The sequence below is a fragment of the Eumetopias jubatus genome, unplaced genomic scaffold, assembly GCF_037043125.1.
Source record: "Eumetopias jubatus isolate StellerSeaLion01/CBP00866 unplaced genomic scaffold, mEumJub1_p1.0 scaffold_1, whole genome shotgun sequence".
In the NCBI taxonomy this organism is placed as follows: domain Eukaryota; kingdom Metazoa; phylum Chordata; class Mammalia; order Carnivora; family Otariidae; genus Eumetopias; species Eumetopias jubatus.
This window is the reverse complement of record NW_028274807.1, coordinates 63,700,896-63,772,984: the sequence shown is the minus strand read 5'-3', so window position 1 is coordinate 63,772,984 and position 72,089 is coordinate 63,700,896. Positions and strand designations below refer to the sequence as shown.

General features: G+C 38.8%; 1 protein-coding gene across 4 annotated transcripts; it reads left to right on the top strand.

Moving 5' to 3' along the window:
* The first annotated feature begins 39,394 nt into the window (after positions 1-39,394).
* IGSF11 (immunoglobulin superfamily member 11) lies at positions 39,395-62,344 on the top strand. 4 transcript variants are annotated; one of them, XM_028110675.2, is made up of 6 exons: positions 39,395-39,571; positions 40,982-41,189; positions 43,981-44,136; positions 59,409-59,459; positions 60,400-60,466; positions 61,900-62,344. In XM_028110675.2, the coding sequence occupies exons 1-6, from the start codon at positions 39,533-39,535 to the stop codon at positions 62,342-62,344; spliced, it is 966 nt and encodes a 321-aa protein (XP_027966476.1). In that variant the 5' UTR covers positions 39,395-39,532. The 4 variants fall into 4 exon arrangements, with proteins under 4 accessions (XP_027966476.1, XP_027966474.1, XP_027966475.1 ...); XM_028110673.2 differs by having other exon boundaries at positions 60,316-60,466; XM_028110674.2 differs by having other exon boundaries at positions 59,409-59,531.
* Positions 62,345-72,089: the final 9,745 nt, after the last annotated feature.

The following is a 72,089-nucleotide window of genomic DNA, read 5'->3' as shown; positions in this document are numbered from 1 at the left end:
TTTGCTTCCTTGATTGTTTCCTGGGGATAAGTAGATTCCTTGAAATGGTATGACAGGCCAGATAATAGGAACATTTTAAAAGAAGTCTTAGATATCAGACAGTTTTAATTTCAGTGATTCTTTGGGAGCCTTGACAAAGGACTGGGCTATGTTACCTGGATATCACCTTTTCATTCCACACGTTTGTTATTAATAACAACAGCAACAATTAAAACACACACACACACAGCTGTTTTATCTCCCTATCAAGGCTTCCTCGACCTTGCTCTTCTAAAAATTTAGGACACCTATTGTCTGTTTGTTCTCTTTGAAGAGACAAATTTTACTATTCATAGGATTTGCTTTCCTGTGAATTTGACAAGGAAAACCATCTAGGAATGGCTATGCTAGTAAATTTTTTTTTTAAGATTTTATTTATTTATTTGACAGAGAGAGAGAGAGCACAAGTAGGCAGAGAGGCAGGCAGAGGGAGAGGGAGAAGCAGGCTTCTCGCGGAGCAGGGAGCCCAACGTGGGGCTCGATCCGAGGACTCAGGGATCATGACCCGAGCTGAAGCAGCCGCTTAACCGACTGAGCCACCCAGGTGCCCCTGTGCTAGTAACTTCTTTGTAGGGTCATGTTATCCCAGAGTGTTACTACTTACCTATCATTCCATCAGGAGTAATTCTTGACATGTTTCTCAGAGGAATTCATCACTCTTTCCTCTGTTGGAGTATGGTCCTACGTCCTTGCTGTTTGATTGTTCTCCTTCCTGTCCAGGTCTCACTCAGGACTCAGACTAGCCACAGTCTTTCCCTTTTGAGTTAAGCCATGTCGGCTTCATCCTTTTTTCACATCCATTAGCATGTGTAATCTAAATCAGGGATCTTTTTTAGTGGCTTAGGTCTTCCCTAAGCAGAGACCTGTGGCCTGCAATTCATGGTAGAGAACATCAAAAGTGGATCCCTGTTTAGAGAATAATCTATGCACGTTGGAGGGCTGAGAGTCTATTTGTACTTCATGCCTGATCCAGACAGCACCTCCAGAGTGCATTCTTTAACATCCAGTGAAATCTGGTGTGTTCAACTTTATTTATTGGTAAAACAATTTGTCTCCCCCACACATATTTCACAGGTGCCTCTGTAGTCCATAGCATCCAGCAGAAGTAAAATTTCTGGGAGCCAAGAGGGCATTAGTTCTTGGAATGTATGAAATGGGTTGATGACTTCTGTTAATGCAGTCTCATTTGCTGTTTTTGTATTTCTCACAACACTTAACTCAATGCTAAGGACAAAGTTTGCCCTTAATAAAATATCTCTTCTCTGTTCATCTACATTTCTATTTTATTTTATTATAATAATAATGCCTTTCATGATAATTATGTGTTGAAGAACATCTATTATAAAATATACTTATTAATCCTTCAGGCCACTGGCTGAACTTGTCATTATCTCAGCTTTTTACTCCCTGCAATTAAATCTAGTGTTCTTCATTTTTAAATTCATTCCAGTGGCAGAAGCAGTCAAACTACCAAATGTTTATAATTCTTGATGTTACTTTAGTGAATTTGCGTGTATCCCTTTGTAATGGTTTTCTTTATCTTACTGCTTATAACTTCATCCTTGTTTTTTTCCCAATGACTAAGGAAAGTTGGAGACAAATGAAATGCATGACTAGAAGATTCCTGGCCACAGTCCTCATATAAGTCATCTCTGAGTACATCGTGTTAAAGTAAGAAAAGGGAGAGCTGAAACTACCAAATTTAGTCACAAAACAGGCCGACATTCTGCCTTGAGTCTCCCTCTAAAGCATGAATGGTGGCCACAGTGATGGTAATTATGACGGTTTCTGGATTCTGGTTCCCTGCCACATTTGTCAGCTTTGATTTATTTCTCTCTCTCCTTTATAAAGGAACAATAGTGGCATTCATTATTGGCAGTGTTAACTGTGAACTTTAACCCTTCCTTGAACGCGACTTGAAGTTTTTTAAAGGTCTCCTGTGAAATATAGAGAACATTGTGGCAGTGTCTGTGATTCCAAGAAATACAAGAAACAAGGTGATTTGAAGACTAAGCAGTGTTAAGTTTAGGGTTTCCTTTTTCTTCTGAATTTCTCCTTTTGGATTTCAGCACCACTGAATTTGGAGGAAGGGTGTGCAGCTTGTTAATGTTTTCCTAGTCAAAGTGAAAATATCTAACAGGCTCAGTAGCTCAGAGAGAGTAGGAAAGATAAGAAAATTCAGAGGTTGATGTCCTTTCTTGGAGATGAATAAAGGAATGCTGGTTCCTTGACTGCTGCTCACAACGGTAACAAAACCAGCAGTCTCTTTATTTTAGCCTGTAACCTTTGTTAGTAGCTGGCCGTTGTTTCAAAGTGGAAGTTCATTTCACCCCTTAAAACAAGCCTGAAGTGGAGATTAGTAATTACTTTGAAGAACTTATGTTTGAAATATGTTGCTAGTGAGGTTGGTGATGATTGGAAGCAAAAAAGCTAGCCTGCAAGCAGTGGAGAGCCTGGTGGTGAAGCTCAGGCAGGGACTCCAGAACCAGACTTTTTGTATTCAAAATTTGGCTCCAGCATTTGTTAGCAGTAAGTTGGCAAATTACTTCATCCCCCTGTGTCTCACTTTTCTTAGTTGTAAGTTAGAGAAAATAGTATGTAATCATAGAACTTATATAAAGGTCATAAAGATTGAGCTAATACATGTGAAGAATTTAGAACAAGAAATGTTAGATATAAGGGTGCCTGGGTGGCTCAGTTGGTTAAGTGACTGCCTTCGGCTCAGGTCATGATCCTGGAGTCCCGAGATCGAGTCCTGCATCAAGCTCCCTGCTCGGCAGGGAGTCAGCTTCTCCCTCTGACCCTCCCCCCTCTCATGTGCTCTCTCTCTCTCTCATTCTCTCTCTCTCAAATAAATAAAATCTTTTTAAAAAAATGTTAGATATAATGGTCAACTGGTGAGTACCTGTCTAAAAGTATTTAATTTACATTAAAAGTAAAAATGCTGCGATCACCAAACCAAACTCATTTGTCAGCCAAGTTTGGTCCATGTATTACCAGTCTGCAGTCCCTGGTGTGAGGAATCCATGCATGGTAAGTAGTTCAGCTCTATTAAAAGACTAAGAATCTAAAACTGTGCTATCCAATATGTTGGCCATTAGCCTTATGTGGATATTTAAATTTAAATTAATTAAGATTAAGATTCTGTTCCTTGGTTACACAAACTACAGTTCAGGTGCTTAATAGCCACATGTGGCTAGTGGCTACCGTATCGGATAGTGCAAATATGGAACATTTCCATCATTACAGAAAGCTTCATCAGAGAGAGCTGATATAATGGTTTATAAAAATATTCACTCATTGCTATCTACCAACTTACATATACCTTAGTGTGGGATTGGGCGGAACTGTTTACCTGCTTGACCTACAGCTGTTAATCTGCTCTCTAGCAGCAATTTATACATTTGTTTTTTAAGTATTTTTTAAAAAGCTCTTTGGTGCTAGGCTTCTGGTATTGGGTGAATCTCCAGTTTGAGGAGAAAATTCCATAGGGAGTAATAAGGGTGGGTTTTTTTGCCACCCCTAAACTTTTTTTTTTTTTAAAGATTTTATTTATTTATTTGAGAGAGAATGAGATAGAGAGAGAACATGAGAGGGGAAAGGGTCAGAGGGAGAAGCAGACTTCCTGCTGAGCAGGGAGCCCGATGTGGGACTCGATCCCGGGACTCCAGGATCATGACCTGAGCCGAAGGCAGTCGCTTAACCAACTGAGCCACCCAGGCGCCCGCCACCCCTAAACTTTAAGGAATATATTATCAGTGCCTTTCTAGGGATGATGGAGAAAATTGGAGTGTATATGTGTTTGCGTGTGTGTATTTTTCACCACTAAAAGAAGTACATCAATGTGAAACTTTAACCTTTATGTATTATTTACTAAGTAGATAAAATGTATATTGCCTTTGGGGCGCCTGGGTGGCTCAGTCGGTTAAGTGGCTGCTTCGGCTCAGGTCATGATCTCAGGGTCCTGGGATGGAGCCCCACGTCCGGCTCCCTGCTTGGCGGAGAGCCTGCTTCTCCCTCTCCCTCTGCCTACTTGTGCTCTCTCTCTCTCTGTCAAATAAACAAAATCTTTAAAAGAAATGTGTATTGCCTTAGAAATTTTTTAACTGTCATCATAATGCTGTATCTCATGGTGGCAGTCAGTATCTGCTATTGCTAGAATAATGCTTTATCATGTATAATGGGGAAATAGCACACTTTTGATCATAGAATCGTGACTTGAAGAATTTTCACTGTTAACACTTAACTGGAGGAAGTTTGAAATGATGGTGAGGTGATAGAACAGATCAAATCTCTTAGAATGGTTTACGTTAGTGGATGGCATTGTATCTCTTTTGCCGTTCATGCTAAAGCCCATGTGTTTCTCCATAAACAGAGAAAGCATAGAGCACAGTGGGAGCGTGTGTATGTGCTATGATTTCTTTAGGAAGAGTTGGTGACATCAGGTATTATATGTGTCATGGGGAATTACCTATTTTTTCTGAACAAATCTGTCTTTCCATTCCTGACTCAATAAATATAGGGCTAATTCTTTATATTTTCCCTCTTTCCTAAGCTTTTGTGTTGGTAACTGTCCCCTCATCCCCTAGCCTAATTTAATTTATTCCAAACCTTGAGTTTGAGGACTACAGTCAACTTTTAGTGGTAAATTAATTTCAGATTAATTGGCGAAATAAAAAAATGAATGTATTCCTTTCCCCAGAGGTGAAGTACACAAAGGCATGTACTTGAGATGTGAACATTTTTCTATACATGTGTTATACTTCAAAAATTTTACATTAAAATATGAATTTATAGCTAATCTTATTTCTAAGGGTTGGATGTATTTACTTTTGGCACATAAATAGTTTTTCTTGCTAACCCATCAATTTAAAGATTTATTGTTCTTTAGTTTTGTCTCTGATTATAGCAATAACAACTGTTATACATTTTATTTGCTTTATTATGTAATTTTCTTATATAAGCATTTAAAGCTGTAAATGTCCCTTTAAGTACTAGTTTAGCTGCATCCCAAATATTTCAAGATTATAGAGAAAAACACCCATGGTACTTTGTGGCAAAGCCAAGGGGTTAATTCAAAGCTGACCCAGTTAAGCCATCATTGCCATGGGGGAGGCCCCTAACAGTAATGATACTTATTTGAGGCCCCCTGGAGGAAGAAATTTATAAATATGAGCAAATAGAGAGGATCTCACTGAAGTATTTGTAGTAACCTCCAAAAAACTCCCAACAGACAAACAAATACTTGGATATATGGAGAGGTAACAAAGTACCGAATCAGAGGTCTACAATTTGACTCAATTGGAAAGTCATAGTGTCCTAGAAGAATTTATGTAACAAGAAGATAAAAAGGCACTGATTGACTTTTGCACTTCTACATGAGTTCTGATTTTAACATCTGCTGAACTGCATCTCCGTGGTCTTAATTAATGCTGGGGCTCAGATTATGGTTACACCTGAGAATCCCAATAAATTTAAACAAGGTAATCCTATACACGGGGGTCCTATTACATTTTAATAAGTTAGCCCCACATGCAACAGGGAAATTATCAAATATAAAACAGAGAACAAATAGGAATGCCTTATTTTAACCCCATTTAAACTATTGTATGCTTAAATTTCCTATGTTCATACCATTTATTGCCCTAAAATATCCCATAGTCAGCATTGGTGTTCTGACCCAGTGGGTAATAAATTAAATTAAACTACATCTTTGGCACTTACAATAGGCTTGGAAAAAGAGGACTGCCTTGCCCTCCTCCCTACTCCATGATTCAAATAGTTAATATTGCCCAATGTAAATTGAAATAGAGCCTTCAAGAATTAAAACCCATATATAAGACCTTTATAGAGAAGGGGTAATTATTTCTACTCTTTCTGCATTTAACAGCACCATTTGACCTGTTCTTAAACTTGGAAAGAGAGACTAGTGCCGAGGAGTGGATTACCATAACTTTCATGCAATAATCTTACCCATTAAGGCCCCTTCCTAATATTATTAAAATTACTGACACCATCTAATCAGCAACTGGTAATACTTTACAGTTAGAGATTTCACTAATACGTTCTGTTCAAAGCCTATTTCAGCAGCCTTTCGGTGGCAGTTTGCCTGCATCTTTGAAGGGACACAATAGCCCTCTACCCAGCTATCCATGGGGTACCTCAATAGCCCCATTATTGCATCCAGTCTTTCTAGGCAAGATCTTTATCACATCCAGCTTCTCCAGAAGCACAAGAGTGACATCACACTGGTGACACTCTTCTCCAGGGAGATTCCCGTAACAGACTCATTCAGGACATACTAATAATATTCACAAAGGACACGAGCCATTGCCCCACACATAGTGCAAGGCCTTGCTATCTTTGTTAAATTACTGAAAATTGTTTGGCAATCTGGGGGCCACTCTATCCCTAGCAGTGTCAAGAAACAGCTGATGACCCTTTTAGCAGATGTTAAAATGGGCTCAACGTCTTCAGGTCTTATTGGGTTTGAGAGATAGCGTATTTTACATTAACGAATTTTACTTACTCCAGTTTATGCTACAACTTGCAAACCAGCCTCTCTTGAATGGGACTCTATACAACAAAAGGCTCTAACGTCTGTCCACACTGCAATACAGTAGCCTTTCCACTGGTGTCCCTCTTCTCACTCTAAGACTCTATTTTTACTACAGAGGCTTAGCCACTTCCTCTCATGCCTCCTGCCATCTCTGTATCACCCATAATGACCACAGTTTGTCCGTAGACTTTTGATGTAATCATCTGCCTTCCTGGGCACCACCCTATTTGCCATTAGATACTGAGCTCTCCTGGAAATAGAGACTCTCATGGACCCTGAGGCCGTGATCCTCTACAGTATCTCAGCCTGGAGTGTCTCTCTTCAACACCCCAAAAGCTCTTCTCTCCTGAGCTGAATAGAATCGTGCCCTTTGTATGTGCAACCAAGTCTTCTGCCGAAGAGTTAAGAGAACTCCTAACCGCTTTGGTTAGGTTTATTCCTAGGTATCTTAGAGTTTTTGGTGCAGTTTTAAGAGGGATTGATCCTTGATTTTTCTTTCTGCTACTTTATTATTAGTGTATGGAAATGCAGCAGATTTCTTTTTTTTTTGAAGATTGTATTTTTTAAATTAATCTCTACACCCAAGATGGGGCTCAAACTCACAACCCTGGGATCAGGAGTCCAGTTTCATTCTTCTGCATGTGGCTGTCCAATTTTCCCAACACCATTTGTTGAAGAGACTGTCTTTTTTCCATTGGACCTTCTTACCTGCTTTGTTGAAGATTAATTGACCATAGGGTTGAGAGTCCATTTCTGTACTCTCTTTTCTGTTCCATTGATCTATGTGTCTGTTTTTGTGCCAGTACCATACTGTCTTGATGATTACAGCTTTGGAATAGAGCTGGAAGTCTGGAATTGTGATGCCACCAGCTTTGCTTTTCTTTTTCAACATTCCTCTGGCTATTTGGGGTCTTTTCTGGTTCCATACAAATTTTAGGGTTATTTGTTCCATTCTTTGAAAAAAGTTGATGGTATTTTGATAGGGATTGCATTAAATGTGTAGATTGCTCTAGGTAGCATAGACATCTTTACAATATTTGTTCTTCCAATCCATGAGCATGGAACGTTTTTCCATTTCTTTGTGTCTTCCTCAATTTCTTTCATGAGTATTCTATAGTTTTCTGGGTATAGATTCTTTGCCTCTTTGGTTAGATTTACTCCTAGGTATCTTATGGTTTTGGGTGCAATTTAAATGGGATCGACTCCTTAATTCTCTTTCTTCTGTCTTGTTGTTGATGTATAGAAATGCAGCTGATTTCTCTGCATTGATTTTATATGCTGCCACTTTACTGAACTGTTCAAAATCTTTGGGATACAGCAAAGACAGTCCTAAAGGAAAGTATATAGCAATACAAGCCTTTCTCAAGAAACAAGAAAGGTCTCAAATACACAACCTAACCCTACACCTAAAGGAACTGGAGAAAGAACAGCAAATAAAGCCTAATCCCAGCAGGAGAAGAGAAATAATAAAGATCAGAGCAGAAATCAATGAAATAGAAACCAAAAGAATAGTAGAACAGATCAACGAAACTAGGAGCTGGTTCTTTGAAAGAATTAATAAGATTGATAAACCCCTGGCCAGACTTACCAAAAAGAAAAGAGAAAGGACCCAAATAAATAAAACCATGAATGAAAGAGAAGAGATCACAACCAACACCAAAGAAATACAAACAATTTTAAGAACATATTATGAGAAACTATAAGCCAGCAAATTAGACAATCTGGAAGAAATGGATGCATTCCTAGAGACGTATAAACTACCAAAACTGAACCAGGAAGAAATAGAAAACCAGAACAGACACATAACCAGTAAGGAAATTGAAGCAGTCATCAAAAATCTCCCAACAAACAAGAGCCCAGGGCCAGATGGCTTCCCAGGGAAATTCTACCAAACATTTAAAGAAGAATTAATACCTATTCTTCTGAAACTGTTCCAAAAAATAGAAATGGAAGGAAAACTTCCAAACTTGGTTTATGAGGCCAGCATTACCTTGATCCTCAAACCAGACAAAGATCCCATCAAAAAGGGGAATTACAGACCAATATCCCTGATGAACATGGATGCAAAAATTCTCACCAAAATACTAGCCAATAGGATCCAACAGTACATTGAAAGAATTATTCACCATGACCAAGTGGGATTTATTCCTGGGCTGCAAGTTTGGTTCAACATCCACAAATCAAACAATGTGATAAAATACATTGATAAAAGAAAGAACAAGAACCATGTGATCCTCTCAGTAGATGCAGAACAAGCATTTGACAAAATATAGCATCCTTTCTCGATTAAAACTCTTCACAGTGTAGGGATAGAGGGTACATACCTCAATATCATAAAAGCCATCTATGAAAAACCCACAGCGAATATCATTCTCAATGGGGAAAAACTGAGAGCTTTCCCCCTAAGGTCAGGAACATGGCAGGGATGTCCACTATCACCACTGCTATTCAACATAGTACTAGAAGTCTTAGCCTCAGCAATCAGACAACAAAAAGAAATAAAAGGCATCTGAATCAGCAAAGAAGAAGTCAAACTCTCACTTTTTGCAGATGATATGATACTTTACGTGGAAAACCCAAAAGACTCCACCCCAAATCTGCTAGAACTCATAGAGGAATTCAGCAAAGTGGCAGGATTTACTTCTAATTCTTAAACAGCTTGTAAATTACTTGTAGGTTTTCTGCAGAACTTATGCTTCATGTTACCAGCTTCGGTTGTATATGCTGTGGTACATGATTTGGATATTTTATGCTTTACACATTTTTGTCTAATTTAAATCACAATATTTCACTAACTTAAAAAATATAGATTTTTTGTTTTTTTATACAGTGGATCAAATTATCACAAACAGGATATCCTGGCAATAGTTGTTGCCAAATATCTTTTAGGTATTTTCTCTATGACAGAGTAAGTTTTTAAAGCTCTTGAATTTAGTTGGCGCTAATGCAGAAACATTGGCACCAATATTTAATTTTCTAATTTAGAGAATATTTATTGAATTTTCATTTGGATTGTGATGTAAAGTATTAGAAGGTAGGGAGACATAAAACATAGATAATTGAAGTTACTTAAATCACCAGTTGCAATTTCACTTCTATAATTTCAACCTCTTTTCATCTAAAAAATTTAAAATAATTAAGTCTTCTAGAAATTATTAGGATGAATTGATTTCAAAGTCATTTTCTTTTTCTCCATCCTCCACCAATTGGTAAGTGTTTAAATGAGTAGTAGAATGAATAACAGTGGAAAAGATAAGCAGAGATTTTAGGCTTCCTGTTCATAAGTATTTAAGATTTATTCCTGGGTATTTAAGTTTCTGTCCTTTGTACAACATATCTGATAACGGTGAAAATAACACTCATTTGCGAATTCAGGACTGGCAGTGGTGCTTTCAGACCAATGACTTCCCTGTTGTGTGGGAAACTTTTTTAATTTATGAAATAAAGGGATTGGAATAGTTGATATTTAAGGTCACTTTGTACTCTTTCAACATTCTGAAAAGCTCCAAATAAAAAAACCCCAAACATTAAAATGGTATCTCGGGGTGCCTGGGTGGCTCAGTTGATTGAGTCTCTGACTCTTGATTGTGGCTCAGGTCGTGATTTCAGGGTCTTGAGATTGAGCCCTGCTTCAGGCTCCGTGCTCAGCCTGGAGCCTACTTAAGATTCTCTCTTCCCCTCTCTCTGCCCGCCCCCCCCCCCCGCGCTCTCTCAAGCCCTCTCTTTCTCAAAAAATAAAATAAATTAAAAAATAAAATGATCTCTCATATCTAGGATTTACCCTAAACCTTTATTTTTATAGGAAAATGAATCCTTAAGCTCTGTTAAGTACTGTTTTCTTTGTGTGTGTGTGTGTGATTAGTTTTGTAAGTTTTTCAAAACCTTCACCTCTTTATGGTTATGGGACTATAACCTATTTATTCACCCAGCTATTATGGGAATCTTCAGAGTAGCACATAAAACCATTCAAAATAAATACTTTCAAAGAGATGTTTAATGAAAGCACAATAAGAGAGCAATAGTGGCAAAAGCCATCTGTTCACTGACTTGATTTCTGAACACAGTTTAGGTAACTGATACACTTAGGGATAGAAAACTCACTGTAGGTAGAAATACTGATTGCAGGGTACCCTAAGCCAAATACAACTTGGAAATGAAAGCTAATAAATAAGGTAAGATTGAATCAATCCTTACAATTTAAATGCTTTTTTTTTCTTAAAGCTTTAGTTTATAAAATAGAGAAACTTGTTGTAGACCACTATTTTATTTGAAAGCTGACTCACCAAATGCACCACCTGACTACTGGATTGGATAGAAGGTATCACTTTAGTTTTTGTCAAAACTCATAGATATTTACTGAATTGGGTCTGTGTACGCACTTATTTTCGGAACATAACTCCCATCTCAGTTACAGAGCCAGCAGAGATACGGTTTTGTCTAATAGTACGTGCCATTAGATAGTGGTATGTGAGCATCTGGAGAAGGCTATTCCTGCCAACTCCTCATCAAAAATAGAAAATTATTATTTTAAATAGAACAACTAGTGAATTTTAAATTGAGCTGCTTATCTGATTCAATCTCATCTTCAGTCATTTCTGTGTGTTTTACGTGCATATACACATACCTTGAGATGTAGTGTTAGAATGGTCATAAATACCATAGGAGATTCCTCATAACTGAGGAGTGCATTACTCCATTTGTGGGTAGTTTAAACCTCTGTCTTCAATATCATCTTCCTCTTTATTGATCACTTCTGTAGAAGATGAGGTGGTGGTCCTCACTGGAATCTGGCTTCAAGGGAGAAGGGGAGGTGAGGGAAGCAGATTGTTACTTTGAGGATATTTTCGTTAGGAAACTGGGACAAAGAGAACAGACCTCTGACCTCTCACTTCTCCTTCTTTTGGGGGAAAAAACATGAAAAAAATATTCAACCCTTTGAAAATTGTGGATAATGTGGTTATCTTACTGTTCTCATAGTCCTCAGCTCAATGGCTATTTTCTTCATAAAACTTTATTAATGCTGTTCTCTTGTTGATGTCCAGTGTGGGTTGCTGATTTTGTCTCCAGTTTCTCAGATTGTACATGTGTGTGTGTGTGCGTGTGTGTGTTGGATGCATCTGAAGTTGGTAGTTTATTTGTTGGAAGCCATTTCGCACTTAGTAATCTGTTTTCATCTGGCTGAGTCTGAAAACTACAGACAACTTTGAAGAGCCATGGAATTGTCTGAAAAGAGTGAATCAGAATGTTAAGGGATTCTCTCTCTAGTTCACAGGGTGCTGGGAGAGTGGCCTTCCTGGGAGCAGGACATAAGATGGTGTGCACTGTACAAAGAGTAGTCAGAGGCTAGGGCTGCTGAGAGGAGAAAAGGAGAGAACTTTAAAAATCATTTGGAAGGAACATATTGATACCGTATAAGTTGTTATACCTTAACTCTGAGAGTGCTTTACACTTTTCAAAGCTCTTTAACTCAGAAGTTGCTGGAAACACGTATTTTATTGTATACAGCTTTTGTTTTCCTTGTGGCTGGAGTGGAGCTGGTTAAGTTTCATTCTGGAACCATCAGTCAGACTCTTGCAAGAAGCTGCTAAAATTTTGCACAAAAGTGGTAGCTGTGTGGAAAGTTCTATCTGTCCTGCCTGGTGTCTCCAGTTCACCATCATTTTTCTCTTGTGCCAAAGAAAACATCCCCCGACCAGTCTGTCTGGGCTTCTTCTGAACATCAGTTTGATCAGAATTCAACTGAAATACTCTCTGAACCTGAGACAGCTCTGGAAAGACTAGCAGGCAGATTGGGAGGAGACAGACCCCCCTTCCCTTCAGATGACAGAGTCCTAGGGCTCCGGGGGAGAGTTGCCTCCTCCGTTCATCCACTGAGCCCTGTGGCTCAGTCACAGACCACTAGCTAGCCTGGACTCCATATTAGTTTTCCTGAGACCTGAGGAAGACTCATCCATCTGTTGACAGGTCAGGGGTTCCAGAAGTAGCCAAATGTGTTAGAGAAATGCCTCTCAAATTAAAACCAAACCTCACAATCTAAAGTACCTCATCCTGAGAGAAAAGAAGTAGAAGTGGGTATCCTCTGCATAACATTTATCACCATTGTGTTTAATCGATTAACAGCTCTATTTCCACTAGATTGTTGGTTCCATGGGGGTAGAAAATGTGTCACTTATGTTTGCCACTCTTACCAGTGCCTGGCGTTTGTTTAGCTGCCTGGATTAATGAGTGTAGAATTCAGTGGGCCTGGGCACACGCGAGCCTGTGGACCAAGGCAGAAGCATAGAGTGAGAGTCTCAGTGCTCCCCAGCCCCCGCCCCCACCCCAGCCATTACCTCCTCCTTCTGTCCTCCCGCCCATCCTCCCCTGCCCACCACACACACACACCAGTGCTCTGGCCTCACTTTCCTTCCCATTCCTGAAAAGCAGTAATTCTTTTTCATTAAGTTATTAACAATATACCTGTCATCAAAATATTTTTTCCCCATTTCTCCTCCACTTAAACCATTGTACCCATATTCCTTATTGCCTGTTTCCCTGTATTTTAATAAAGGGAGCCATAAAAATGTATCTTCCTGTGACTTCAAATTACTAGATGTAAATTTACGAACTCAGCCCATAACAACACTTCACCATTTAGTGAGAGAACTGAGGCCGCCATAATATGTAATAAATAATTCAGCAGTGAACGTCACAAAGTCCCCCACTGGGGAGGCCTTCTGGCTTCTAGTGTAGGCTTCTAACAGGTGTCTAACCCCTTCTGAGGTGGTGTCTAGGCACCCTAGAGGTTAGGAATGGAGACAATGAGATCTGTAATAGTTGTTCCCTCGCAAGAGCAAGTCTTGATGGGGAACACTCACTCATCTACTCACTCATCTAATGTCACTGCCACCTGCACCCTTAAGGGTGCTTTTCCTTTCTGTAAGGTGGTACTGTGGGGTGCTGTGCTTTCTTCACGAAAGCACACTCCCTCATGCCTGCCTGGTTGCAGAACCTCTTCATGTGGAAATGTATGTTTTATGCATATTTGTTGATCCTGTAGTTAGACATCAAAGTTAAGCCAAAACGGGAACAGTGACCAAAAACTAAGGTAAGTAGTATCTGAAAAGAGACTGTAGTCCTTTCTTGCTGCTTTTACCTGGTAGAACAGTCCTTGTGGGTGGAATGGCCCCTTCTAGCTTTTCTAGTCTTAAACTTTTCGCCAGAGGTATAACATACAGTGGGCACAAGGTTTAGTCTTGTAACATTACTGTTGTTGTTCTTCTGGACCAAACACTGGGAAATCTGTTAGACTTCAAAAGGTACATTAAATCTATTGTAAAGTGCTATAATTGTTAACAAATGTAAGTGTTATAGAAAAATAACAAGTATACTCTGTTTTTTAGTGGGTTAGTCTTCCACAGCAATATAAAATTTCAGAGAAATATGTGATTTTTTTAAAAAAATTACTGAATTCAGCAGTTTTGCAGGATTTATATATAAGTGAGTATATGTATAACATGTATATTTTTTATCTTCCCTTCTGTTTCTTGCCACTGCAATTCCATGGTTGCTATGGAGAAGGTTATGGTAAGGAAAAGCATCAGAAGGTTAAAAGTTCTTCCTACATCTGGGACGGAAATAACAGTCCCCCCCACCTGCCCCGTGACAGCATCTCTTTACGCCCTACCCCTCATGTGACGGTCTCCATACTGCACTGCTGTGCTGAAGGGAGGGTGGCTTGATGCGCTATTTAAAACATTATACAGAGGAGCTGATTCTCCTCTTTTTTACTTTTCAACTTTATCACTTTATCATTTTAGTATGGGCACAGAATGGAAGGAAAGAATAGATGTACTCAGGTGATCGTCAACTCAGAACACTTCTGGCTTGTGGGGGTGGGTTTTTTCCTTCTGTTTTGTTTGTGTGTTTAAAATTTTCATTCTTTTTTTTTAAAGATTTTGTTTATTCATGAGAGACAGAGGGAGAGAGAGAGGGAGAGAAGCAGAGGGAGAAGCAGGCTCCCAAGGAGCAGGGAGCCCGATGTGGGACTCGATCCCAGGACCCTGGGATCATGACCTGAGCCGAAGGCAGACGCTTAACCATCTGAGCCACCCAGGCACCCTAAAATTTGTATTCTTTATTTGCTCATAGGAGGGAGGAAAAGCTTAGAGAAAGGACCTGATGTAGAACAGTTGGGATTTGGTTAATCTGCTTAGAAATAACATTAATCAGTGGATCAGATGCTGCCAACAATACAGGACCTTCTACCCCATTATGGTCCCCATTCTTTTCTTATTCTTCCTGTACTATCTTTGGTTTCTTTAGATTTATCTTTTTATTTCCTACCAGTTATTTGCTTTCTAATGTTTCTTTTATATTTTTACTTCACATTTCATTTTTGAATTTCACTTTTGCTTTGTCATAGGAAAGTGTTGAGTCTTTTGGCCTTTTACATGGTGGGGGTGTGGAGGATATAGATACGTACTCACCCACACACCAAAAGAAGTTTTCTCTCAACTTAAACATATGCTGAAGCATAACTCCATAGAGCTCTCAATAACTAAGAAAACCAGATCTGTAGGTAGGTATGCATCAAAATAAGTGTATGACCATAATTTTCTTGAGAAGTTTCCTGCCACTGGGACAATTATAGGAATGTAGGTGAATACATACCAACTGCTTTCTTTCTTCTCTTCTCTGTTTCTTACTTATTTATTACTGTTTTGGGCTATTTTCCTAAATCAGATTTAATTACTCTTCTTTAAAAACTCCCTTTTTGCCAGGCATTAAATGTATACTTCTTCAAAGTGATCTTGGGAGGTAGATGTTTTTATTTCTATAAAAATGGAAAAATACGAAGGATCCAAGAGTTTAAGTAGTGTGCCCAAGGTTACACAACTAGTAAGTAGTGGCCTCTGGAGTCTAAGTCCTGAGCCCTTTCCACTATAATTAGGAGGCTGTATGGGGTAGATGTTAGGAAGGCCCTGGGTCAGGCTGGACATTGGTTTGAATCCCAGTTATATAGGAACATTTTTCTTAACACCTCTGGGCCTTGGTGTCCTCATGTGTAAAATATGATTAATAATCATATCACCTTCCAGTCATGTTTGTTACTAAGCTAAAGGAAAGTGCTTAGAAGTATATTTGGCACACAAATTTTTGATGAATATTATCAAATACATATTAGACATTTGCTGTATTATGGTCATTGTGTGCTGGGACCTAGGCATACTTAGAATCTGGTGAGAAAGACCTATGCCAAGAGAATATAAAGTCTCATTACAGTTTAAAGGAAGTATACGGTACTGTGGAGGCATTTAAAGGAGAAATGTAACCTGTTTTGGATCAGGGAAATTTTGAAATCTGAAGGATAGGTAAAATTAGAAGGGTATATGTGTGTAACAGGGAGAGAAGTTCAAGCTAGAGAAATGACTATTAATCCAGGAGAGTCCAGTCTATTCTCGGACCTGAGAAATGTCCCCTGTGGGAGGAAGTACTGTAAGACTGACTAGAGAGACAGGCAGAGGCCAGGTTAAGCAGAGCCTGGAAGGTCATGGAAAGTACTCCAGTGCACTGGGTCAGTGTATAATTATGAGGCCCTATTATCTCTCTGCATTCTCAGATTAGTAAGAACTTCTAACAGGATAGCTAACAAACTCCCTATTTCCACATTTTTAAAAATTGAAGTGTAATTGACATAACATTATATTAGTTTCAGGTGTACAATGTCATGGTTGGATATTTGTGTATTGCAAAATGATCACCACAGTGAGTCCAGTTAATCTCTCTCACCACATAAAGTTGTGATTTTTTTTTCTGGTGATGAGAACTTTCAAAGTTCACTCCCATAGTTTCAAATATGCAGTACAATATTATTAACTGTAGTCACCATGCTGTACATTACATCCCCATGACATTCATTTTATAACTGGAAATTTGTACATTTTGTCCTCCTTTTATCCATTTTGCCCATCTACTCCATCCTTACCCCCACCACCTCAGGTAACCACCAGTCTGTTCTCTGCATCCATGAGCTTAGGTTTTTGTTTGTTTGTTTGTTTTTAGATTCCACATATAAATGAGATCATACGGTATTTATCTTTTTCTCTCTGACTTATTTAACTTAGTATGATGCTCTCAGGGTCCGTGTATGTTGTCCAGACGGCAAGATTTCATTCTTTCTGTCTCTCTTTCTCTCTAACTATCTATTTACTTACTTTGGAGAGAGAGAGAGCACAAGTGGGGGGAGGCGCAGAGGGAGAGGGAAAGAATCCCAAGCAGACTCCATGCCCAGCACAGAGCCTGACGTGGGGCTTGATCTCACAACTCCGAGATCATGACCTGAGCCGAAACCAAGAGTTGGATGCTCAATTGACAACCACCCAAGATATCATTCTTTTTTTATGGCCAAATAATATTCCATTGCGTGCACTCATTCGCATGCATGTGCGTGCACACACACACACACAAACATACCCCTTTTTCTTTATCCATTCATCCTTTGATGGACATTTGTTTCTGTATCTTGCTCTTACAAGTAATACTACTGTGAACATGGGAGTGCATGTTATCTTTTCAAAGTAGTGTTCTCTTTTTTTTTGCATAAACACACAGAAGTGAAATTGCTGGATCATTTCTAATTTTTTGAGGAACCTCCATACTATTTTCCACAGTGGCTGCACCAACTTACATTCCCACCAGCAGTGCACAAGTGTTTCCTTTGGTTCCCCCCCCACCCCATCTTGGCCAACACTTGTTATTTGTCTTTGTGATTGTAGCCATTCTAACAGATGTGAGATGATATCTCCTTGTGGTTTTGATTTGCATTTCCCAGTATCAGTGATGTTGAGCATCTTTTCGTGTACCTGTTGGTCTTCTGTATATCTTCTTTGGAAAAATGTCTATTCAGATCCTCTGCCCATTTTTTAAAAAAATTTTATTCGAGGTGCCTGGGTGGCTCAGTCTGTTAAGTGTCTGCCTTCAGGTCATGATCCTAGGGTCATTTTGATTGGGCTCCCTGCTCAGCGGGAAGCCTGCTTCTTCCTCTCCCACTCTCCCTGCTTGTGTTCCCCTCTCGCTGTGTCTCTCTCTGTCAAATAAATAAAATCTTAAAAAAAATTAAAAAAATTAAAATTTATTCATTTATTTTAGAGGGAGGGAGGGGCAGAGAGAGAAAGAACACAGGTCAGGGGAAGGGGCAGAGGGAGAGGGAAAGAGAGCCTTGAGCAGACTGCACACTGAGTGTGGAGCCCGATGTGGGGCTCCATCCTACAACCCTGAGACCATGACCTGAGCTGAAACCAAGAGTCAGATGCTTAACTGACTGCACCACCCTGGTCCCCCTGCCCATTTTTAAATTGGATTGTTTGTGTTTTTGCTATTGAGTGGTATGAGTTCGTTATGTATTTTGGATGTTAGCCCCTTATCAGATACATGATTTACAAATATTTTCTCCCATTCAGGAGGTTGTCCTTTCATTTTGTTTATCCTATTTCCATATGTCAAATTTTTTATTTTTCATGTTGTATACACTGAAAAATGTATACATTGGAGAATGGTTTAAACTAGTTAAAAGTTAAACTAGTCATGACAAATTCACAAGATCAAGAAAATTTTAAAAAATAGTGTTTAGTTTTGGAAGGAGGCAGTGTTATTGGTGAATGAGAATAAAATATTTCAGTAGAACCATTTTTTTAAAAAAAGAATTTAATTGGTTTCAGAATATAACATCCTTCCTGATGGTTTCAGATGGCTTTATTTATTCATAAATAACTCTACTTGTTGATTTAGCCTCTCTTATCACATGAATGCTTCATTAAACAACTGGCGCTTGCTCATTATAGCCGAGAGAAGCTGTGTTCAGCCAGGTGGTGAAGTTGAGAGTACATGGCTGTATTTAACAGTAGAGGCCATTTATTTGGCCTTTTGCCATCTGGAAACTCTAGTTAGTATTTCCCAGTATAAATCTTCAATTTGCTAACCAGACTGATATTGGCATTCAGCTATAGTGTCATGATGTCAGAAAGGCCTACCAAAATATAAAGTACTCTGTAAATTCTTTAGAAAACAAAGCAAAACTGAAGCCAGGGAAGAAAGGTACATTCTTCCTACCCTAGCCGTTGTCCAGGTTAAAAACCTAGATATTCAGAAGTTCTTCAGAAAACTAAACAACAAAGAATTTTGATTTTTTTTCCCCCTGAAAATGGCTAGTCACTGGCAAGTTGAAATTTGGCCAGAGAGTTACCCCTGTGATAAATGGCAATCCTGAAACACTGAAAACATAGCCCATGGAATGTCAGTTTTCTCTCCCCATGCCCTGCCCTGTCTCTGGACAGGGATTTCTGAAATTTGAAAGTGCAGAGATTTATTTTTTATTTTTTATTTTTTTAAAAGATTTTATTTATTTATTTGAGAGAGAGAGAATGAGAGATAGAGAGCACGAGAGGGAAGAGGGTCAGAGGGAGAAGCAGACTCCCTGCTGAGCAGGGAGCCCGATGCGGGCCTCGATCCTGGGACTCCAGGATCATAACCTGAGCCGAAGGCAGTCGCTTAACCGACTGAGCCACCCAGGCGCCTGAGATTTTTTTTTTTTAAGTCCTTCATATAATCTTTAGGGCATTAGATTTATTTTAAAATTATGCTTATAATTCCTAGGACCCACAGAGGTTTATGAGGTTTGTCCATTCATCTACTTTCTTTAGGTCCAGTTGAATGCAAATCTGAAGCTCTTCTTACCATTGTGGCAGGAAATTTACTATCAGTTGTTACTGGGGCCCCCCCCCCCTCCACAGCAAGGTCTCCTACAGACCCAAAACACGGGAGACCCCTCTGGTCTTCCATGCAGTAGCTACTACATTCCTCACGTTTGAACCACCAGGGTCCTTTGAAGTCTTGCCCTGCAGCCTCTGTGCTCACAGCAGAAGGAGCCTCGGAAGGACAGGGCCTGATGTCCAGAGCAGCCATCCTCTTGGAAGCACTGCTCTTTCCCTTGGTCCTCTTCTCCAGGACTTTGGCCAGCTTCCATGCCCTTCCCAGGAGCCCTCTCTCTCCTCTCGCAAGTGTGGAGGGGGGCCCTCCCAGCTCCTCTCCCCCAGCATGGTTTCCTCGCCGAGTGCAGGCTTTCACTAGAGACAGGAAGCCTGTTGTCTTGAGTAGTTTCAGCTTTCCACCTTGCAGAAGCCTGTGAGGGCAGGAACAAGAGAGGGTTTGACCAAGACAGGCTCCGAAGGGGAAGGGGAGGAGAACGAAAGAAACAGCCTTTAATGTTTTCACTTACCATTTGTCCTGTTACTGTCCGGCCATCCTATTTTGAATAGTATTTCTATATTTGGAGAAATTCTTAGGTCATGTGTCCACTTCCCACTGTTAGAAGTGTGAACTCAAATTTCCAGCCTCTTTCGTAGCTTGGACTTTGACTCTCCAGTCAGATGCACAGAGGTGAGACCATGATTTGGAAGAGGACAGTGTGAGAAACGGGCTCTGGACTGAGCCCCCTGGATAGCTGCAGAAGAGCATGGCTTTGGGGGTGATGGTGTTGCTGGGCTGAGTGCCAGATAGAGAGCTGGCCTCATTAGTCATTGCGGTAGGGTCCTCGCACTTAGGGTTTGGTGACAGGGACAGTTGCAGCAATTTTCTCATCAGGCCCATTCTACAGCATAGTTTTGGATATTTTCCTAGAAGTTTATCCTTGAGCTTGTTTCCTTAGGCATTTCAATGATGCTGAGAGCTTCCCAACATCCTTTTTTTTTAATTAAAGAAAAGATCAGATTGAGGTACAATTTATATACAATACCTCGCCCCCCTTTTAGATGTATAGTTTGTTGAGTTTTGACCAATGTTTACAGTCTTCTAATCACCACCACAGTTGTGATGTAGAAGATTTCTGTCACCCCCAAAGACTCCACTCATGCCATGCGCGGTCCTTCTCCCTGCCCACCCCCCTCTCCGCCTCCGCTCTCGCTCCCACCCCCGCCAACCACGGATGGGGTTTGCTGCTGCTGCAGTTTTATCTTTTCCATAATATAGAGTTTTTTAAAAATGGATACATACTGTCTATAGTCTTTTGTTTCTGGGTTCTTTCACTTCGCATACTGCCTTTGATATTTATCTGTGTCGCATGTGTCAGTAGTTTGTCCCTTTTTGTTGAGTAATTTCCCAAAGTTGTTTTATTCATCTGTAAGTTGATGGACATTTGGGTTTCCAGTTTTTTGGCTAGTGTGAATAAAGATGCTATGAAAATTTGCATATAGGTGTTTTTGTGGTTTTATATCTCTTGATGAATACCTAGCATTGCAATTGTTGGTTAGTATGGTTAAGTGCTTACTTAACCTAGAAACTGTGAAAATATCCCCAAAGATCTGCACCACTTCACAGTCCCTCTAGAAAGCTGTAGAAGCTTGAGTTACTCTGCATTCTTTTCCACACTTGGTATTGTTAGTCATTTTAATTTAACTCCTTGTAGTGATACCTCAGTGTGGTTTTAATTTCTCTGTTGACTAATGAAGTTGTGCATCTTTTCATGTTCTTATTACTCATTTGTATGTTTTCTATGGTGCCTTTAAAAAATTGGTTTCTTGGGGTGCCTGGGTAGCTCATTCGGTTAAGCATCCCACTCTTGATTCCGGCTCAGGTCACAATCTCAGGTTCATGAGATCGAGCCCCATGTCAGGCTCTGTGCTGGGTGTGGAGGCTGCTTGGGGTTCTCTCTCTCTCTCCCTCTCCCTCCACCCCTCACCATTCACAAGCATGCTCCCCTTCTTTCTCTCCCTCTCTCTCCCTCACTCTCTCTCCCCCTCTCAAAAAAAAATTAGGTTCTTATTGAATTGTAGGAGCTGTTTCTGTATTATTACAAGTCCTTGATGTGTGTGTGTGCGTTTTAAAGTTTGTTTATTTATTTGAGAGAAAGCGCACACAGAGGGAGAGGGAGAAGCAGACTCCCCACTGAGCAGGGACCCTGATGCTGGACTCCATCTCAGGACCCCCAGAGCATGACCTGAGCCGAGGGCAGACACTTAACCGACTGAGCCACCCAGGTGCCCCCCCCAATGTGTTTTGAAATTAATTTCTACCAAAATATGGCTGGTACTTTTATTTTTTTAACAGTATCTTTTGAAAACAAGAAATTACTAATTTTGAATGTCTAATTTATTATTTTTAAAAATAACTCATGCATTTTGTATCCTAAGAAGTATTTTCCTGATTCAGAGTCATAGAGACTTTCGCCTGTGTTTCCTTCTAGAAATTTTATAGTTTTTACTCTTATACTTAACTGTTTGATCCATTTCAGGTTAACTTTTATATAAAGGTATAAGGTAAAGGTAAATTAATATCTTTGTATTTGTAGGTCCAGTATTCTAGCTCTGTATTTTGAAAACAGTATCCTTTCCCACTGAACATCTGTGACATCTTTGTTGGAAATAAATTGGCCATATATGTGTAGATCTGTTTCTGGACTAAGTTTGTTCTTGTGCCAATATCACACTATCTTGGCTACCTTGCATTATAGAACATTTTAAAATTTGATATGACAAGTCCTCAAACTTTTTTTTCCTTTTCATAATTTTGCTATTTTTAAAAAAGATTTATTTATTTATTGTAGAGAGTGAGTGTGGGGTTGAGGCAGAGGGAAAGAATCCTCAAGCCTACTCCCCACTGAAGTGTGGGACTCCATCTCATGACCCTGAGATCATGACCTAAGCTAAAATCAAGAGTCAGATGCTTAACCTACTGAGCCACCCAGGTGCCCTTCAAAATTTTGTTATTTTAATCTTTGCTTTTACACATATATTTTATAAGCATTTTGACTATCTCTACAAAATAGTTCACTGGAATTTTGGTTAGAATTGTACTAAATCAGTATATGACTTTGGGGAGACTTGATATCTAACAGTATTTAAGTCTTTTGATTAATGGCTGTGTTTTATCTCTTCATTTATCTAGGTCCTTTAATTTCTCTCAGAAAAGTTTTGTAATTTTCATTATATAGATCTTACAGATATTTCATCAAAGTTATCCTTAAATGTTTTGTCTTTTGATGCTACTATAAGTGGTATTATTTAAAATTTTTAATTTTCAAAATTTATTTGCTATTGTATAAAAATATTTTTGTATATTTTTTGTATATTGACCTTGACTTCTGCAACCTTGCTATTAATTTGTTGCTTTTTTGTAGATTTATTAGAATTTTTAATGTAGATGGTTGTGTTATCTGCAGATAAATACAATTTTACTTTTTTTCTTTCCAATTTATGTGCCTTTCCCCTTTATTCTTGCCTTAACTGGAATGGCCAGGACCTCCATTGTTGAATAGACCTGGTGAGAGCAGGCATTCTTACTTTGTTTCTGATCGTAAGAAAGCAACTTTAGCCATTTAGTAAAAGTTGTCTTTTTATCATTAATATGATGTTAGCTGTTTTTTGTTTTGTTTTGTTTTGTTTTGTAGATGCTTGTTACCAGTGTGTGGAAGTTCCTTCTCTTGTTTGAAGAGAGTTTTTAAAATGAATATTTTATAATGAATACTCATTTTTTAAAAAAACATTTATTTGAGAGAGAGTGTGTGTGTGTGCATGGGGGGGGGGCAGAGGGAGAAAGAGAAGCAGACTCCCCACTGAGCATGGAGCTCGATGTGGGGCAGGATCCCAGGACCCTGGGATCATGACCTGAACCAAAGGCAGATGCTTAACTGACTGAGCCACCCAGGTGCCCCTAGATACTGATTTTTGTCAATTTTTCTGTGCCTATTGAAAAAAATTATATATATTTTTTTCTTTTTTAGTATGTTGACACGTAAGTTATATTGATTTCAAATAATGAGTGAGCCTTGCATTCCTGGGATAAACATTACTTTTGTCATGATTAATTCTTTCTGTATATTGCTGGATTCAATTTGCTAATATTTTAAGGACTTTTATGTCTGTGTTTAGAGGGGATGTTAGTCTGTAATTTTCTTTGCATGTATTGTCTTTGTTGGATTTTGGTATTGGGGTAATGTTAGCTAGCCTCATAAATTGAGGGTTTTTTAATCTGGAAGAATTTATATATAGAATTGGCATTATTTTTTCATTAAATGTTTGGCGGAGTTCACTGATGAAGCTGTTTGGGCCTGGTGTTATCTTGGTGGGGAGGATTTTGAACTACAAATGAAAATAATTTTCTTTAATGGTCCAAGGGCTCTTCAGGCCATCTATATCTGTTAGAGTGAGCTTTGGCATTTTGTGTCTTTCAGGGCATTTGCTCATTTCATCTGTGTTACCAAATATGTTAGCATAAAGTTATTTATAATATCCCTTCATTATTCTTTCACTGTCTTTAGTATCTGTAGTTATGTCCCTTCTTTGATATTTGTATCTTTTCTTTTTCATTCTTGAGCAGTTTGGTTAGAGATTTATCAATTTTATTGACCTTCTAAGAGAAGCAGCTTTTGATTTCATTGATTTACTCTTATTATTTTCACTGAATTCTACTCTTAATACTTTTTCTTCTTTTGATTTGCTTTTGATTTAATTTGTTCTACTTTCTTTTTTAAAAAGATTTTATTTATTTGTCAGAGAGAGAGAGAGAGAGAGAGAGAGCGTGAGCATGCGGGGGGGGGGGCGCAGAGGGAGAAGCAGACTCCCCACTGAGCAAGGAGCCTGATGAAGACTTGATCCCAGGAACCTGGGATCATGGGGACCTGATCCAAAGGCAGATGCTTAACCAACTGAACCACCCAGGCATCCCTTGTTCTACTTTCTTAAGGTGTATGTTTGGATTGTTGATTATAAGCCTTCTTTTTATATGAGCATTTAGATGCTATTTTTTCTCTAAGTAGTGCTTGCTTCTCATAAATTTTGATATGTTGCATGTTCGTTTTCATGTAATTCAAAATATTTTCTGATTTTCCTTGTAATTTCACCTTTGAAGTGAGGTATTTAGAAGTGGATTTTCATGAATATTTGATGCTTTTCTAGGTTTCTTTCTGTCATTGAATTTCTAATTTAATTCACATTCTTTGTATGATTTTAATTCTTTTAATTCGTTAAGGTTTATTTTGTAACTCAGAATATTGTCTATCTTGGTGAATGTTTCTTGTAGTTAGAAAATAATGTGTATTCCATGATGTTGAGTAGAGTGTCCTAAAAAATCTCAGTTATGTTAAATTATTTATTGGTAGTGTTGTTTAGGTCTTCTGTATTTTACTGATTTTTTTTTACTGACTTTTATCTATTCTATGAATTTGTTCTGTGTCATTGTTAATGACAGAAGAGTGTTCCAGTCTCCAACTATGATTGGTATTTTTCTTTTTCTCCTTTCAATTCTATCAGTTTTTACTTTATGTACTCTGAGACCCTGTTGTTAGGTACATACACAAGACCATTATGTCCTTGATGAATTGACCCCTTTATCATTATTTAATGTCCTTCTTTATTCCTACTTTAGTGACCTAGCTCTTCTCTTCACATGCTGCTGCTTTTTCAAACTCCCCACCAAGAAGGAAGGTCCTGTTGGATTTGCCAGGCACCATTGTATTTGGTAGTATCTTTTGACAAGGATCTCATGATAATTATCTCTCAAACAACTGTCCAGGCTGTAGGTGACAGTTTTGGTCAGGTGCCCATTCCTGGTGCAATCACTTGTAGCCAGGATGTGAATGAGATCCTGTGTCACAAACCATGGTAACCCATGGTAAGGAATTATCTCATTCTGCTTTCCCTGAAGGGAATTGTGGCCTTGGTGTTGTCGTAATATCATGTCCCATCATAACATTGCAAAACCTGGTTCTGCTTTTGTGTCTTGCTTCTTTAAACACTTAATTATAATCACATTACTCACTTAGTTTTACAAAAGGGTTTGCAAACACAGATGCCCACAGGAGTCAGGCAGGTATCCTAACTGAGTAAAGTGGGCCATATTGTAGAGTAATAGGGGTTTGGGGATTGTGGGGATTCTGGCAATATGGAGAGCTCATGCTTTGTCTAACAGGGGCAGCACTAATTATCATGTGAAATGCAGGCCCAATGTTACTAACGTTTACAGTTTTTCAAGAGAAGTGGTAATCTATTAGAGTTTTGTGTTATTTAATTGTAAGTAATTCAAAGTATTGAAAAACTTTGAGTGAGTCATATAATATTGGCCAAACAAAATGTGTATGTAAATGATCTGTCGCCTTGCCAGGCTGTGGTCACCCCTGTAAGAGAATTCTTAAATACCTATTCCCGAAGCCATATATGAAATCAGGAGAGGTCAGTAATAATGGGAGACTTGCTGTAGAGGATTCTGATCAAGTTCACCTCAAGTGTTAGGAGCTGTTGTTGAGTTAAATCACTCACATAATAGATATGGCATGGCATGACGGGGCCAACTAGGCAGATGTATATACTTTTTGATTATTTGCAAAGTGACAAAGGGGAGTGATAATGTAGACCATGAGCATTGGTTCAGTACAGGGCTTTGGGCTCCCTCTGTCTCATCTTGGGGTCTGCTCTGAGGAAATAATTTCAATACCTAGGTCTCCTGGTATGCTGTTTGCCCTTGGTATGGTCCCTAAGGAATGTTTGTGGTTGAAAAGGAGAAGTTAATGAGAAGGCACTGTAATAATACCTGAAGGGGAACCATAAAACCATGAAAATACAAGACTGCAATACCATGAGTCATAGACTATGTAGGAGTATTCCCTGCTTTAACCAGAGGATAAGGTTATATAATTTTACAGTAGCTTTCCTTTGTATATCAACAATAAAGTATATCATTTGATATGGCATCAAATGAAGTAGAGATTTGGCAGTGACCCTACAAATTGATTAATATGGATGACCAGTGTATAATAAATAAAGCCATCTAAATTGATCAAATTAACCAGATATTTACTCTTCATTTAGTTTAGTACTGTGTTGATGGCCAAAATATAATTTAATGTCAACTAACACAAACATTATTTTTTAGTTCAGTTGGCAGTTTTAAAAAATCATATAATAACAATTATAATAGTAGATTATTTCATCTAATTGGAATTTGCTTACAGTATGAAGAGAAAGTGATTTGTTTTAAAAATCACTGCAATATTAAAGATCTGTGCTATTCCATAGTTTCCTTTAGAAAACAAGGAGTGTAGAATTCTTATTTTTTGACATTTATTTTAGTCTCCTGGAACTACAGAACTGAATTTGCATGGGTTAAATGAATTTTATATTACATTTTTATATGTTAGAAATAGCACTTATGAAATCACAGGGGAATCATATAAGCCAATTAGGATTTTGTGACTGCTGATATTAATATTTTGGGTGACAGGGCAACATAGTCCTCCCAAAATACCATCACATCCTTCTGATCCTTTGCTGACTGTATTCTCAGAGGGAAGTAGCCTGGCAGTTGGGCTGATCCTCAAACAGGAGTACATGCTCCATAGATATCAGTGTTTTGAAATCCCAGTTGGACTGCTTGTGCCAGTCCTCCTCCTGAACTTCAGCTGTTCTGGCTCTGATGGATTTGCAAGGGATGTTTCATGTTCCCTGAGTCTGCAGGTCACTGTAAAATGTCCTTTGTTCTCTTGGCTACAATGTAGTGTGGATGATCCCTCTTAGGACTTTTGAGGATTCTTTGCTGCCAGTTTCTTTTCCTCTAACGGGTAATTCTTGGTCTGAGAAAAGTGTGAATTTCTTTTGGCTTTAAAGCTTGGGAAACAGGGGCCTAAAGAAAGAGTATAGACAACTGTTATTTATGATTTCGGCTCCTCAGAGGAAACAGGGCCATGTGCTTTATGTCTTTCTTATTTAATTGCTTAGAATCATTCAGAATTCATGAGTTGACTTAATTTTTTTTCTTGGGTGAAAGTACTAAGAAAAGATTCAAGCTTGAAAAATGTTGCCAAACCAGCTCTTAAATTATGCATTTCTCATGTAAATATTGCAAATTGTAAGGTATTTTAAATGAATTTTTAATCTAATATTTAGCATTAAAGTTTAAATTCCTGCCTAGAATTTCAAACATGGAAATACACTCTAAAAGGAAATGGGGGTTTTTAGTTGATTCTTTAATAAGATAGAAAAAATCAATCATTTAAAATGTGAAAAATACCCATTTCTCTCCTTCTTACTCTTTCTAAGAAATTTTCAGTTGTACTCAGTTTAGTCAGTATGTTAAATAGGAATTCTGAGACACAATCCCAAAGCAGCTTTATCTTCCAGATTTCTTTACATTTATTCAAGATCCAGTTCTCCTTTTTCGACGTGAAAACGTAAGCAGGTTACACAACTCTTCTGTTCACTCTGAGTTTAGAAATAAAGCAAAATCAGAAAAATCTCAATTAATAGATGGAAATATATGTGTAGTTTCCAGAATACCAGTGATCCACCCTCTGGGAATTCAGAGGTCTACCCCCACCTTCCTTCTAGTGAGATCTCATCAGCCAGCCCTCTTAGGACAATCGAAGGTGGCCCTGCACCAGCTCTTTTTGTTTTCACATCTGATCCATTGGGAACTCTCAGATGTCCTTGGCCCTGACATATTCCAGGAATATAGGCCTTGTTGTTGGGTGGGAAAGGGCTGGGACTTGTAGCTCACCAAGCTCTGTGAGGTGAAGGAAGGAAGCCTCCTCAAGGAGGCTCCTCAAAGACTCTCTGCAGATGTTCACTCTTGACCTCTTTATTGGCCGTGTAGTTCTGAAAGTTAGGTAGCCGGTTTTCAGCCATTTTCTTTACGTGAGTCCTTTAGGATAGTGTATTGTACAATTTGCTTTGGTATCTGCTATCCTAATAGATGGGTTTTGGATGACTTTCTTTTAAAATTCTGTTCCATAGAGAATCCTGGTAGCTAAAGAACGTAACAGCCTTTTTATGTTAGATGTTTCTATCTAAAAGAGATTGTCCCAAGAGGGCTGGCTGATGAGATCTCACTAGAAGGAAGGTGGGGGTAGACCTCTGAATTCCCAGAGGGTGGATCACTGGTATTCTGGAAACTACACATATATTTCCATCTATTAATTGAGATTTCTCTGATTTTGCTTTATTTCTAAAGCAAATCTAAAAGAGACTGAGAGTAGAAGAGATATATTTGTAAGTAAATTGAGCTTCTATTGCTCAGTACCAGTTTTATTGGTAAGGAAGTAACCCTTCACTCTAATCTTAATAGAAGTGATAACATTGTCATTTATTTTCTGAGATATGATCTGTGGAGGAGTTTGACATAGTACAAAACATTCTGTATTGAAAGTCAGAAGACACAGGTCCTAACCTTAAGACCTTTGGCAAGACTAGACAGTCTCGTCTAGGTCTAGATACTATACTGTATATAGTCTTTTATGTGGAAACTGAAGGAATTGCATTAGATCAATTCAGTAAGATGTATTTATTGAGTTCTTTATTAAATTCTTAAAATAATAGAGTTCTTGGAGGAAGCAAGGTGGTAGAGGGAGGAGTAGGGGACCCTGTTTCAACTGGTCCCTTGAATTTAGCTGGATATCTATCAAGTCATTTTGAACTCAACCCATGAAATCAGCCTGAGATGTGTGAATATATATTTGGATCTCTACAAGCAAAAAAGCTACTGCTTTTTGCAAGGTAGGATGTGCAGAGTCATGAATCTGCAGGGAGATATTGGAAGATAAACAGAAGGGGGAGGGAGCCTCCATAAGCTGGCTCCTGGAAAGTGATATAACACCAGAGCGCAAAATTGGAACTCTTAGAAATCTGCTCTAGTGAGAGACATCCCTCTCTGAAGGGGGCTCGGGAAATGAAAAGGCAGAATTCTAGGTAGGGCATTGTGGACTCTGGATAGGAGGAACCACAGAGCAAAAGGGGGTTCCTGAACTGGTAGAGTGCCTGAGTTGTGGAGCCAGGAAGCAGGTTATGGTCAGTGAGCCCAGGAAGGGACTCTGAGCTCCAATCACCATATACGCCATTGCCTTTCTCTTGAGCAGCCTGAAAAAATCTGGAACTTTGGCCTGTGACCAGGAAAACCTCACCAGAGCTTCTGGTAGTGGCCAGAATGGACTTTAGAGCGGCACCCAGACATGATCCAGGAGCTTTGGGGATGTGCGTGAGCTGGCAGCTGCTCGCGGTTTTAGAATCATTAAGGGCGGTGGCACTCCGGGACCCCTGGGACGATCTCTGAGAGAGCTGCTGTGGGCACGCACTGTGGGAGACTGTGGTTTTCGGTGGTGCATACAGAAGTGGAGACTGTTTGTCCTGGAGGGTTTGTTGAAGAGGCCAGACTGCGAATTTTCTGCTCTGGGCCAGAGGTTTGGCTGCGGCCATTTTTGCTCTGATCCTCTGAAGAGGTGTGGAAAGCCCCCAGGGAACAAAAGCCACATAGAGGACCCGTTTCCACAGAGCCCATCCCCCTGACAGGGGGCAGGGCAACTCTGCACAGGCAGGGTTACCTGAGAAACAGCACGGCAGGCCCCTCCCCCAGAAGACAGGCTGGAAGAACAGGCGGACGACAATCCTATGGATCCCATAAGCCTGTAAAATCCCAATGCCAGGGGAAAATTGTATATTGAGTTCCAGGTGTGGCCTCACGACTTGTTTATTTTTCAGATGAAAATTCTCCTTTTTTTCTTTTTCTTACACTTTTTCTGTTTTTTTTTCTTTTTACCTTCTCCTCATTTCAACTAGATGTTTATTATATCAACTTATATCTCGTAGTCGCTTTTCAACTTCTATTTTTTCACACATATTTTTTATAGATATATGCTTTAATTTAGTCCTTTTTTTCACTCTATTCAATTTTATCTTTATATAAATACATGTTTTACTTTCCTTATAATTTTGGGATGTACTGTCTTCTAGCACACAGACCAAAATACACCCAGGAACAACTGAAACACCCTGCTTTGTCCACACTGAGAGAGATTACAGCACCCTTGTCCCTCTCCCCCTTTAAAAATTTTTAAAAAATTTTTAAATTTTATTCTTGTGTTTCATTTTGGCTTTGTTTGGTTTTGGTGGCTTCTGACCACTCCAGATTTTGCTAGGGTGCATCTTGCTTGGGTATTGGTTGATATTTTGGACTCTGCGCATTCACTCAACCATCCCTTGACAGAATGACTAGGAGGAGGAACTCTCAACAAAGAAAAGGAACAGAGAAAATGTCATCTGCCACAGAACTAATAGATACGGACATGAGAAGATGTCAGAGATAGAATTCAGGATAGCAATCATAAAGCTGGGCTTGAAAAAAAGCATTTAGTGACAATATAGAATCTCTAAGAGCAGAAATGAGATCTAATCCAGCCAAATTAAAAAATGCTATGAATGAGATGCAGTCTAAACTGAATACTCTAACAGCCAGGGTAAATGAGGCAGAAGAGAGAATTAGTGTTCTAGAAGATAAGCTGATGGAAAGGAAGGGAGTTGAGGAAAACAGAGATAGGCTGTTAGTAGCACATGAGAAAAGGATTGGAGAGATTAATGATGCCATGAAACGTTCCAGTGTCAGAATTATTGGGATCCCCAAGGCGGTGGAGAGAGAGAGAGAGAGGACTAGAAGGTATATTTCAGCAATTCATAGCTGAGAACTTCCCTAATCTGGGGAAGGAAACAAGCATTTGAGTCCAAGAAGCAGAGAGGACCCCTCCCAAAATCAATAAAATAGATCAACACCCCAACATATAATAGTGAAGCTTGCAAATTTTACAGCCAAAGAAACTATCCTGAGAATAGCCAGGAGAGGAGGTTGCTTACATGTAGATGGAGGAACATCAGAATAGACCTGTCCACAGAAACCTGGCAAGCCAGAAAGGGCTGGCAAGACATATTCAGGGTACTAAATGAAAAGAACATGCAGCCAAGAATACTCTCTCTAGTAAGGCTGTCATTCAGAATGGATGGAGAGATAAAGAGCTTTCAGGACAGGCAGAAACTGAAAGAATGTGTGACCACCAAACCAGCCCTGCAAGAAATACTAAGGGGGATTTAGTAAGTGAAGAGAGGCCCCCAAAATCACATAGACCAGAAAGAAACAGAGAAAATCTGTAGAAACAGGGGCTTTACAGGCAATACAATGCCACTAAATTCATAACTTTCAGTAGTTACCCTGAATGTAAATGGGCTGAATGCTCCCATGAGAGGACACAGGGTTTCAGATTGTATAAAAAAGTAGGACCCTCCATATGCTGTCTAAAAGAGACTAATTTTGAACCTAAAGACACCTCCAGATTGAAAGTGAGGGGATGGAGAACCATTTACCATGCTAATGGACCTCAAAAGAAAGCCGGGGTAGCAATCCTCATGGCAGACAAATTAGATTTTAAACCAAAGACTGTAGTAAGAGATGTAGAGGGACACTATATCATACTTAAAGGGTCTATCAAGAAGATCTAACAGTTGAAAATATCTATGCCCCCAACATGGGAGCAGCCAATTATATAAACCAATTAATAACCAAAATAAAGAAATATATCAATAATAATACATTAATAGTAGGAGACCTCAACACTCCACTCACAACAATGAACAGATCATCTAAGGAGAAGATCAACAAAGAAACAAGAGCTCTGAAGCACACATTGGACCAGATGGAATTCGTAGATATATACAGAACATTCCACCCTAAAACAACAAAATACTTATTTTTCTTGAGTACCCATGGACCGTTCTCCAGAATAGACCACATACTGGGTCACAAATCAGGTCTCAACTGATACCAAAAGATTGAGATTATTCCCTGCATGTTTTCAGACCACAGTGCTTTGAAACTGGAACTCAACCACAAGAAGAAATTTGGAAGGAACTCAAACACTTGGAAGTTAAAGAGCATCCTGCTAAAGAATGATTGGGTCAATCAGGAAATTAAAGAAGAACTTAAACAATTCATTGAAACTAATGATAATGAAAATACATTGGACCAAAACCTAAGGGATACTGCAAAGGTGGTCCTAAGAGGGAAATACATAGTCATCCAAGCCTCTCTCAAAAACTTAGAAAAATCACAAATGTACAACCTAACCTTACACCTAAAGGAGAAAGAACAGCAAATAAAGCCTAACCCAAGCAAGAGAAGATAAATAATAAAGTTTAGAGCAGAAATCGATGAAATAAAAACCAGAAAAACAGAATAGATCAACAAAACTAGAAGCTGGTTCTTTGAAAGAATTAAGATCGATAAACCTCTCTCCAGACTTATCCAAAAGAAAAGGGAAAGGACCCAAATAAATCAAATCATAAACGAAAGGGGAGAGATTATGACTAACACCAAGGAAATAGAAACAATTATTAAAAATTATTACTAACAACTATATGCCAACACATTAAGCAACCTGGAAGAAATGGACACATTCTTGGAAACTTGTAAACTACCAAGACTGAAATAGGAAGAAATAGACAACCTGAACAGACCAATAACCGGTAAGGAAATTGAAGCAGTAATCAAAAACCTCCCAAAAAACAAGAGTCCAGGGCCAGATGGCTTCCCAGGGAAATTCTACCAAACATTTAAAGAAGAAATAATATCTATTCTACTGAAGCTGTTCCAAAAAATAGAAATGGAAGGAAAACTTCCAAACTCGTTCTATGAGGCCAACATTATCTTGATCCCAGAACCAAACAAAGACCCCATCAAAAAGGAGAATAACAGACCAATATCCCTGATGAACATGGATGCCAAAATACTCAACAAGATCTTAGCCAATAGGATCCAACAGTACATTAAAAGGATTATTCACCATGACCAGGTGGGATTTATTCTTGGGATGTAAGGGTGGTTCAACATTTGGAAATCAATCAACGTGATAGAGCACATTAATAAAAGAAAAGACAAGAACCATATGATCCTCTTAATTGATGCAGAAAAAGCATTTGACAAAATACAGCATCCTTTCCTGATTAAAATTCTTCAAAGTATAGGGATAGAGGGAACATACCTCAATATCATAAAAGCCATCTATGAAAAACCCACAGCAAATATCACTCTCAATGGGGAAAAACTGAGAGCTTTTCCCTTAAGGTCAGGAACATGTCAGGGATGCCCAGTCACCATTATTGTTCAACATAGTACTAGAAGTCCTCGCTTCAGCAATCATACTATAAAAAGAAATAAAAGGCATTCAGATTGGCAAAGAAGAAGTCAAACTCTCTCTTTTCACAGATGACATGATACTTTATGTGGAAAAACCAAAAGACTCCACCCCCAAATTACTAGAACTCATACAGCAATTCAGCAATGTGGCAGGACACAAAATCAATGCACAGAAATCAATTGCATTTCTATACACTAAAAATGTAACTGAAGAAATAGAAATTAAGGAATCAATTCCATTTACAATAGCACCAAAAACCATAAGATACCTCGGAATAAACCTAACCAAAGAGGTAAAAGATCTATACTCTAGAAACTACAGAACACTTGTGAAAAAAATTGAGGAAGACACAAAGAGATGGAAAAACATTCCATGCTCATGGATTGGAAGAGTAAACATTGTGAAAATGTCTATGCTGCACAGAGCAATCTACACTCTCAGTGAAATTCTTATCAAAATACCATCAACTTTTTTCACAGAGCTGGAACAAACAATCCTAAAATTTGTATGGAACCAGAAAAGACCCTGAATCACCAGGGGAATGTTGAAAAAGAAAACCAAAGCTGGGGGCATCACAATGCCTGACTTCAAGCTAGATTACAAAGCTGTGATCATCAAAATAGCATGGTATTGGCACAAAAACAGACACATAGATCAATGGAACAGAATAGAGAGCCCAGAAATGGACCCTCAACTCTATGGTCAACTAATCTTTGACAAAGCAGGAAAGAATGTCCAATGGAAAAAAGACAGTCTCTTCAATAAAACAGAAGGGAAAATTGGACAGCCACATGCAGAAGAATGAAACTGGACCATTCTCTTACACTATATAGAAAGGTAAACTCAAAATGGATAAAAGACCTCAACGTGAGGCAGGAATCCATCAAAATCCTAGAGGAGATCATAGGCAGTAACCTCTTTGACCTCAGCCACAGCAACTTCTTTCAAGACACATCTCTAAAGGCAAGGTTAACAATAGCAAAAATGAACTTTTGGGAATTTGTCAAGATAAAAAGCTTTTGTACAGCAAAGGAAACAGTCAACAAAACAAAGAGGCAACCCACAGAATGGAAGAAGATATTTGCAAATGACATTACAGATAAAGGGCTGGTATCCAAGATCTATAAAGGACTTATCAAACTCAACACCCCAAAAACAAATAATCCAGTCAAGAAATGGGCAGAAGACATGAACAGACATTTCTCCAAAGAAGACATGCAAATGGCCAACAGACAACATGAAACAATGTTCAACATCACTAGCCATCAGGGAAATACAAATCAAAACCACAATGAGTTAGCACCTTACACCAGTTAGAATGACAAAAATTAACCAGGCAGGAAACAACAAATGTTGGTGAGGAGGTGGAGAAAGGGGAACCCTCTTACACAGTTGGTGGGAATGTAAGCTGGTACAGCTACTCTGGAAAACATTATGGAGTTTCCTCAAGATGTTAAAAATAGAGCTACCCTACAACCCAGCAATTGCACTACTAGGTATTTACCCCAAAGATACAGATGTAATGAAAAGAAGGGGCACATGCACCCTAATGTTCATAGCAGCAATGTCCGCAATAGCCAAACTGTGGGAGGAGCCTAGAAGTCCTTCAACAGATGAATGGATAAAGATATGGTTCATATATACAATGGAATATTACCCAGCCATCAGAAAGGATGAATACCTACCATTTGCATGGACATAGATGGAACTGGAGGGGATTACTGTAAGTGAAATAAGTCAAGCAGAGAAAAACAATTATCATCTGGTTTCACTCATGTGGGACATAAGGAGTAGTGTGGAGGACCACAGGGAAGGGAGGGAAAACTAAATGGGAAAAAATCAGAGAGGGAGACAAACCATGAGAGACTCTGGACTCCAGGAAACAAACTGAGAGTTACAGAAGGGAGGGGGTGGGGGGATGGAGTAACCGACTGATGAGTACTAAGGAGGGCACATGTGGTGATGAGCACTGGGTGTTACATGCCACTGATGATTTTTTGAACACTACATCTGAAACTAATGATGTTCTGTATGTTGGCTAACAATTATAAAAAAAAATAAAGGAGTTCTCAATGTACTTAGAGTATACTGGTGAAGATATGTTAAGTAATGAAATGAATATGAAAACTAAGGAAAGTGTGATTATAAGTTTGGATAGTGCTCAGATGGAAGGAACGTTGCCTTATGAGACCCTGACCTAGGCTGAGGGGTCAGGAAAGGCTCTTTTGTAAAAAGTAACACTTGAGCTGATTGAAAGGATGAGTAGGAGGTTACTAAGGAAAGGAATTGGGGTGTGGATGAAATGAGTGTGTGCACGTATGTGCATACTCATATGTTTATAAAGAGTGCTGAGTGTGGGGCTTGGCGTATGGTCAGCATTGCATGTAGCGTATGCCGGTAGCAGTACTTGCAGTGCTGGCATCATCAGCTGTTGGCATCTGACACTGCCCTTATCATGCCCTCTTGCTGATGTGATGGAACAGTTAGCCCTATGGTACAGATGAAGCCCCTGCATCAGAGATGAAGTGTTGTACTTGGAGCCACACAGCTGAGCTGATGAAGGTGCCAGGTTTCAAACTACATCTCTCCCCCTCGTCTCGAATATTTCTTCTATAGCCATCTCAGTACTTGAGATTTCAGAGTTCATCTTCTGTGAAACGTGAAGGAGATGAAGTCAAACTTTGATAGCTTCTTTCCACCCCAGGGCCTGCTCTCCGCTGCCCGACCAGCTCCCTCCCCCTCAGCTCCCACCTGGCCTAGGAGTTTACTCTTCCTTTATTTACTCCTGTTGCATTTTGGTAGTTTTCCCATCAACATCTTTCTTTTTTGTTCTCAGTTTACATTGGCCTTTTTTTTTTAAGTTTGTATGAAAGATTGTGTGAGTTCAGTGTGAAATGAGTGAATTGGGGGTGGAGGGTACACAGTATCCTGTCTGGTTTAAAGGGGACATATTCCCTTCACTTCTTGGAGTATTATTTGGAGAAGGTTGCCAGTTTGGCTTCTACTCTTATTCTTAAAAACATCTCCAGTGGCATTTGTTATAATCATTGTAACAGACTCACTCCCCTAACCCTCTTCTACCCTTTAAGATCACTCATTCCCAGGTTCATTGCCTGTTCCATGATAAACCTCCCCTGTTTGCCTCTAAATGCTTGAGGTTCCTTCAGGTTTTCGTTTTGAACCTTAGAGACTTTCCCTAATATTATTTTCCTTAGAGACTTTTCCTGATGTTATCAACTGCTTTGTATCCTATCACAGATGGCATATTTTATGAAACATTTTATCCTGTAAATTTAACTCCTGAGAAATCACCAGACTATATGTGAAGAACATGAGGTTCTATAGAAGGAAGGTGTTATGTAGATTTATTTTTTTAAACTAATTGTAATCATACTGGTATGCTATTGTGTTACTTTTTTTGGAGAATTAAGATAATATCACTTCAAAGTAAAACAGTTTGAGATATTGCCATGGGCATAATGTATTTTTCATGATGAGAATAGCTTCTCTGTTGGATCTCCCTGGCCTCTTTTAATCTCCTGTTAGTCCCATACTGTTCTGTAGTCCCAGGGGGACAGGCATTCTCTTTAGAAGAGATAACAGTTGATTTTCACTTCCCAGGATTTGGCTCTGGCAGATAACTATTTTCTTTTTTGAATTTTAACAGTGTTATTGAGGTATAATTTACATTTCACAAAATTCACACATTTAAAATTCATTTATTTTTTGGAAATTTATAGAGTTGTACAACCATCTAACAATCCAGTTTTGGAAGTTTTCCATCATCCTAGAAAGTTCCATGGAACGTATTTCCATCAATCCCTCATGCAACCACTGATTTGCTTCTTATCTTTTTAGATGTGCCTTTTCTGGGCATTTCACATAAATAGAATCATACAGTATATAGTCTTTCATGCCTGGCTTCTTACATTTAGCAAAATGGTTTTGAGAAGCTCATCCATGTTGTATCAGTAGTTTGTGGTTTTTTATTTCTGAGTGATGTTTCACTGTATGGGTATACCACATTTTGTTTTTGTCTACTAACCAGTTGATGGATATTTCTATTATTTCTGTTTGGGGGTGTGATATCAATAATGCTACCATGAACATTTGTGGTCTTTCTGTGATGTATATCTTCACTGTACTTGGGTAGATTCCTAGGGGTGAAATTGCTGGGTTGTTATGTTATATTCTCACCAGCGTTGAATGAGGAGTCTAGTTTCTCTACATCCTTATAAAAACTTGGTTTTGTCTTGATGACAGCCATTCCACTGCCGTGTAACGGTATCTTATTGTGGTTTTAATATGCAGTTTCCTAATAAGTAATAATGTTAAGCATCTTTCCATGTGCTTATTACTTTTTCTAAATGTTTATTCCAATATTTTACCCATTTTGATGTTGGGTTGTCTTTTCATTATTGAGTTGTAATAGTTCTCTATATGTTCTATATTTGAGTCCTTTATCAGATGTGTGAATTACAGATACTTTTTCCCAGCCTGTACCTTGGCTTTTTGTTTTCTTAATTAAATCTTTTGAAGCACAGAAGTTTTTAAAATTGTAATGAAATCCAGCTTTTTATTTTATTTTTATGCTTTATGGTCCTGGTGACTTATCTGAGACTTCTTTGACTAAACCAGAGTCACAAAGATTTTCTCCTATGTTTATTTCTAGAAGTTTTATAGCTTTAGCTGTTACATTGAGGTCTGTGATACATTTTGAGTTGATTTTTGTGTATGCTTGAGGTAAGGGTCTGAGTTATTTTGTTGCATATTACTATCGAGTTGTTCCAATACCATTTATTGAAAAGACATATTTTCCCCCATTTAATTGTCTTGTACCTTTGTTGAAAGGCATTTTCCTAAAAATATAAGGGTTTATTTCAGAACTCTCAATCCTGTGCCATTTATCTGGTGGTCTATCTTTATGCTAGTTCCACACTGTCTTTTTTTAATATTTTATTTATTCATTTATTTGAGAGAGAGAATGAGATAGAGAGAGCATGAGAGGGGGGAGGGTCAGAGGGAGAAGCAGACTCCCTGCTCAGCAGGGAGCCCGATGCAGGACTCGATCCTGGGACTCCAGGATCATGACCTGAGCCGAAGGCAGTCGCTTAACCAACTGAGCCACCCAGGCGCCCTACACTGTCTTGACTATAGCTCTGTAGCAAGTTTTGAAATCAGTGTGAATTCTCCAAATTTGTTCCTATTTTTCAATATTATTTTGGCTATTCTAGTTCTTTGCCTTTTCATGTGTTTTAGAATTAGTAAATAGCTACAAAAAGACTGCTGGGATTTTGATTGGGATTGCTCTGACTTTATAGATCATTTTAGAGAGAATGGAATTTACCAATCCATGAACATTGCATATCTGTCCATTTTTGGTCTTATTTGATTCCTTTCATTAGCATTTTATAGTTTTTAGTATATAGATCTTACACATATTTTGTTAGATTTATATGTAAACATTTAATTTTAAGTGTGCTATCGTAATGATGCTCTTAAAAAATTAATTTCTTATCTCTCTTCACCATTGCAATTTTGCTCAAACCCTATCAGTCATCTTCTCCCATGTTGTATTTGAATCTGGCCAAATACCAGCTACTTACTTTCTTACAAAATAAAGTAAGTAGCTGTTAAAATTTTTCATTTGTGGTTTCTAAGAGATAAAGGGATGAACAATTTTTAATATTTTGAGTCAGTGATTGGTCAGTAGTTGTTCAGTAAGACTGTCATGTTAGTCTGCTTACATTCCTAATAACGTAACACACAAACCTTTTCTCAAGAGGTTTGGTCTGTTGGGAAAGGGTGAGCACATAACCCTTCTTCTTTCCTCTGCAGGTGTCGCAGCTTCCCTGGAAGTTTCCGAGAGCCCTGGGAGTATCCAGGTGGCACGGGGCCAGACGGCAGTCCTGCCCTGTACCTTCACTACCAGCGCTGCCCTCATTAACCTCAATGTCATTTGGATGGTCATTCCTCTCTCCAACGCTAACCAGCCTGAGCAGGTACTTTTGTTCATTCCATGCTACCTCTCAAACGTTAATCTTTTCAGAAGAGGTGGGTAGAAAAGCATCCTGAGTACATATTTGATTTCTAGAATAAGGTAGCACTTTCAGTGAGCCTATGCTGTTTTAAATCTTACTCCTGTGTTGTTAGTCAACTATCAGAAGAGATTATCCTCTTTTTAAGAGACTTTTTTTTCCTCTTTTTAACAGATGTCAAGGGACTCCTTCTGAGAATTTTATGTAGGAATCTGGAATTTTATCAAAAGGCATTGCTGATAGGAAATACCAAGACAGAAAAAGCAAAGTATACTTTGACAGGAAGGGACTGACACTGACACAGGTGGATGAGAGTATGTTTTAGAGACTGATAATGTTAAGGAAGTAACATTAGATAGCAGTACTTGATTTATTTGGCTAATTTCACAAGTGTTTTAAAATAAACACAGGCATGCTAGCCAGCCTCAAAGAGTCTCAGATAAATTAGGGTACATGAAAACAGAAGCTACTACCCAATTACAGGTAAAAGACCCATAATTTGTATTAACCATTGCAGAAAATGATGCTCAGAAAATTAATGAATAGTAATCATGATTATACCTTCATTCCCAAAGATAATTTATTACCGTTATGAAGCTTTACTGCTTCAGTAAGCTTATTACTGACTAAAAATATGTGATAAGCTAAATTTTCTGATATGAATTCAAATATGTATATTTAATAGGAGCTTTTTTTGTTCCTTCAAACCATGGAATTTATTATAATTAAACTGAGCCTTTGAGATTTTATTCAACCTTATCATTTTAGGAGGTAAAGAAAGACTTGGCTGTAACAAACAAAGACTTGTTTGTTACTCAAACATTTACAGATAGAGCTGAAATAGAACCAAGTTTTCATTCTCAGCCCACAAGGCTTTTTGTAACACCATCCTGAGTCCTGTCTCATGAATAGTTAACTTAGATAATAGAAATTGACGAAAGAAGAGTCATGGACCTACAACTCTTCTTCCCTTTTATGACATTCATTTATATTCAGGCTATGACTATGATCTATCGTTTTGTCACTCTATTAAGCATGAGAATGGAGTACTGATTTTTTAAACTTTTTATTTTGGAATTATTTGAATAAAAATATTTACGGGCTGATAGTAGGATTGCATTCAAGACATTTTCTGTATTGTGATGACTTAGACAAGGGAACAGTGTTATTCCAACTTGGGATATGAGAATTTAGAATCCCAGAATATACCTATGCACTGGTGCTGTAGTAACAAGTGGGTGACAACTATAAGATGAGAAATTCAGTTTTCCAATGTTTGGTGCAGTCCACTATCTACCAGTTGGTTATTGTTATGTGCTATGTGTCTAGAAGGGGGTGTAGTGGCTTATTTATTTATTTTGCTTTCTTTTTCAGGTCATTCTGTATCAGGGTGGACAGATGTTTGATGGTGCCCCCCGGTTCCATGGTAGGGTAGGATTTACAGGCACCATGCCAGCCACCAATGTCTCTATCTTCATTAATAACACTCAACTATCAGATACAGGCACCTACCAATGTTTGGTCAATAACCTTCCAGATAGAGGGGGCAGAAACATTGGGGTCACCGGTCTCACAGTTTTAGGTGAGTGATGGGATGTTCCAGGCACCTTGGTTTTGCTTATGATACGACTTTTCTCTTGAGCGTATATATTTCTGCCCATCCTTCTACACATTTGCTCTGATCATGTCCTTTTCCAGTCTCCTCTCCTGTCTGCCCTGTTTGGACTCTGCTTCTCTCTGCTTTTTACACATCATCTTCACATCCGTTTCTCCACTTCTGGTGGCTCTCTAAATCTTCTTAAATGATTTGTTCTGAAAGTGGAGAAAGGGTGTAAAATACCATCACAAGTGGCCTCTCGCTTTTCTCCAGCGTTTACGGGATAGGACTTATCGTTGAGAGTAAGTTAAATCAAGAATCATTTATTCTGAGTACGAAGTAGAAGTTTCAGCACATGTGAGAAGAAAATGATTATTGCACGTCTACGTAACACTGAGTAGGGTCCCCACAGTTCTCGGCTTACACCTTATGTCCTGGTGTAATTTCAGTAAGACCTCCTTTTACTCTGAAAAGTCTAAGAATGGTAAGTTATTTGATCAATTTGGTCTTAGTACTGAGACCATACAGATTTAGGGCCTTTTTCAAGGTGGCATAGACAATGAACAATAAAGCTAAGATTAAAATGTAGATCTCTTGTCTCACTTCTCCCATTATACGGTATAGTTAGACTATCTCATACTAAATTAAGTCCATTCTAAACATGTTTTTTTCTCACTTCTGCCTCTGAAATAAAACACTGCCTCCTAAATGCATACTTGTGGTAGAGAAGGCTGCTGCTCTTGATTGTCCTCCATCCTATTCATGTCTCAGAATCTACTCCCTTATCCTTGGCAAATTTTGCCCTTCCGTTTCCCTCCCATTGTTGAGTTATTTGAGAATATCAGTACTGAGGCTTTTTGCCATTTTCCCTTTTTGGGTGACAAAATGCTATAGCCTTGGTGCCTTGTTTTCCTAGTCTTCAAACAAAATAAGAAAACTAAGGACCGGGTTGGGGATTTCTATCCTAGAAATACTGTAATATGGTTAAAATTGTAGAATTTTTAATTATATTATTTTTATATCATGTATGTTACATTATATTTTATATGTTGTATATTTATATAGAATGTTTAATACAGATTTTTATTAAATATGGAGATTTAAAAATGCTTGAGTACTGAATACAGAGTATTGATGGAATTTCAATGTTTTCCTGATGTTTATACCTCTAAGTTAGATAACTGTCTTCCCACAGTATCTAAGTTTATTTTTTCAATTTTTAAAGGAAGAAAAAAAGTGCCTTAATTTATCTTATAGTTACTGCTACCTTCAAAGAATTATTTTGGGTTTCCTTGACAGCATCATAGTGGCAATGATGAAGGCAGTAATTGAGGAGATTGGTTTACCCCATCACAGCAGTTATGATTCTCTGAGATTTTTTACTTTTCCTACCTTATACCCTTTCATTGTTCTCTCTGCCCCCACCCGCTTTCTTTCCTGGAGCCTATGTCTACTGCACTTACCTTTTATGCATTCATACATTCATTTTTGAAAGGTTGAACACATTTGTTGAAAAGTCATTAAGCAAGTAGTACATCATCACTTGGATTTAAACTTTACTTCTTATGTACCCCAGCATGAGACTCCGAGCTGTGGGCTTAGTTTATATTTTTATTTGCTTGCATTCTTCTTGCAAAGCACCACCTTCTTCCTTTACTGCTCTTTTTGGGTAATTTTTTATTTCATGTCCTTTGTGTCCTTATCTGCCTTAACATGTCCACTGAGTTACGACCAAGCAGTAGACATACGTGAACCTTACTCTAACTTCCCCCACTACAAAGCAGAATAATATAAATTAGGCCTGTCTGGTTTTTGTTTGTAAAGTAACAAAGAACCTTGTTCAGAGAGTAGCTACCTGGGTCATTGGTTGCTCTTCCTTGAAATATCTTTTCTAAAAGTGGCTTCTTTCAGGAATTAAAAATATTTTTTAATTGTGGTAAAATACACACAACATGAAACTTGCCATCTTGGCCAGTTTTTAAGCGTACAGTTCTGTGGTGTTAGGTACATTCACATTGCCGTGCAACCAATCTCCAGCACTCTTCATCTTGCAAAACTAAAACTCTGTGCTCATGGGAGCACCTGGGTGGCTCAGCCGGTTAAAACTGTGCTCATTAAACAACATTTCCTTCTCCTACCAGCCGTGGGTAACCACTTTTTTATTTTCTGTTTCTGTGGATTTGACTACTCTAGGTGCCTCACAGAAGGAGAATAATTCTCTTTTTATGACCACCTTATTTCACTTAGCATAATATTCTCAAGGTTCATCCACGCTGTAGTATGTGTCAGAATTCCCTTCCTAGTCAAGGCTGAATAATGTTTCATAGTATGTATGTACCACATTTTGTCTATCTGTTCATCCATCCGTGGACACTTGGGCTGTTTCCTTTGGCCTCTGTGAATCATGCTGCTGCATACATGTGTGTGCTCACTAATGTCTCTGAAGGCCACCTGTGGGCCTAAAGACCTTAAACGTTCTTCTTTAGAGGAAGGAGAGTGAAACCAAGACCATAAGATTCCTTGAAAATAGAATGAAAGGGTGTAGCCCCTTTTACATGTTTGCCCCCTGCGAGCTGAAGTTGGGGGTCCTGCACCTGTGCCCAAGCTCCGTGAATAGTACCTGACAAGCCACAGGCTTCCCTCATGTGGTAGTCTTCTGGTATGTGTCCTACAAACATTGTTGTCTGAGGTTCCAGCACCCTGAATGTTGATGTCCTTTCCGTCATCAGTTGGCTTACAGTAAATGCATCTTTATTCCTTACTCTTCCTATTATAGTTCCCCCTTCTGCCCCACACTGCCAAATCCAAGGATCCCAGGATATCGGCAGCGATGTCATCCTGCTCTGCAGCTCAGAGGAGGGCATCCCTCGGCCAACTTACCTTTGGGAGAAGTTAGACAATACCCTCAAACTACCTCCAACAGCCACTCAGGGTATGTATGGTGTTGCTTTACCCATTTGATCAGTTACCATGCAAAATTAAAATTCTAAGACTCATGAAGTAATTAAGTTTAATAGATTTTGAAAAATAACACACTGTATCTGTAACTGCTAAAAAGCTATCTAAATCATTTTGTGTTTTCAACTTTAAAGAGAATAAAACATTTTCTCTCTCATGTGCTGCTTTTATGTATCTCATCCAGTGGTAACTATATATGGAAATTCCATTCTATTACAGTGAAGATTTAAAATAGCTAAATGGTGCCTTCTTTATATTGTTAACTGTAAAATAATCCTTGAAGTTTATCACTGAGAAGCCACTTTCTTCTTGAGGCACAGTTGCCTGTTTTAGTATGAGAAACATCAGCATGATCATGGGGGGCGGTCAATCATCCTGTTTTCAGCCTCAAGTCTAGTTAGGGGAAGAAGATGGGAAAGAGAACAGGAAAAGATCTCAGATCCTGGGAGAACCAGGAGTTGATCCCACCAAACAGGTAAAGAAGGAGGAGACATGAGTGTCATCGATGATTTTCTACATGTAAATCGAGCGATTTAAATTGGTTAATAAAGGAAATACTCTAGAAAATTTGAGGAAAACTGATAAAATAGAATGAGGGAAAATTACAGAATTGTATATAAAATCTTCTATTCCAACAAAATAAAATTTAGCGGCCTTGAGTGTTGCATCATCTGTGATACAGGGTATGTTCCTTGTAGCATTCTCAGGGCACGTGTATAAATCTTAAGTTAAAGAGTTGGCAGTTAATGAAGGGGTCCCAAACAACCTGAATTATTGCTGATAAGCTTGAATCCTATTGATGGTCGATGGCCGTCATTGAAACGCAAAGTCCTAACTTGTGTGGTAAAGGTAGCATATGAAAGAACCAGGGCCACCAGCCCTGTAAGAGCCTGTAAGGTTTCTGTAAGAATCCCAACAGAAATATTAATGGACCTTTCCATCATTTTTTAATTTACTCAGCTCAAAATTAATTATTTAAAAAAACTTCTCAGTGACAGGGGCATAATAACTTCTGGCTTACTCTGGTAATGATTACTGCAATACCGTCGTTCCCCATGGATTGCTAAATTGCTAAATGTTTCAGCCACACTGTGGGGTGAATAGCTTTTTTTGTGAACTAACTTGTTAATCTCACTATTTTCATGTAAGTGGCATGTTTAATCTAGCTCTTGTGTTGAAATCCTGAAAACCATATTTAAATTCCAGATTTTTCCAGTATGTATTTCCAGTGACAGTTTACCTCTCTGGGCCTGTGTAGCCTTTTTTTAAAATAAGGGGATTAAATAATCATTTCCAATGTTCTTTGTATCAGCACTAAGATTCTATGATTTATATTAAAAACATTTCTGTGAAATATTGGGCTGGGTTTGGAATTACAAGTGAATGCTTAAGAGTGGTTGTTTGTATGTAAGTTGAGAAATACACTGTAGAAAGAGCCTGTCACATCTCTTTGTCTTTGAATAAGTGTATCAGTCAAGTTTTTTGGTATCTTCTTTGCAACTTAAATATTTTTTAGTACTTTAGGTAGGAAAGTGAACTTTAATGCTAAAGAAGAAAATGTTTGGCTTTTGTAATTCAAACTCTGGATTAGTTATCAGAATTACTTTGAATAACTTCATTTATCATAATGTACATTAAGTGAATCAGATTTTTTATTTAAATTTACCTCTTGGTACTGATATTAATAAAATAGATCTCAAAATAGTATATAATACTAAAATAACAGATTTTAAAAACACTTTACTAATATGTTTGCAGGTGTTTAATATAAACTCAAGATGTATTCTCTGAGAAAAGAATATTTGACATCAGGGAAGGGCACTCTAGAAGTCAAATTAGTAACAGGGGCATAATATTTGGGGATTAGAATTGTCCTTGTGTGTAGGGGCTAGCTTGAAGGAGCTCCTTTTGGCCAAATCTGGGACAATTTGAAAATTAAAATAAATATATAATCTATTGAATAAAATGAAAATCCCCGAATCCTTGCTGATATGCATAAATAAATGGGAGAGAAGGAAATGTGTTTTCTTAGGGTTAGAATGACAACTAATGTTTGTAGAAGGAACAGTGGAGTTTGAAAATCACCATTGGTGTCAAAATAGTGGGCAAAAGTTTGATGAGGAACTAGATATTTACATAGTTCCAAAGTGTGCCCCCACATATTCCTTATTAATTATAAGATAACTTTATAATGGAGAGACCTGGTTGATAACGACTTTAACCGAGTGATCAAAGTGAACATTACCACTACTGTTAGAAACTGATATCCTGTGCCTACTAATATATGTATGCCTTGAGGAGGACACAGCATCATTTCTGTGGTATTCTTGTCACAAACACATAATCTGAATCCAGTCATGAGGAAACATCAAACAGAGGTGAAGACAAAACTGTTCCAGATTGAAAGAGACCAAGGAGTTAAGAAAATACAATGCAGAATCCTGGATTAGAATCTGGACAGGGGAAGAAAGAGCCAGAAAGGACATTACTGGTACAGTTGATGGAATCTGAGTGTACACTGTAGATTGGGTAATACTACTGTATTGATGTTAAATTTCTTCACTTTGGAACTTGTACTGTGGTTATGTAAAGAACGTCTTTGTTCTTAGGAAATATGAAGTACTGTTTGGCCTGTGCTTCTAAGGTCTGCACAACTTGCCCAGGTTTCAGTAAGTGTCTGGGCTTGTGTCACAGTTCACCAACACCTGCCTCAGTGGTTCTCAACTGGGACAGTTTTATTTGGCAGTATATGGAGACATTTTTGGTTATCACAACTGATACAAGAGGGTGCTACCAGCAGCTAGTGGGTAGGGGCTAGGGATGCCACCACAATAAAGAATTATCTGGCCCATGGGGCACCTGGGTGGCTCAGTTATTGAGCATCCAGCTCTTGATTTCAGTTCAGATCATGATCTCATGGGTTGTGAGATTGAGCCCGATTTCAGGCTCCATGCTCAGCACAGTCTGCTTTCCCTCTCCCTGTGTTCTTCCCTCCCCCCCCCCAACTTGTTCTCTTTCTCTCAAATAAAATCTGAGAAAAAATAGAAAAGAATTATCTGGCCCAAAATGCCAATGAGTGAGTGACATTAATATATTTTCTAATGTTAAATATCCTTGCATTTCTGGAATAAAGTCTATATGATTGTGATTATTTTTTAATAAACTGCTCCATTTGGTATGGTAACATTTTAATAGAATTTTTGCATTTGTGATCATAAGTGAGAATGGCTTATGGTTTTTTTTTTCTGTCTTCCATTGCCCTGGTTCAATTTTAGTACCAGATTATATAAGGGTCTCATAAAATGAGTTAGGCAATTTTCCCTCTTTTTCTATACTCTGATAATAGTATGAATAAGATGGAGATTATTTGATGATTTTGTAAATTTGCCTATAAAAGCTTTGCCTTGCTGTTATATTTTGTTGGTAGATTTTTGACTACTGACTACTGTTGGTAGGTATTTTTCTAGTGATACGAGTTTACTTAGATTTTCTGTATCTTCTCTATTTTTTTCTTTTTTAAAAGATTTTATGTATTTGAGAGAGAAAAAGAGTGCATGCATAACTGGGGAGGGGAGGGGCAGAGGGAGAGGGAGAAACAGACCCCCCACTGAGCAGGGAGCCCCATCTAGGGCTCCATCCCAGGACCCTGAGATCATGACCTCAGCTGAAGGCAGATGCTTAACCGGTTGAGCCACCCAGGTACCCCTCTTCTCTATTTTTCTAGAAAACATCTTTTTTTTTGTCTGAGTTTATACATACTGGCATCAAGTTGTTCATATATTCTATGAAGTCAGGAGAATGTAGTTAAGAGTGCAGGTTCTGGAGTCAGAGGATGTGATTTGGAATCCTGGCTCCAGGGGTGACTGGTAATGTGACCTTGTGCCTTAGTTTTCTTACATGTAAAATGGACACAATAATACTAATTCCCTCACGGGGGTGGAATAAAGATTAAATGAAAACATGTGCAAAGCTTTTAGAACAGCATTTGGCATGACTAAGCATTTAATAAATACTAATGTTTTTATCATTAGAATTATTTTCTTGTATATTTTAAAACTCTATTATATTTCCTTTTTCATTATTCTGTTTATGCTTTTTCATCTTTATTTTTTGGATCAATCTTGTTAAATCAAGCTTTCGATTTTATACTTTTGTATACTGATATTAATTCTGTTGTTCATTTATTCATTCAACAAATATATGGTAGACACCTACTAGGTTCCAGACACTGTTCTAGCTGCTGGAGATAAAGTGGAGAACAGAACAGAAATGCTTCTTTCGTTGATAGAACTTACTTTCTAGTGGGTGGAGACTGAATGTAACAAATCAGTAAATCACAGTTTATTATCATATGATGCCTTCTGGGGGGAAAACATGGAGGAAGGTAAAATGGATTCGTTGGGGCATGAGTTCTGCTGCAATGTTGAATAAAGTGCTTAGGGTAAATCTCACCAAGAGGATGATAACCTAAGGATGATGTAAAAATGATGAAAGAATGAGCTTTGTGAATATGGGGGCTGGAGAGTATTCCAGGCAGAGGGAACAGCCATCTGAAGGCCCTGAGGCCAGAATGCGCCTTGTGTTTTGGATGAACAGCACAGAGGCCAGTGTGTTTTGAGTGGAGCAAGTGAAGCAGAGGATAGTGAGAGCTATGATGTCCAGTTACAGGTGCTAGGATGGAGATACAGGCACACCTCACAGATATTGTGGGTGTAGTTGCAGACCACCATAATAAAGCAAATATCATAGTAAAGTGGGTCAAGTGAATTCTTTGGTTTCCCAGTGCATGTAAAAGTTATGTTTGCATTGTACTGTAGTCTGTCAAGTGTGCAATAGCATTATCTCTAAAAAAACAATGCATCTACCTTCATTTAAAAGTACTTTATTTCTAAAATATGCCAACCATCATCTGAGCTTTCAGTGAGTTACTATCATTTTGCTTGTAGAAGGTCTTGGCTCCGTCTTGATGGCTGCTGACTGATGAGGGTGGTCGTTGAGGGTTAGTGTGGCTGTGGCAGTTTCTCACGATAAGACAACAGTGAAGTTCGCCACATTGATGGTCTCTTCCTTTCATGAATGCTGTCTTTGTAGCATGTGATGCTCTTTTGATAGCATTTTACCCACAGTAGAACTTCCTTCAAAATTGGAATCAGTTCTCTCAAACCCTGCCACTGTCATGTCATGTAAGTTTATGTCAGATTCTGAATCCTTTGTCGTTGTTTCAACAGTCTTCACAGCATCTTCACCACGAGTAGATTCTATCTCAAGAAACCACTTTCTTTGCTGATGCATAGGAAGCAGCTGCTCATCCTTTAAGAATTCTATCATGAGATTGCCCCAATTCAGTCACATCTTCAGCTCCACTTCTAATTCTACCACATCTGTACTTACTTCCTCCACTGGGGTCTTGAACCCCTCAAAGTCATCCATGAGGGTTGGACTCAACTTCTTCTAAATTCTGTTAAGCTATTTGACTTCTTCCTATGAATCATGAATGTTTTTAATGGCTTCTAGAATGGTGACTCCTTTCCGGACTCAGATCCATCAGAGGAATCACTACCTATAGCCCCTACAGCCTTATGAAATGTATTTCTTAAATAGTAAGACTTGAAAGTCAAAAGTGCTCCTTAATCCATGGTTGGCAGAATGGATGTTGTATTAGCAGGCACAGAAACAACATTAACCATGTTGTCTATCTCCATCAGAGCTCTTGGATGACCAGATACATTGTCAGTGAGCAGTGATATATATGTGTATGTGTATATATATGTGTGTGTGTGTGTGTGTGTGTGTGTGTGTGTGTGTGTGTGTGTGTGTGTGTGTATTATCTGACAGAGAGGGACAGCGAGAGAGGGAACACAAGCAGGGAGAGTGGGAGAGGGAGAAGCAGGCTTCCCGCGGAGCAGGGAGCCCGATGCAGGGCTCGATCCCAGGACCCTGGGATCATGACCTGAGCTGAAGGCAGACGCTTAATGGCTGAGCCACCCAGGCGCCCCGAGCAGTGATATTTTGAAAGGAATCTTTTTTTTCTGAGCAGTAGGTCTCAACAGTGGGCTTAAAATACTCAGTAAACCATGTTGTAAACCATGTAAACCTAGATGTGCTATCATCTAGGCTTTGTTGTTCCCTTTATAGAGCACAGGCAGAGTAGATTTAGGGTAATTCCTAAGGGCCCTAGGTTTTTCAGAATGGTAAATGAGCATTGGTTTCAGCTTAAAGTCACCAGCTGCATTAGCCCTTAACCAAAGAGTCAGCCTGTCCTTTGCAGTTTTGAAGCCAGGCATTGACTTCTATTTATGAAAGTCCTAACTGGCATCTTCTTCCAGTAGAAGACTATTTTGACTACATTGAAAATCTGTTGTTTAGTGTGGCCACTGTCATGAATTATCTGAGCTAGATCTTCTGGAAAACTTGCTGCAGCTTCTCTATCAGCACCTGCTGCTTCCCCTTACACTTTCATGTTATGGAGACGGCTTCTTTCCTTAAACCTCATGAACCAACCTCTGCTAGCTTCCAGCTTTTCTTTTGCAACTTCCTCACCTCTCTCAGCCTTCCTAGAATTGAAGAGAGTTAGGGCCCTGCTCTGGATTAGGCTTTGGCTTAAGGGAATGTTATTGCTGGTTTGATCTTCTACCCAGACCACTCAAACATTCTCAGTATCAGCTGTAAAGCTGTTTTGCTTTCTTGTCATTCATTTGTTCACTGGAGTAGCACTTATAATTTCCCCCAAGAGTTTTCCCTTCGTATTAACAACTTGGCCGACTGTTTGGTGCAAGAGGCCTAACTTTTGACCTATCTCGGCTTTCAACATGCCTTTTTCACTAAGCTTAATCATTTCTAGTTTTTGAATTAAAGTAGAGATGTGTGGCTCTTCCTTTCACTTGAACACTTAGAAGCCATAGTAGGGTTATTAATTAGCCTGTCTCAGGGAAGAAGGAGACCTGGGGTGAGGGAGAGAGATGGGAGAATGGCCAGTCACTGGAGCAAAACCTTTGTCCATTAAGTGTACTATCTTATATGGGTGCACTTCATGGCACCCCCAAACAATTACAATAGTAACATCAAAGATCACCATAACCAATATAATAATAATGAAAAAGTTTGAAATATTGTGAAAATTACCACAAGGTGACACAGACGCAAACTGAGCAGATGCTCTTGGAGAATGCTACCAATACACTTGTTCAACCCAAGGTTGCCACAATCCATCAGTTTGTAAAAAATGCAGTTATCTGTGAAGTACAATAAAACAAGGTATGGCTGTGTATATAATGAGAAACTTGTTAATTGTATTATTCAGATATTGTTTATCTTCACCAATGTCTTATCTGTTTCAGTTATTATTTTATAAGAGAGATGTGTTTAAAAGTCACACAGGATTGTGGATTTGTCACTTTGTCCTTGCAGTTATTGCCAATTTTTTTTAACGTACCCCCAGTTATTTGTCATTATCTGCTTACAGAGTGTTATATCGCCCTGATTTTCTATGCTTAATATGCATTTTTGCCTTATTTTAATTGTTATTAAAATTCCTACAGTAGGTTTCTTTGGTTAATTTTGCTGGTATGTTTCTATTTTATGGTTCATTTACTTTCAGGTTTCCATGTTTTAAGTCTTAGGTGTATTGCTTGTAAGCAGCATGTGTTTGGATTTAATCTGGTTTTCAATCTACAATCTGAGAGCCTCGTTCTTTAATTGATTGGATCCATTTATGTGAATTGTGATAATGGATATAGTTTGATTAATTTCTAATATTTTATGTTTTTTATCTATCAAGCTTTTTCTTTTGCCCTTTCTCCATACCGTCTACTGATTATTTCAGTGTTTTTTTTTTTTAATCATGCCTTTTTCCTTCATTGTTCCTAAGGAATTGTCATCCTTTCATAATTTAATACAGTGAAGAGAAGTGATTAACTCTCCTGCTTGCTGCTTGCTTGAGAACTCTGCAGAACTTAGTATGGAGAACTTAGATGGAGCAGGAGAGTGTCTCAAACATTACGGTAGTAACACTGTCATATTACCAAGTTTGTCCAGTGTCTACATACAAAGCACTGCAATTCTTTTGCCACATTTGAAGCCTCAGGAATCTTGATTCTCCTTGAATTGCCACTGCTAATTCCCTTCCCAGTGAGTGTTTCCATAATTCTTTCATGGGGAGTAATATAGTTCTCACCCACTTCAGCTGCTGAATAAATAGGTACTTATTTCCTCCTTATCAAGATGTTATTCTGACTGAAGGCAAATTTTTCCTGTTTTTGCCCTCTGACATAAAGAAGCAGACCCCATGCAATGTTCAGTCCTCCCTCTTTAAAAATTAAATACCAGTAATTGTCACAACTATATTGATTTGTTTATGCAGTTGTCCATTCTTTGAATATATGTGTGCCTGTGTATGCATATGTACACACACAGACCCAACCCTTATTCTGTGTAACTACTTAACGGTAGGGTGTTTGGGAAAGTAGAGAAATAGAAACATAGAGATGTATCTTTATTCTAGAGTTCACTGTTTAATGGAGAGACAGAGATAGGTAATTTTAGTATACTGAATATCAGATGCTATAAAAGTGTTTACTGTTAACCTTTATTCTCCCCCAAAGAGTCTAGGAAAAACTTTATAGGGAAAGAGTTTCCTGAAAAGAAATGCATCTTAAAGGATGAGTAGAAGTTTTACCAGGTAAAAGGGGATATTATTAGTAGCGGGAGCCATGCAAAAAAAATCCTGCAAATGTAAGTTTGATGCTTTTAGGTGAGAAAAATATATGAAGCTGACATAAAGATTCATGAGGGTTTGGTGAGGGAGGAGGTTGGAAAGTTCAGATCCAGATTGTGAAAAGCATTGTATAGCATTCAGGGGGTTTGGGCATTGTCTTTGAGACTGTGGGTGTTCCCAGGCATTTATAAAGCAAGAAAAGATATCCAGATCTGCATTTTAGAAACAGCTGCAGCAGTCAGGGTGTGCGATTGATAGCCTGGTCATAGATGTGAGACCTTGATAATAGCTCCATCATGAAAGGAGGAGAACTGGAACTAAGGCCCTTGTGATGGGGATGGAGAAGGGTCGGGGAGGTGTGGAGGGTAGGATTCAGGAGAGACTGAAGACAAAAAATCAACAAGACATGGGACTCGGAGAAGAGTCAGAGTTAACTCAGATTTCTGTTTTAGGCCCATTGAATGAATAACAACTGTATTAACTCAGAGAAGGAATACTTAAGATTTGCTTAAGGAAGGTAGTGAGTGAGTGAGTGGTCCTCCGGGGCCAAGGTAATGATAAAAGGTAACATTTCGTGAGCACTAAGTACTCTTCTTTGAGAATTAAAGCTTAACAGTCAACATAGAGATATATTGATTCAAAAGAATCCACTGATGTCAAATTAAAAGCAAGAACACTCAGAGTCAACATTTTCTGGGAACCTGGACAGAAGTGAGTAGGAGAGAAGCTGTCATGATCTGATTTAATCGGTCTTGCTTGTAGCTGTTGCCATGTTGTAAGTGTGTAGTTGTGCCCCAGTCTGTTGCTAATGGTGAGTCAGTCTTGCAAGTAAATATTAATAAGTTTATATACATAGTATATTTTATACACATGCCATGTGAGTGGTATTTGGGAAATAAGAAGTTTTAAAAGCAAAAGAAGTCCTTAGCTTGGTAATTTTGATGTGTGATTCTATGTAATGTTAATACTGGGGGTTCCAAATATTACATTATTCACATATTGCCCAGTAATGTTCATCATTGTTTTCCGGTGTTTGAATATTTGCTGTGGACTTCAGTTCTTTGTAAATACTTCAATAGCAGAAATGCAAAGAGAAGAAGTTGGGAATGTTGGTTTGGAAATACACTGACATGAAATCAAATGAATTTAAAATCTGAATTGGCAATAGTGGTATCTGTTTCAATGGCAAAGCGAAAGCAGAGCAAACAGAAAATATTTTCATTATTAAATAAATTAAAAAAAGAGCTAATAGGAAGCAGCATGTATCTTAATGTGTGCCTCAAAGATACTTTGGATAGTCTCTTAATGGGGACAGATCCTTTCCCTGTCCTTTCTTCATCTACATCTTAATTCAACAAATATCAACTCAAAAATGAAATAAAATTTTCTATGTCTGGAATATTTGGCATGAAAAAAGATCAAGATTATTGGATAGTACACTTAGTGCTACATAGTGTTTTAAAATTTTCTTTTAGAATGACAGTTTAAATATTAAGTATTTGTGATATCTTTGAATTTTTAAATAGATTTTAATTTGGCCTTTATTTTGTGATATTCCCTTTTTTTACTATTTTTTAATTATTAAATGTATCAGGTTGAGATCATTCTTACATAGTATTGAAGTTTATACTTTTGTACTAATAATTGGTTCAAATAACAAGAAATCATGTATTCATTATTATTTTTTTATTACAGGATATTTCTGGAACTTTTTTTTTTAAGATTTTATTTTTTGACAGAGAGAGAGACAGTGTAGAGGAACACAAGCAGGGGGAGTGGGAGAGGGAGAAGCAGGCTTCCCGCATGCGGGGCTCGATCCCAGGACCCTGAGATCATGATTTGAGCCTAAGGCAGACGCTTAATGACTGAGCCACCCAGGTGTCCCACTTCTGGAACTTTTATATAAGAAATGATTGACTTTATTATTATGGCCACTCATTACTCCAAAGTACATAAATCATATAAAAGTATAGAATAATTCATGATTTAGGAATTCCTGTCTCTCAACCTCAGATCCTGAGTATTAATATCTGTTGGGGATTTGGAGACATCCAACATTTTCCCAATTTCTTGACTGATTTTCCATTGATTCAGAAATATATGTAAGTTTCCCAAGTGACGCCAGCATGGAATTCCTATACCGAAGCTTTATCAGGCACTATACTCTGCTGTTGCGCATATTACCTCATTTCCCCCTCACGGTGACCCACAATATGGAGGCTAGGTTGGTAGCTCTGCTTCACACATGAGGAAACCGGCTGGTAGGTGGTAGGGCGGATCCCAGCCCAGGCTGTCTGAGCCTAGAACACATGCTCTTCGTCAGTGCACCATCCCTGAGGCAGTCAGAAATATGGTTCTGGCCTAAGGAAAAAGGATGGACGTGGAAATGGACACATGTTTATTCCGCTGTAGTTCCGAAGGGCATCCTAGGCCAACTGCATCGTTCTTGTGAACTGACCGTGGGCTGTGATGTCATGTGTGCTTTCCAAACTGTGGTTCCACACAGTTGAACTTTACCTATCCTTAAAAGAAAGAAGATCATAAGAACATTTGTTTTCTAACTTCGATTCAACAAATTACTTCTGCACCAGAGCAGACCCAGTGAAGTGACAGATTGAGTTGAAGAATTAGTCCTTTTCACTTGAGGAAGAGCCCTGTGCTTGTGGCTGGAAGCACCCTGGTGCTGGCTCAGGAGGGGCTCCCGTCTGCTCTTTGCCTTCACTACACAAACAGCCCTGTCCTGCTTCTGGCTAATCCTCTCTTATCCATGTGCCTCCTTCCCTGGTTACATTCTGAGTTAGCTCTAGCATGCTATGTCAGCCTCAGTCAGGAAGAATTTGTTCCATCAATCTGCATGTGCTGTCTGTGTTGGTAGAGATAAAAGGAAGAACAGTGACTTCACCTTTTAAAAATAACCTTTTGAAAGCAAGAATCTTTAAAGTTTACCTCTTTCTACATGCCAGAATGCTGCTTTGTTCAGCTGTTAAAAGTTTCCCAAATTATCTCTGTGAAAAGGTCAACAACATTACTGGTTTGGTGTGAGCTGATCAAATTCCTAGAATTTCAGGGCTTAGGAAGACAGCACCACAGTGTTTGGAATTGTAGGGCTAGTTGCCCAGAGATTATGGTTTTCTTGCCTGGTGACATCTGGTAATGTATTGAAGATGGAGTTGGGCAGACAGCTTAGTTTAACACTAGCTGCAGTGTAACATTGCATGGTTAGGAAACATCCTGCCGATGCACCCTATGGAATACTGTGGTTTAAAATGCCTTACTAGAAAATCAAGCGTATGTATGGGGCTTATAAGCTTTGGACACAGAGAGACCTGATTTTATAGATTTCTGTACTGTGTAATCTTGAATAAATTGTGTGGCTTCTCTGAGCTTTTTCATCTTTGAAAAGTAGGGAATAGAAAACCTAGGATTTTTTTTTTTTTTAGCTTTTTATTTGAATTCCAGTATAGTTAACATACAGTGTAATATTAGTTTCTGGTGTACAATATAGTGATTCAACAATTCCATTCATCACCCAGGGCTCATCAGGTTAAGTGTGCTATTTAATCCCCTTCACCTATTTCACCCATCTCCCACCCACTTCCCCTCTGGTAACCCTCAGTTTGTTCTCTATATAAAACCTAGGATTTTTTTTAAAGATTTTATTTATTTATTTGTCAGAGAGAGAGAAAGAAAGAGCACAAGCAGGAGGAGTGGCAGGCAGAGGGAGAAGCGGGCTCCCTGCGCGGGACTTGATCCCAGGATCCTGGGATCATGACCTGAGCCGAAGGCAGCTGCTTAACCAACTGAGCCACCCAGGCGTCCCTTAAAACCTAGGATTTTGACAATTAGATGATACAGATGTATAACTCTTAGTACAGTACATATGGTACACAGTAGACACTAAAGAGAAGGTAACTCCTTTATTTATTGAGCACCTTCCTGTGTGCCAGGTATCTTCTAAGGATGATGATGCAGTGATGAACAATACAAACCCAGCCCTCCCCCCCTTTTTTAGAGAGAGAACAGGGGAGAGGCAGAGGGAGAGAATCTCAGACTCCCCACTGAGCACAGAGCCCGATGAGGGGCTCGATCCCACCACCCTGAGATCATGACCTGATCCGAAATCAAGTGTCGAAGGCTCAACTGACTGAGCCACCCAGGGGCCCCCACCGCCCCTTCTTTTAATGAGACAATAGGCAAGAAATGACACCAAATGGGGTTAAGTGCCAGCACTAGAGAATACATGGTGCTGAAGGGGGCATTTGATGAAGGCCTGGGAAAGCAAGTCAAAAACACAGGAGGAGAAAACAATTTCCTCTCAGACTGGCCCAACTATTGAGTGAATTCACTGAAAGGCTCTCACACATTGGTAGCCCTCAGAGTTGTTTGTTAAGGAAAAGGAAATAATACACAAGTGCAAACAAAGTAACCACCGAATATATTGACTTGGTGTGTCCAGTACAATTCAAATGTCCAAATTCTTCGAGCGTCATATTCTGAATAAGTAAGATACCCATCTAATGTGGATTTGACCCTTTAAATGTTCCCATTAGGGGCGCATGGGTGGCTCAATTGGTTAAGCCTCTGCCTTCAGCTCAGGTCATGATCCCAGGGTCCTGGGATAGAGTTCTGCATCGGGCTTCCTGCTCGGCTGGGAGCCTGCTTCTCCCTCTCCTTCTACTGCTCCCCCTGCTTCTGCTCTCTCACTCTCTCTGTCAAATAAATAAATAAAATCTTAAAAAAAAAGAAAAAAGTGTTCCTATTAGAAACCAGAAACAAAAGCAAGAAAAAAATGTTCTTTCCTTGGCTTGTTTATTTAAGTTAATTCCAGAAAGGTGCTCAATACATAATTATTTCTTAAATGACTTAACCAATAAATGCATGCAGTGCTGTGGTTAGGTCTGCTTTTGCTGATCCATCTTTGGCCTTTGCTCTAGATAGAATTGAAGATTGCCAGCAGAAATAAGATAATGTTAGTTTCACGTAAAAATTGCCCAGGGTAGGGGGAGCTCCAGGTGTTGCCCTAGGAGCACATGGACTTGGTGCCAGAAACGTGCCATCAGTAGGCTTTCCACTTCTAAATTTGCAGCTATTTTGAGTGGTTGAGATGACTGTAGTGTTATGTTCTGCCTAAGGGAGGCAGGGAAGCCTAGAGCTTAGATGTAAGACAGCACCCCGTCTAATTCCCATTTTGTGTCGCTAGCTGTATAACCTTATTAGTCTCCTTACCTGTTCAGTGGGATGAGTAATAATACCTCATAGCGTCGTTGTAAAGATTAAGATAATACTATAGGGGCACCTGGGTGGCTCAGTCGGTTAAGTGTCTGCCTTCGGCTCAGGTCATGATCCCAGGGTCCTGGGATCGAGCCCCACATCAGGCTCCCTGCTCCGCGGGAAGCCTGCTTCTCCCTCTCCCTCTGCCTGCCACTCTGCCTACTTGTGATCTCTCTCTCTTTCTCTCTGTCAAATAAATAAAATCTTAAAAAAAAGATAATACTATAAAAGCTTAACCAATGCTTGGCACATAGTAATAGCAACTATTAATCTTAGTTTTTTATTATTACTATAATTTGCATTTTATTTACAAGAAATAATCTCTGCTAATGTTCATGAACTAATAAAATATGAACTACTGAAACATTTCTGAGCAATATCAGTGTGGTGGACCTGAAAATGCCCTGCTCATCCCCTGCTGTGGAGAACACAGTTGACAGACAGCCCTAACTGCTTCCTCCAGAATCTACCACTGCTTTGCACCCAGACCAGGTTTCACCAGGGCTGCTCCCAACCAGTGACTGGGCACAGTGAGCCTGCGAATGCAGTCCTATTCCTGCAAGGTGTAGGACTCCTCTAACAGGTGATTTTAGTGCCGGGCCTCCCCCGCAGCCTGATGGAGACTTCCCTAACATGATGCTGCAATCTGAGATGCTCCCTGTCTGGCCCTCCTTCCTTGCCTCTCCTCTTCACAGGGTCCAAACCTGCATTGCAGTCAGAGGCTCTCCCACCCTCCCCAGCTTCCTCTCCCATTTCCTGAACTAGAATTTCTTCCACTAAACCTTTGACTTATCTTGGTGTCTGCTTCGTGGAGGATCTGGGCTTATAGTTAAAATAGTTGTTGGAAGTAACAGTCGACACCCTTGAGCACAGAGTGGATGTTTTCTCCATCAAGTATAAAGTGAACATGACTGTAATGAGTTTAGCTTCATCTTTAGGTTGTCGCATTTCCTCAGAATTGAAATTTGGTGTTACTGATCATAGATTCTCTAGGACAGGCCTTAGCCACTGTTTCCTCAGGAAGGGCTACCCACAATTAGGACCTCAGACTAATCGTCAGATTAAGTTGTAATATTGCACTTAGGAAGGGCCTCCATGTCTTTGGGTCTTTGATGTGATTTTAGTCTTTTCAGGAACCAAGAGAATCTCCTCGGCAAAGGCTATGGATGACTCTTCAGTGTTTATTTTTGTGGTTTCCTGCTGATTTCTTTGGTTTTCCAATTTTTTTCCCCCTACCTGCTCACTTATGATTTTTGTGACAGACCAGGTCCAGGGGACAGTTACCATCCGGAACATCAGTGCTCTGTCTTCAGGCCTGTACCAGTGCGTGGCTTCGAATGCCATCGGAACCAGCACCTGTCTGTTGGATCTCCAGGTTATTTCACGTAAGTATATAAAATTCTGGAACACCAAGATCTTTGTTAAACCAGGGAATGAAAAGTTTCTTTTAATTGTTTTTAGGTTGTTTGAAGATAAAATAGAAATTCTTTTGGTTTTATTAATTATTGAAATGTTCTATAAATGTATTAGTATACTTTTCAGCCTCAGCAATATGACATCTTTATGGCAGAATGTCTTTCTCCTCAGGGTCATTAGAATAAAGTCAGTTGCTTGTCTTCAAGTGATTGCATAGTACTATTGACATTATAAAAACTTGTAATTATCTCATGTCCGCGGTGAGACCTTCTTGTATTTTCTCCTTATCCCTTTATATCTGCTTAATTGTTGGGTGGCCAGGTCATAAATAAGCAGTGCAGAAATTTTCTCTTTATTTGAGAATTCTGGGTTATTTGAATTCCACTTAAAAAAGTAGTGCCCTGGTTGGGCTGAGGTGAGCATTATCCCACTGATTGCCGGGGTTCCTCTGGGCAGATCAGACAGGTGAGCATCTTTGGCCTGTTCTGCTCTAAGTGTGGCTCTACTGATGTGGTGAGTCCTACACTGTTCGCTCATTCAGCAAGTGTCTGTGAGCCTACTGTGTGTGAGTCCACAGAAGGTTAACCAGCGTTTAATTTTATAAGGACGCAACACTTTAGGCGATTTCGTGAATTTTAAGACGATTCCGTGGTAAACTGACATATTTATGAAGTTGCATGAATGTATGCTATTTCTCTCTCTCTCTCTCTCTCTTTTTTTGTTCTTTAAATCTACCTTAAATATATTTTGCAGCCCAGCCCAGGAGCATTGGACTAATAGCTGGAGCCATTGGCACTGGTGCAGTTATTATCATTTTTTGCATTGCACTAATTTTAGGGGCATTCTTTTACTGGAGAAGCAAAAATAAAGAGGAAGAGGAAGAAGAAATTCCTAATGAAATAAGGTTTGTGTGTCAGACAATTTGTCCTACATTGCCAGTGTCTGTATTTCTATTAATTTTGGCAGCTAAGATTTCTTTGCTAATCCAATGGCTGTGATGGCCAAGATAGTTAAAGTAGCCACGTCATATTTTCTTGTATATTATATCGCTTTTCCTCACGATACTGCTCGGCTTTATTTACCGGATCATGAAAGGGGAAGAGGGTCCAATATGTGCCCAACTAGGAGGACACATGTGAAGAATTCCTTTACCTCCCGTAGTTCCAAGATGGGTGGAGTTAAGGTGGCTGCCACAGAAGAAAAGTTAGTTTAGGAAATGTGGTTGACATTGGCATTTATAACAGAAGCTAGAAGGAACACCCCAAGAGCATACCCGTACCTGTGTACACAGCTCGGCCAAAGCAGTATGGCTTGCTGTGAGAGAGTTCAGTCTCAACATCTTCAGAAAACAATGTGAAAATCATCTTTAAAGAAAAGTGACTCTTGGCATATTGTGGGGATAGAGGAGTTCAAGCTCTGTCTCACATTGCACCACATCATATCCTTGTCGAAAACGCTTTAATGACTCCAGTCTACTTAGCATGATCCACACAGCCCTTCAGGATCTGACCTTCCCCTGCTTCCCTGATCCTCTCTCACCACTTCCACAGTCACTGGTGTTCCAGTCTGTTCCGTAGCTGCTCATGCCTCAGGGTCTTTGCTCAAGCCTCCACCCTCTTCCAGCACCAAACATCCACCTCTTTGCTAAATTCCTTGATCTGATTCAAGACCTCCTCACAGAAGTTGACTCTCGTCCCTGTCCAACCTTTCAGACTTGGAGATGTTCTTGCATTGATTGGCACTCTTGTTTGGCCATAGGCTTCTGGGGTATAGGAGCTGTGTCTTTTTTTTTTTTTTTTTTTTTTTTTACATGAAACATCTGGTAGAATGCCTGGTACTCAATAAATGTTGAATGTATTAGTTAACATCTTAAGTTAAATTAGTGACTTATCTTAGCCTCTTGTAATTCTTTACACAACAAGCTCAGTGTCTTTCTTCAAGGTCTGTTTTCCTATTTAGAGCAAAATATATATATAGATAGATAGATAGGTAGGTAGATACCCATACATATATACATACACACACATATATATTCACACACTTTTTTTTCAGTTATATTGGAAAGTATAGTCTGAGACATTTGACATTACTTTTTCTACCCTTGGCTATTGAGAAACTGAGGGAACATTTTTCTTGAGCATTGTCTCAAAGGGAATGAGTGTCAGAGCCGAGGCCACCAGGGCTGATGTGTTTGCTTTCATGATAGTCTGATCTGTCCTGAGGGTTTGTATCTCACAGACATACTGGCCTTAGCAGAAGATGCAAGAGTCCTGGGCAGGAGGGTAGGGTGACATTCAAGTAAATCCTGATGACAACTTTATTTTTATTCCTTTTCAGAGAGGATGATCTTCCACCTAAATGTTCTTCTTCTGCCAAAGCATTTCACACCGAGATATCCTCTTCAGAGAACAACACATTGACCTCTTCCAATACCTACAACAGTCGATACTGGAGCAACAATCCCAAAGTTCCCAGGAACACGGAGACCTTCAACCACTTCAGTGACTTACGCCAGTCTTTCTCTCTCCACTCAGGCAATGCCAACATCCCATCCATCTATGCTAATGGGACCCACGTGGTCCCAGCTCCGCCTAAGACTCTAGTAGTGACAGCCAACAGAGGGTCATCCCCGCAGGTGGTGTCCAGGAGCAATGGCTCAGTCAGCAGGAAGCCTTGGCTTCAGCATACACACTCGTACACCATCAGCCAAGCAACACTCGAGCGAATTGGTGCTGTCCCTGTCATGGTGCCAGCCCAGAGTCGGGCTGGGTCCTTGGTATAGTACCTGGGCGGACAGAGTGTTCATAACAGGGTCAGTGGAGTGCCCCACGCAGGGGGAGGGGGGTGAGCAAGTGCGGGGAAAGAAACACTTTCCTTATAAGGATACTAGTAAAAAGCACAAAGGAAAAGGCAATGCTGTTACCTGGCCAGTGAAATTTGTGACATGAACTGGAATTCTTCATCTTGAAGACTCGTTTCCCCACCACAGATGTCCCAGCATTCTGTTCAAAAAACTGGATCTCAAAGATGTGCCAAGCCAAGAAAAAAGATATAAGAGCAGAATAGCACTTAAAACCCAAACTACAGTCCAGATGGGCTTGTTCTTTAATTCATGCCTAACTTAATTATTTTTCAAGAGACTAAAGTGCCAGGTGAAGTTTAAATAATGAAATTATTTAAAAATATAGTTGTCTTTATAAAAAATAATGAGCAACCCTGGGATCATCGTGGTTCCCTCTTTGTCTAGAGGGCTTAATGGCATGAATGGTTCATATTGGTCCCAACAGGGCTGGCTCTTGTATCCTAGAATCAAAACTTTTTTACACAAACAAAATTCAGTAAGAAATGGAGGAAAACAAAGGAAACTTCTCTGAGAAGCCCCTTCCTATTTATTTATTTATGTCTTCCTAAACCATGAATTTCATATTTGGAATATTGCTATATTGACAGATTCTTGCCTGTCTGCGTTTTTCTAGGGTCTGTTCTGGGTCCATGATAATTACCACTCATTATTTCCTGGAAAAATATTTTTTTATAAGAAAACTATTGTTTTTTAAAAAAAATACATGAGAGGCATAGGGCTAGGAAAGAAAAGATTATTATTAACAGCACGTTCAGTGACTGTGTTTGTGGGGCTCTGCGGGAGGCCCATCGCGCGGGCGAAGGAGCTGGGTTGAATGGGCCACGTAGAACCAGGAAGGCAGGTGTGAGGGACTGGAGCCTTCCTGGCAGCCTCTGAACAGGGCTGGCCGGGGCTCCCTGGCTATCACAGTGGGTTACCCTTAATGAAGGCAGCACCTGATGCCTTTTGCACTGAGGGAGATAACTTTCTCCTTGTTTGACAAGTGGAGGTTAGTAGGTTGTTACAGGGAGGGCAGGAGTTGTTCTGTTGTTTCCAAAATAATTCTTTTTGCAAGAGAGATAAGATTAAGACAAAAGGGATGCCTTCAAGAATGCTCCTGGGAGGGTCTGCCCTATGTTTGTCACAGCTCAGGGTTGCAGTTCTGCCCAAATGCATTTTACACCACTGTAAAGAGACTCCTTCTGTGATTAATTACCTGGCTTGGCTGGCCTTGGAGTTCAGCAGATAATTTACAAACTCCCCACTCGTGTCTTGTGCTGTGTGGATCTGGGCATACTTGTATCGGGGACTGTCTCGCCTTAATCACACTTTAAGCAGCACAGAAATGATTTCATCCCAGAACCGTTCTCTGAATTACTTACGAGGCCGACCTCATGGTTCGATAAGAGCATCATTTTTTTCCCGGGATGTCTCTCACTCCCTCTTCGCACCATGCCTTCTGCCCTCTTTTCCTGCAAAAATAGTCGTCACGGGGAGTGGCTTCCTGATTCTCAGACCCATTTTAATAAATGGAAACCAGCAGCTGCTGCGTATGCTGTTTTCTGGGAGGGCTAAGCTCAGAACCTAACCATTGCAGCCATTTCGATATTGATGAGATGCTGAATTTATGTTAGCGTTACTTATTTTTTCCATGTGATGGTTCTTGACTTTGTAAAAATTTAAATAAATGAATGTCTATACTTTTTATAAAGAAGAGTGAAAATACCATGACAGAAAAGATGCTATCAGATGTTGTTTAGAAAGCATTTATCTTGCATTTCTTTATTCTTTCTAATTATCTAAAATTCAATAAAAGTTTATTCATATAAAAACACGTTGTCATTAATTGTCATATATTAATGGGTTTATGAGTTTATATTTTGTGTTCTTTTTAATGTTACAAGAATTTTCCGTTCTGTTAAAAAGTATACGTAATAATTTTAATGAGCAAATAGTACTCTAGAAATTATTTTACCTTACTCTTCTTGTTAGAAATTTGAGTCCAGTTCTCATGTGTATGACTGAGATGTAATGACCTTTTCATGCATGAGCAATTTTCCTCTTTCCCAGTCTGAAGTTCATGAGACCAGGGCCATGACTGCTTTTTTTTACTCTGAATCCCTCACCTAGCACAGTGCCTACTATAGGTATTGAGTGGGTGAATGACTGATGATTCCTAAACTGAGTTGCAAAGTTCCAATACAGAAAGTTATGATCATGATTGCAGCTCTCTTCCTTTGTTTTAACTTTTTTTTTTTTTTTTTTTTTAGAAAGAGCTCGCGTGAGTGGGGTGGGGCACAGGAAGAGGGAGAGAGAGAATCCTGATGCAGGGCTCAGTGCCACAACCCTGAGATCATGACCTGAGCCGAAATTAAGAGTCAGACGCTTAACTGACTGAGCCACCCAGTCGCCCCTGTTTTAACTTTTTATTTTGAGATCATTTATATATTTATATCCTGTTTTAAGAAATAATAGATACTCCCATATACTTTTCATCTAATTTTTCCATATGGAAATTTTTCCAAACATCTTGCATACGTGTTACACAGTATCACAAATTGACACCGATACAGTCCATCAACCTTACTCATATTTCAGCAGTTGTACGTGCATTCATGTATGTGCTGTGCATACATTTAGTTACATGCAATTTGATCACATGTGTAGACTGATGTGTCTACCACTATTTCCCACCTCCCCAAGTCCCTAATCTTTAATTTGTTGTCCATCTCTATAATTTTGTCCAAGAATGGTATTTAAATGGAGTCAGGTAGTATGTAGCATTTGAGGATTGGTTTTTATTGCTCAGAATATCTTTTTTGAAATCCATCCAAGTTGTCGCATGTATCAATAGTTCATTCCTTTTTATTACTGACTAGTCATCCATGGTGCAGATATACCAGTTTGTTTAAGCATTTACCTATTGAAGGCTATGAAAGGTATTTGAGTTTTTTCCATTTTTGGCTATTACAAATAAAACAGCATTCTTTGCAGGCTTTTGTGTGAATGTAAGTTTTTATTTCTCTGAGATAATGCCTGAGAGTTCATTTGCTCTATCACCATTTGTTGAAAAGGCTATCCTTCCAGTGAATTGTTTTTGCATCTTTGAAAAAATCATTTAGGCGTATTTGTGTGGGTCTCTTTCTGAGTTCCTTAGCTGTTCCACTGATCTTGGTATCTGTTCTTCCACCAATACTATGGTGACCACTGTAGCTATTTAATAAGCTTTAACTGGTGGAGTGGTTTCTCCCATTTCTTCTTCTTTTTTGAAATTGTTTTAACTATTCCAGGTCCCAGTGCCTTTCCATATAAATTTTAGATAAAGTGGTACATATCTACAAAACACTGGGCTGTTTTAATAGGAACTGTGTTAAACCTATGACCAATTTGGGAAGACCTGGCATCTTTACTATTTGAGTCTTCAAATCTGTGAACGTGGTATGTTTTTTCATTTATTTAGACCTACTTTGATTTATTTCATGAGCATATTCTAATTCTCAGGATACAGATCCTGTACATGTTTTGTTGGATTTATCCCTAAGTATTTAATTTTCTTTGAAGCAATTATAAATGTTACTGTGTTTTAAGTTTTGGTTTCTATGTATTTGTTCTTAGTAAATAGAAATGTGATTGAATTTTTTTTAAAGATTTTATTTATTTGAGAGAGAGAAAGAACACGAGTGGGGTGAGGGGCAGAGGGAGAAGCAGACTCCCCGCTGAGCAGGGAGCCCGATGTTGGGCTCGATCCTGGGACTCCAGGATCATGACCTGAGCCAAAGGCAGACCTTAACCAACTGAGCCACCCAGGCGCCCCGTGATTGAATTTTTTGTGTTGATTTTGCACTCTGCCACTTTGCTGAAATTACTTCTTCAGAGTCTGGTTATTTGTTTTGCGTTTTGTTTTCTTATAGATTCCTTGGGATATTCTATGTACAGAATCACATTATCTGCAGATAGGGACAGTTTTATTTCTTTCCCTTAAATATATGTGCCTTTTCTTTTTCATAAAACTATGTTAAATACAAATGGTTAGTGTGATATGCTTTCCTTATTCCTAGTTGTAGGGGGAAAGCATTCATTCTTTTACCATTAAGTATGGTGTTAACTAAGTTTTTGTAGGTGCTTTTTATCAAATGAAGAAGTTTCACTCTGTTAGTAGTTTGCTGGGAAGATCTGTCATTTATGGGTGTTGAATTTTGTCAAATGTTCTTCTGCATCAATTGGTACAGTCATACTTTTTGTTTGTTTTGGTTTTTTGCTTTAGCCTGTTGATAATGTTGGGTTACACTGACTGATTTTCAAATGCTGACGCAGTCTTGCATACCTGGAATAAATTGGATTTGGTCATGGTGTATAATTTTTTAAAATGCTGCCGGATTTGATTTGCTAATGTTTTGTTGAGGATTTTTGTGTATAACGGCCTAGAATTCTCTAGTAAAATCATCTGTGGCTAGAGATTTCTTTTTCAGCTTTTAAATTACCAATTCAATTTCTTTAATGGTTATAGGATTATTCAGGTTTTCTATTTCATCTTGATTGAGTTTTAATAGTTTCTGGGTTTGAGGAATCGATCCATCTGTTCTGGCTTGTTAGTATTTATGGACATAAAGTTATTTGTATTTTTCCCTTATTATCTTTCTAACGGAAGCTGGATCTACACTGATATCTCTGTTTCATTCTTGGTGTTGGTGATCTGTGTCTTACTTATTTTTATCAATCTTGCCTGAACTTTGTCAACAAATTTTACTGATTATTTAAAAAAGAAGCAGCTATTTGTTTTTTTTGTTTGTTTTTTGTTTTTTCTAATTTTCTGTTTTCAGTTTTATTAATTTCATCCCTTCAGCTTGCTACAGGTTTATTTTTCTCTCATTTTTCTAGTTTTTTGAAGTGGGAGCAGTGATTTCAAATTGTTGCTCTTTTTTAATGTAAGGATTTAGGACTGTAACTTCTCCCTCAGCGCCTCTATAGCTGCATCCTCATATTTTGACTTATTGCATTTTCATTTTCATTGAATTCTATGTGTTTTTATATTTCCTGTGAGAATTCCTCTATACCCATGGATTATTCAGAAATGTGTTAATTTCCAAGTTATCGGAAATCTTCTGGTCGTTTTTCTGTTAATGTTTTTAGGTTGAGGTTAGAAAAAAAATCTGTATTATTGAAGTTAGAAAAAGCTGTATTATTTTAATTCTTTTATATTTGTTGAAGTTTGTTTTATGACCTATGACAGTCCCTGTTGGTACATGTTCCATGGGCTCTTAAAAAACAATGTTAATTCTGCTGTTGTTGGGTAGAATGTTCTGTATACAATTAGATGGTGTGTTGGATGATTGTGTTGGTCAGTTGGGTGATTGTTGTTGATCAGTTTGTGTGTGTGTGTGTGTGTGTGTTGATCAGTTTTATATCCTTACTGATTGTCTATCTAGCAGTTTCTGAAACTGAAGTGTTGAAATCCCCAAGTATAACTGTAGATTTGTTGATTTCTTCTTTCAGCTTATCAATTTTTGCTTTATGTATTTTAAGGCTCTCTTTTTGGTGCAGATATATTTAGAATCATCATGTCTTCCTGGTGGATTGATCCTTTTATCATTATGTAATGTCCCTCTTTGTCTCTAGGAATTTTCTTTTCTCTGAAGTTTACTTTATCTGGCATTAAATTACCACCCTGCATTTCTAAGTTACTGTTTGCATGGGATATCTTTTTCCATTCTTTACAACAATGTCATATTTGAAGTGAGTTTCTTGTCGGTGGCATATTGTTGGATCATATTTTTATATCCACTCTGCAAACATCTGTCTTTTAATTGGCATATTTAGACCATTTACATTTAAGGCAATTGTTGATATGTTTAGGGCTAAAATCTATTTTATTTTTTGTTTTCTGTTTTTCCCCCTTTTTAAATGATCTGTTTCTCTTACCTTCTTGTGGATTGCTTGAATAATTTTTAGTATTCCTTCTTGATTTATTTATAGTGTTTGTGAGTATATCACTTTATATAGTTTTTTTAGCCTTTATTCTAAGTATTACAATAAACATACAGAACATATCACAATCTACTTGTATTAACATTTTACCACTTTAAGTGAAGTGTGAAAACTTACTTCCATATATATCCCTTTTCTTTCACCACTTTTAAATATCTTTTTCTTGATCACAATATGATGTGTAATTTTTTTCAATCATCAAAAAGGATTTATAAAGTTTATGATAAGGAGTTCATTATATGTACCCATATTTCTGTTTTTTTTTTTTTTTTCTTCAATTCTGTTGGTGCAGGATTCCTTCTTTGATCTTTTTTTTTTTTTTTCTGTTTGAAGAACTCCCTTTAGCCAATTTATTAGGGTAGGTCTGCTAGGAGTGAAGTCTATTAGTTTTCTTTTGTCTGAGAATGTCTTTATTTCCCCTTCATTCCTCACTGGATGTAGTATTCATGGTTGACAGTTCTTTTCTTTTAGCAGTTGAAAAATTTGGGAAGTGTTCCACCATTACTTCTTTTTTTTAAAAAATTTTTTCTTGTTATGTTAATCACCATACATTACATCATTAGTTTTTGATGTAGTGTTCCGTGATTCATTGTTTACGTATAACACCCAGTGCTCCATGCAGAACGTGCCCTCTTTAATACCCATCACCAGGCTAACCCATCCTCCCACCCCCCTCCCCTCTAGAACCCTCAGTTTGTTTTTCAGAGTCCATCGTCTCTCATGGTTTGTCTCCACCATTACTTCTTAAAACACTCTTTCAGCTCCCCTCTCCTTCTCATATCTTTCTGGGACTCTGATGATGGATCTTTTGTTATTGTTCTACAGGTTCCAGAGACTCTCTTCATTTCTTCAGTCTATTTTCTCTCTGTTGTTCAGGGTAAATCCGATTGATCTGTCCTCAAGTTTACTGATTTCTGTCCTCTGTTGTTTCCACTCTGCTTAGTGAGATCAGCAAGATTTTTATTGCAGTTACTGTATTTTTTAGTTTGGCAACGTATTTTTGATTCTTCTTAAAACAAAATTTAATCATTAGTTACAATTTCACATTAAATCATATTAAAATACAATCTATATACCATAAAATTCACTCATATGAAGTGTATAACTCAGTAGTTTTCAGTATGTTTATAGAGTTGCACAAACATCACTATAATCTAATTTTAGAACATTTTCATCAGCCTCAAAGAAACCTGTACCCATTAACAGTCATTCCTTGTTCTACACCACCTTCAACTCCAGGCAACCACTAATCTACTTTCTGTCTATAGATTTGCCTACTCTGGGCATTTCATGTAAATGGGATCCTACAATATGGGTGTGTGTGTGTGTGTTTTGCTTTAGCACAATGTTTTCTTAGATTCGTCCATGTTGTAGCTGTGCTATTGCTGGATTCCTGTTTCTTCATGGAGATTTTCTAGTTTTTCAGTTTCAAGAGAATTCGTTATTGCTTATTGAAGCATTTTTATTATAGATTATTTAATCTTGCAAGATAATTTCAACATCCAATTCATTGTAATACTGACATCTTTTGATGGTCTTTTCTCATTCATGTGATTTTCCTGGTTCTTGGGATGATGAGCGATTTTTTAATTTTCTCCTAGACATTTTGGAATTATGAGACTCTGGAACCTCTTTTTATTTTTTAATTTATTTATTTTTAAAGATTTTATTTATTTATTTGACAGAGAGAGACACAGAGCAGGAACACAAACGGGGAGGAGGAGAGGGAGAAGCAGGCTTCCCGCTGAGCAGGGAGCCTGATGTGGGGCTCGATCCAGGACCCCAGGATCATGACCTGAGCCAAAGGCGGAGGCTTAGTGACTGAGCCACCCAGGCGCCCCTGTAACCTCTTTTTAATATTCATTTATTTTAGCAAGTATTCCCCTTGTTGAGGTGTAGCACACGAGCCAGATGTGTATATATGTTTGCTTTTCTGGTGGACACCACCGATAGCATCTCAGCAAAAGTGAAGTGTTTACACTGTCTCTTTGCAGATGGATGGGGTAGAAGGATAGCTCCCCCTTGGCTCTGCTTACACTTTCATGGTAAAAGTTGGGCACCAATCTATACCATGTTCTTTCCTTCAAGTAGAAGGTATAAACCCAGCTCTTGGCTGGGCCCTGCTGAAACCCAGAAGGGAAGAAGAAGGGTGCTTGAGTAACCCTGTACCACTTGCTACAGGATGGGAGTAGAAACTCAACTCTATGCTGCCCAGCTGACCCCAGTGGAGGGGAAGGAGGAAGGAAGATGGAGTGCCACATTATCCTGCCTCCCTGTTGGGAGGTGGGGTAGAGGCTTACCTCCCCACTGGGCTTGCTGAGACCAGGGAAAGGGGGAAATGGAATGTCAGCTATCCTGCCTTGCATCACTTCTTTCCACCTTGTTGATACTGGCTTGAGTGCAGGCTCAGCTCCCTGCCACTGGGGGAGTACCAAGGTCTCTTAGAAATCCATCTTGTTTCCACTATTTACAGTGTTCCTACGCTTGTTGTGTTATGTCCAGGTTTTAAAAAAATAATTGTAAGAGGGAAGACTATCTTATAATGGGGATTATAATGGGGCCACCCCATCTTGGTTGGAACTAGAAATCCTGGAACATTATTTTAAGAAATAATCAGTTATATCTTATATCTTACAGTACTCTACTATTCTGAGGATTCTCAACTGTGTATTAAATAAAATGCTTATTCCTTCACTTGATTCACTCAGTTCCTTCCACAAATGGTCTATAATCTTTTCATTCTCAGCTTACACTGCTTCTCTGCATGAAAACTCTGCTCTAGGCCTGTTTACCTTCCCTCAAATGAACTTTTTTTTTTCTCTTTCTCTTTTTTTCTATACCTTCCACCTGTCTCTACCCAAATCTTTCTGTACCACAAGTCTAATCCAAATACTCTGTCCTAAATCCTCTTTTTCCATCTAGTGAGAAGTGGCTGCAACTTCCCACAAGTGATAGCATTTACTGTATGTAAGGGAATTGTCACAGTCTGTATTACATTCCTGTATTTGTGTACCTGATTGATCTCCCCCACTGGATCAAGTTATTCCACAGTCATTTTTTATCCCGTACTATGTACTAAACATTGTTCTAGGTTTGGAGATAAAAACAGAAGAAAGCCACAACGGCTATTCTCAAGGAGCTCATACGACAGGAGTACAGACTTGTAAACCAATTACTGCAATTAATATCATAAGTATATAAGCGGATGTTTGTACAAGTTTAGGTGGGACAATGTCTTCTATACCTTAGTTGTCACAACACAGTACATTGCTTCACGCAGAGCAAGTGCTTGAAGGATGTGCTAAATTGATGAAACAAAATGGACAATTGGTCTCAATCTCAGGTATTAAAAGTAGCAGTCAGATAGCAGAAAATTCCCAAAACGATGTATCAGAGTTACTCACCCAAGGGGCAAATGATTGTACCAATTCCTTGGGATGGGTCCCCTGGAAAAGGTAGAGATAGTGTAACAAATGCAGGGATTTGGAAGAATCCCATGGTGAGTAGCTATGAAGTGTTTTACATAAAAATAGTAATTGCTGTTGTTTTGTGCTTACTACATGGCAGGCACTTTAAACAATGCACTTAGCATTCATTCATTTTACCTTATCACAATCTTGTGTGGAAGATATTACTCATATTTTACAAGTGCAGAAACTGAGGCTAAGAGTAGTTAAACAGTTGGCCAAACTAGTATGTA

What these genes read in the sequence shown, in the direction of transcription:
- IGSF11 (XM_028110672.2), top strand. Translation starts at nt 39,533, where the DNA reads ATGGTCATTCCTCTCTCCAACGCTAACCAGCCTGAGCAG. An exon ending in CACCGGTCTCACAGTTTTAG is followed by an intron (nt 41,190 to 43,980) that starts GTGAGTGATGGG and finishes TTCCTATTATAG; the next exon opens with TTCCCCCTTCTGCCCCACAC. An exon ending in GAAATTCCTAATGAAATAAG is followed by an intron (nt 60,467 to 61,899) that starts GTTTGTGTGTCA and finishes ATTCCTTTTCAG; the next exon opens with AGAGGATGATCTTCCACCTA.